This window comes from Vulpes vulpes, chromosome 1 (genome assembly GCF_048418805.1).
Source record: "Vulpes vulpes isolate BD-2025 chromosome 1, VulVul3, whole genome shotgun sequence".
NCBI lineage: Eukaryota > Metazoa > Chordata > Mammalia > Carnivora > Canidae > Vulpes > Vulpes vulpes.
In genome coordinates, this window is record NC_132780.1 from 141047230 (window position 1) to 141117560 (window position 70331).

A 70331-nucleotide genomic window follows, 5' to 3' on the forward strand; every position below is an offset into this window, starting at 1 on the left:
TGACACAGACAGGCACACACTGGGGTCCGGGCTCAGGCGACATAAAGTCGTCTCTCTCCTCTTTCTTTGTTTCCCTTCCCCTACTGCTGAGTTAGGTGCTAGTTCTTTCCTTTGGGGCATCCAGTGTGGAAAAGCAACCCCTCTGCTCACCTCAGCCACCTCTGCCTCAACTATTCCTGAGGCTTTCGTCCCCAGGACAGCTCAGAGGGCAGGGCTGGGACTGAGATGGAGGAAGTGAGGTGATGGGGTGCAGGAGTTATGGAGGCGCTCAGGGTTGGGGCCAATCGGGCACTTCGTGTCCTACTTGCCTCACTTGCCTGACCCTAGTTCTGACCCTACAGAGCGGGTGTGGGGGCTTTGCAGCTTTGCCACATGGGCCAAGAAGACCCTCCTTATTCCAAGGTCAGGCAGGAACTCCCAGGGCTCGCTCAGGCCACCACTCTCCTTTCTGTTCCCCAATGAACAGTGGGCTAATCTCAGATTGGTCTCAAATCATCTTTCCACTGTTTCCACGGAACCCACTCTTGTTCAGAGTGCCCCACAGCCCAGCTGGTCCCTGCATCCTCCACGCAGCTGTCCTCCTGGGTCCAGGCCCATACTCTCCTGCATCTGGCTGCAGTCTCCAGCAAGGCGTGGCCTCCCCCAGGGACAGTGGGTGGGGGCAGCTGGTTGATCCCAGAGGCCTGTTCAGAGAGCCACTGTGCTATGCCCTGGGGGCTGGGAAGTCAAGCACTGCTCTCCCACGCCCTCTAGAGGCTTGGGGTGGCACTGGGGGAGGGACCTAGGAGGGGTCCTGATTGAGGAGGGGGCCCTGCGCTTCCAAGAATGTCTGGATGGTGTCCACAGTCACACAGCAGCTTCATTTGAAGCCCATTGCTGGAAGGTACCCAGCAAGTTTGCGGTGTCAGCTCAGGAGAAAAGGGTTCAAGGCCGCCCACCTCTGGGTGTGGAGGGTCTGTCCTTCTATAGACCAGAGAGGAAGCTCCCTAGCCTACGCCCAGCCAGCCTTACAGGATAGCTCCTCTCCTCATCTTACCTCCCCTTTGGGAAGCTTCAAAGGGGCTGGAAGTTACCCCTGCCAGCCCCGGGGATGCAAAGAGACAGCTCCTCAGATAGCCAGGGGTGCCCTGAGGAGCTTTAGGTTGGGGGGGTTGCAGAGGGGTGAAGAGCGTATCCCAAGGTGGCTTTGTGAGGACAGAATGCAAGAAGGTGGTGGGAGAAATCTTCAACTCCTGGTTGGGTAGGACAGACAGAAACGGAGATGAGAGGTGACGACGTGGGGAGAACAGGGGAGGATGGGAGCCTTTCCGGCCCGGAAGACAGGGTGCTGGAGACCTGGGCCTCCAGAAGAAACTGGGCAGGGCTGACCCAGCTTCCTTGTAATACACACGCATGCATAAATCATTTGCAGAGCACTGCATCTCCTTACCTGGTCCCCATCAACGCATCCCAGGCTCACCTCAAATTGTCCATTACGTGGCTGAGGTATTTGGGGGGCTCGGCCCTACCCTCTTGCTCATCCTTTCGTTTGCCTCATCCTCACTGCAGTAGAGGAAGGGCCCTCCTTCCTGGGTGGTTCTGCAGCCTCCGTTCCCTTAGGAGACCCACAGATACCCGAGTGTGAGACAGAGGAGAAATGAGTCAGTCACACAATTTTGCCAGGCCAGCCCTAGGGAAGCAAGGAGACAGCTGGCAGTAGAGCGAGAGAAGACCTTTTTTGGGCTTTACCGGCTGGTAAAGTGAGGTGAGGGGTGGGGTGGGGGGAGTGACACCCAGAAGAAAAGCTGGTCTGGCCTGAGCATCCCAGCAGTGTTGGGGGAAGGAAGAGCCTTTATCCTCAGACTGCCCTGTGGACACCACCAGCCTTACGTCCCCAGTGCCTGCCTGGGTCCAGGCTAGCTGTGTGTTATTCCTACTTCTCAAACTATGGCTCTGGGCTCCTCTAGCTAAGCTGATGTCACAGTGGAGGTGCAGGACCTACCCCAGTGAGGATGCATTGTACCTGGAGAAGGGTTGGGGGTGCCCAGGGCATGGAGCTGGGGGCTGAACCTCCCTCTCATCCCCTCCAACCAGGGAAGGGTCTTTCTCTCCATTTCCCACAAACACTCGCTTTGCCACTTGACAGCCTTCTCATTCCATTCCCTTACTGCTCTGCTTCTGGCCCTACCACACCCCTGACAAATTCCTTCCCCCACTTCAGCTCAAAGATTAGAATCATGGGTACCCTTCCCACCTCCCAAGGTCCCTAAAAGCTGACACCCTGTCTCTTCTCTTTTCTCTCCCACTCCCCAACATTTATTCCCGGCCAGAAATGGGCCTAGAAGTCTCCAGATAAACATACCCCTGCTATCATTCCCTAAATTCCCCCAGAGAAGAGGAGTTTGGGGAGCCTCTGCTTAGGTAACTTAAATCCTTCTTGTGGTCATCCCAGCTGTTTTGGTTGATGGCCAGAGGCAAACGGGGCTGGTAGTCAGATGATGGACAGGAGAGTTTGCTCCTTGCCACCCACTTCTGTTCCAGTAATCTTTATAACATCTCTAAAAGGTGGTCCCAGGCTGTGCTCCCTGGTCCTCCCTCCAGACCTTTCAGTCCCGCAGGCTACAGGTCGAGTTCACAGCTTGCTCAGCCTTGCTGCTTCCTCCCTGTTCCCTATGGCTATGGCCTGGGAGCCCTAAAAGGGTTCCAGAAATCAGTCTATAGAGAGGACACTGAGGCCAGAGATGAGCAGTACCTTGCTCCAGGTCACACAGCAAGGCAGCGACACTTCCTGGTTTTGAACTCAAGTGTCGGGACCCATAGCCACAAACCCATATGTGGATATCTGATGAGCTGCTTCTCGAGCAGCAGTGCTTAGTGGCTGGGCTTTAGAGATGCTATTTGTATGAGGGGCTTTCAAGGTAAATCTTGTGGTAGTTTTGGGAGAGGCTGTTCAGGGGGCGCCCAGCCTCTGCAGCCCCAGTGGGGAGGGTGCCATGACCCAGGTTGGCTTGCCTGGAGCAGGGGGGTTCTGGGAACACTCTTCTCTTCTCTATGGGGCCCTGTCATGGGTGTTGGTGGTGGTGTGTGTGTGGTTGATTAGTCTCTGCCGGCTTCAGCCTAGAGAACTGAGGAGCTATGGGGAGGAGGAGGTTTCGGTGGATAAGTGACAGGGTGAAGGTCACACCGTGGGGAAGGAGCAGCTCCCCTGAGCATAAGACTCACTGCGCCTACCTCTGTCCTCTTTTGAGCCCTAGGTCATGCCAAGGGCTTGGGAGAGGGGTCTTAGCACCCCTCACTGTACTCGAGGCTCTCTCTAGAGTGGCTACTTCAACTCCCCTGGCATCCAGATAGGAAAGAGTGCATCCCACCTCCTTAGAAATCTCACTTTTGCAGGTTCTCCCTTAGTCCCTGAAGGGCCAGTGGGAATTGAGGAGATGTGAAGACCACCTTTGCCCCAGCTCATCCCCCACTGCCCAGCCTGCTGCCCCCACAGAGAATGCGGGTTAGGGAGTAGTGGGGGTTCTGATGAAGCTGAGGCTTTAGACAGCTGAGGAACACTCAGCCAACAGGACCGTCCAAGAAGCTCCCTGGGACCATGGGGACAGGCAGGAAGGATGGAGAGAGGGATGGAGATATCCAAAGAAAGAGAGAGAAGGAGAAAAGGAGAATGTTCTGATTCCTTATAACTGTCTGTGATCTGGGCCCTTGGGGTTGGGATTCCAGCCCAGGACTGGGGCTGGCCGTGTCTGCTATTTTTTTCACCAGTGGAAGGAACCCATGAACGGTGAGGTCCCTGCCATGTTGGATGGACTCTATTTATGTATGGAGAGGTGGGGAGTCCTGGCCTGGTCTTCCTAGGAATGGAGGAGACATGGAGGCATGTATGTAGACCAGACAGGCCTCATTCTCAGGTGGGAGCTATACATTCCAGCCTAGAGTTGAGAGCAGACTGGGGCAGGGCAGACATTCAGCTGGTGCGCCCCAGCAAGGCCACCTCATTGGTAAATAGCTACTGTTCTAGCACCTGGTCTCCCCTACCTCCACAGCTCTGTGTGCCTCTCTGGCCACCCTGGTCCCTTCCTGGGTCCCCTGGACCTCCCCACAGTCCAGAACCTGTGGGGTTTATGCATGGTGTGGCCTCTACCCCCAGCTCTGTGTGAACTCGTGCCTGAGCCATAATGGATGTTCAATATTTTGGTCACCACTTTCAGTTGGGCAGTGGGGACTAGTCCCCATGGAGTCGAGCAGGGGGCCAGGTCCTGGGACTTGGGGAAGCTGGTGGCAGACATGACAGCCCAGAATGTGCCCTACCTCCCTCTCCTGATGCCTCCAGCTATGTTTTGGAAGGACTGAGTGGGCTGACATCTAGGGAGCTATAGGTAGAACCATATCTCCAGGGGACCTCCGGGGGCCATGGTTCACACCAGCTGTGCCCTCTGCCCATGGGCTGCCTGGAATGAGGGAATGCTGAGCCCCTCCACATGGGAAGGAAAAGCAAACTGCAAAGTCTTGGATGCAGCAGCCGACCTGCTTCAGATGCACAGGACACCTAGTGCCAGCACCCCTCTCTAGCACTGCCTCACATCCCGGTTGGCCAGTTGACTCTTGGGGGGCAGATGCCCTATTTCCTCCCAAGGTGCCTGGCTCAGTGCTGAGCCCAATTAAGAGATTATGTGGCCCTTGGAGAAACAGAAAGGGCACCAAGCTGTGAGTCAAGAGATCTGAGTTGAGGTCTTGCCTCTAGATAGCATATGGCTTCGGACAACCCTGGACCTCATTCTGCTCATCTGGCCGGTGAAGGGATTTCCAAACTTCTTTAGTCATGGAGCCTTTTCATCAAAGGAAATCTCAAATGAAACTCTGATAAGTAAGGCAGATAAAATGTGTGCTGTGCCTGCCCATTCCTACAGCCTCCCCTCACCTGCCCTGCCTCTTGGGACCTCCCTAGGCTCCCAGGAACCCGGTCTGATGTTCTCCTGACATGGATACCTCTTCACTAATTGCTTCACTAATTTTCTTGAGGATATTAGGCCAGGCTGCTCCTGAAGCGGAGGGGAGGTGTCCCCCACTCCCTGCACTTCTAGGTCTGGGAAGGCAGGCAGGATGGTGGGCCTGACCAATCATTAACTAACTTAATCTCTGTGAACTGTCCTGGGGGGCCTGGGTCATGGGCCAAGCTCTTGGCTCAGGCCCTGGGGGTCCCTGGGGGAGGAGGGTAGAGACCCTCTTGCTAATAGGCAAGGGCACTTTGGGTACCTGCCTCTTTTTTTTCCCCCCTAGGATTTCCCTGAAGGAAAACATGAGTCTAACCTATTTCCCTAATCCTTTCTGTTTGACTTGAGCCAGATGCTTGTGAGTTTATATTCTCTGAGAGTTTGCTCACTCATGGGGGGGTTGGAACAGAGAAAGAGGAGGGAGTAACATGTATCTGACACTCTAGACCAGGAGCTTCACCTGTATTGATAGTCTCCATTTATCTTCTCACAACCCTGGGCGATAAAGCACCACAACTCCCATTTTACAGATGAGGAAACTGAGGCTCAAGCAGATAATATGATTTGTCCAAAGTCTCTTGGCCGGGACATGGAGACTCCAAGATAGAGTTCAGCCTGCCGGGCTTTTTCTATCACATACCTCGGGGGTGGAGGGATGGGGCAGGGTAGCTGGTGGGGGCTTTTCACAGTATGGATTCACCAAGCCAGTATCTTTTCAAAAAAGACAGAGGTTCTGGTCTCCCAGGTGAGAGAGGAAGCTGTCTGACCTGCTGGGATTTGAGGGGTTCCCCGAAACCAGCTCTCCCCTCCACCACTTGGCACCATGCCCTAGATTTCACCCATCTTTGAATTAGGCATTGTCTTCTCCAGGGGCCTTTCAAAATACGAAGACCCCTGGAAGATGTGACAGCTTATATCAATGATCTCAGCTGGAGTGTTTGATGGGGTGTTACAAAGTCTTAAAGCTTAGGGAGTGTAACCTCGGGCTCTTACCTAGGAGGATCCTGAGGTCCAGAAAGGGGAGTGACTTGGCCAAGGTGACATGGCATGCAGCAGACTTGACCGCCGCTCCCCTCTGCTGTTTCCTGGTTTTCACACGTCTGTGACACACAGATGGAGACCTCAGGGCACCTGTTGGGGGATAGGGAAGGAACAAAGCTTTGTGCCCCGCCCCAGCTGAGTGGCCCTGCCCTGGTCACAGGCTGGTGTCCTCTGCCCTCTCTCTCTCGCTCCTGGGCAAACAACAGCGCTGCTCACTGTTGCAAGCTGGGCCTATCTCTAGTGTCTGCTTGTTTGTTTAATTCTCCAGCAGAGACATGCTGTCCCAGAGGGCGGGGGAAACCAGTGCTGGGGCTCACCCCCCGGAGGGAGCAGCATTGTCCCTCTGGGCTTCAGCTGGAGATGTTTCTGAAGAAGCCCTAATCCCCCCCTGGCTTCCAAGTCTCTATCACCCTCAGAGGAGTACTGGGAGAACTGTGTGAGCCAATCAGAATCCTCCAGATCTCACTTCCCTGGCCTGTTCTTTATCCCTGTCCACTCCTCTCTCTATCCTCAAGTGTCACCTCCTCCAGGAAGCCCTCCTCTACTCCCAGCAATTGTATGGCTTCCTCAGAGTTCCAATTTTCAGTTTGCTCTTTGGCTCCTCCAGACCAGAAACCCCGTCCACATCATGGCAGCCCCAGGGCCCAGCCAAAACAGAGCTTACTGGCTGAGTTTGATACTTGCTTATGGGATGAATGTCCTCTGCTATCTCCTGCAGAAAGCCCTTCCTGTGGCCCATCGCAGCCAGTCTGACTGCTTGCCTTGGTATTTTCACAGCACCTTGGGCTTCTCTTAGGGTCACTTTCCTACCTTGCTTTCCAGTGTAGCTGTGCGCATAACAGTCTGTGTGCGGCAATGCTCCAAGGCAGGCATTTTCACTCCTGCCTTACAGAAGAGGAGAACTGCGGGTCAGAGAGGTTGAGTAACTGGCCTGAGCTCACTCAGCAAAAGAGTGGCAGCCAGGAGTGCCACTTGTATCCACTGGAGCCAAAGCCCCTGTACTTTCCAGTGCCCTCCTTCAGGGTCCCTGTATCTCCTATAATATCAGTACAGCACCTGATGCCTGGTAGGTCCCGGGAAAGATCTACAGTTGGAAGGAGGCTCAGCTCCCAGGCAGGCCCAGGTCTGAAGGGAGAATACAGCTTTAGGACCTTAGCTGCCACCTTGTGCTACCACTCTTCCCAGAGGAGGGCCTCCCTCCAAGACTGGGTGGGGGAGTGTGAACAGGGGCAGCAGTGGGCAGGATAGGGGTCAGACTTTGAGGGGTAGCAAGGACTGGGGTGTCAAGGAGTGAACACGTCTAGAGCTGTCAGGGAGAAGCAATCCAGGGAGACAGACTGGCATTAGGGGATTAAACTGAGCTCTGTAAAGGACAGGCAGAGACTTGGCTGATAGGGCCTAGGGACAGTATGTGCAGCTGTGCTCCCCCAGTGATCCTGCCCTGCCCCTCTGCCTCTTCTCCTGCTTGCTTGCCATCCCTCTTCCCTCTGCTTTTCCTGACTGGCTTCTCTGGGAGAGGCATCCTCTGCTCCAGTCTCATTACCAATCAGCATCATTGCCTATCATCACCCCAAGTCGAACCTCCAGATCCAGATGGGAACGTGAAGCTGGCACGAGAAAAAGAGGCCTTCCTTCCTTACTTTTGCTTTGTTTTTCCACGGCTTCGTTGCAAAGACCTAGTGGTAGAGAAGACCTAGTGGTGGAGAGAGGAGGGAGGGAGAGACGCCAGCGGGAGGTCGGAGGGGTTGGCCTGGGAGACAGAGACAGAGAGGGAGCGATTGACCCTTAGCCAGAGACAGTGAATTGAGAGGAACCAACCCAGTTCTCCCCCCTTCGATTCAACAGGTTTGTATTCCTGCTTTTCCAGTGGATCAGATCTGTGTCCGGCTAGGTGCCTGGGAGTCAGGGGATGGCATGAGGGAGGAGACATTTCTTCCATCGCAGCGAAACCACCTGGAGAAATGCTTAGCCAACACAGCAAGAGTAAGCAACTCTCTCCTCACCTTTTTTTCTCCACTTCGGAGGGGCTTTGTCCCTTCATCCATGGGTTTGGAGGTTAACTGCCCACACCCACACAGGCAAGAGCTTCCCTGAACATCAGAGTGACAGGACGTTAGGACAAAGTACAACTATTGTGTCCTAGGCCTGATCACTACTTCCTTTGTCTTGGGCCACTGCTGGCTCCTGGCTACATTTCATGCTCTTCTCTCCACTCTCCCCCCCAAGGCTCTCCCCACTTCCCCCTCCCCTGGAACACCTTCCCCTTCCTCCTTGGCTCCTTCTGAACTGCTTCAGAGCTATAGGCTGAGGCTGCCCTGGTCCGGAGCCCTCTGAATGGGGCCAAGGATGCCCTTGGAGGGGACCCAGCAGGACCTCTGTCTGAGCTGCTGTCTGCTCCATGCCCCGCCCTCCATGTTGCTAGGAGACCTTGGGTCCTTCCTTGCACTTGGGATTCTTTGGGGGTTCAGTTTGTTCTGACACTCCCTGCCCTGCAGCAGACCTGTGGAGGGAGGATGGTGGAATTGAGTCTGGTGGAGGGGAGTAAGTGTGTGGGAGGAGACAGTGCTAAAGAGACTTGATGTGGGCTTATGATTGTTGATTAGTGGTTCTGACTTCCCTTTTTTTAAGACCTAGGTATGTTCGGCTCTCAGTTTGATGGTAATGGGGGCATTGGCCGGGGGTTGTACATCAGGATAGTGTGTTGTTGGCAAAGCTGGTGACACCACCCTGGGGGTAACATGCAGAGTCAACCCTGTTCTGAGTCACCAAACTTGTCTCTGAAATGAAGGGTGGGGGTGGGAGACTCCTCCCCACCCTAGTGAAGGTGGTCCAAAGCCCCTCACGCAAGGAAGCAATTCTGCTCCTTCATTTCCTTGGTTCTCTGGGCCAAGTGCACAGAGGGAGACTCAAATAGGTAGCTGCAACACACCTTACTTAATACTACCATGGGGGATGTTTGGCTCAGGTTGGGGAAAGCCCTCGGTGGTTGTGACCATTGACGACCACCCATCTTTGGAACTTCAGGATCTTTAACTAAGACACCCTCTTCTGGCCTCTTTCAGGGCCAGGAAAGGCAGGGTTGAGGAGGGATGCAGCGCAGGGTGGAAGAGCAAGCCCCTTCTCATGTTGCTGGGAGCCTCGGTCCTGGGCTCTCTTTGCCCCAGGGCAGGGATGAGGGAGGGGAGCTCTGCCAAAGCACCAACATCTTGCGCTCTGGCGGTGCTAGACGCGGACCAGGTTGGAAGGAGGAAGTTTAATGGCTTTCCTTCCGTATCCCATACAGCAGTTTGGAGCATGGAGCCTAGGTAAGGAGGCTGGCCCCAGAGGGGCCCTGAGCCAGCAAACAAATGTTTACTAAATGGAAAAAGACCTTGTCACTGTCACTGTGGAGCTTGCCAGGTGATGCAGGCAGGACGGGAGGCATGAATGATGGAAAGGGTAAGATGGGTTGGGGTTGGGCAGCCCCTCTGCTCATAGGGCCCTCAGGACACCAGTCCTATGGAATTGGCTATAAAAGAGGTAACCCAGCACCCTCTGCAAACCGCAGTGCCATGCGCCAAGGCAAGGGGTGAGCTGAGTAACCTCCCTGGGTCGTCTGGGTCCATTTGGGGAAAGTTGCTGCGCTTGTGGCCCAGGCACTCACAGAGGCTACATCAGCCCTGGGCCAGGCCCTGGCCAGATCTGGATGAAAAATGAGACTGGTTTGGTCCCTCTCTCCCCTCAGGTATCAGAGCCCCCTCCTTGTTCTCTGGGGGAACCTGGGAGCTGCTGGGTCAAAGCCCAACCAGGAATTTTTCTAGGCTGGTTCCTATATGCCAGGGTGGGGTAGGGGGCCTTGGGGAGCACTCAGGGAAGAGCAGGGCAGTTGGGGAGAGGGGGCTTTGAAGGGAGTGGTGGTGGGGGGTTGCTGGAGGAAAGAGGAGAGAGGTTGCCAGCCAAGAAGAAGTAGGCAAGGGATCCTGTGGGGGCTGGGGGTCCTGAGAAGAAACCCCAACTCTGTACAGAAGATGAGCTGAGAGCCTGGGCTGGGGCCGATAGAAGCCTTGGCCCCCAGCCTGGTGGGAGCTCCGGGCAGCTGGCCTACAGACGTTCCTCAGTGTTGGTAAGTAGGTTTGAATCATCACTCAGGCCCTGGCCTCCATCCGCCCCCACCAGCCCCCTGGCCTCAGTTCCCTGGCAACATCTGGGGTGGGGGGGAGAGCAGGAACAAGGGCTTCTGTCTGCCCGGCTGCCTCTCCCTTTGGGCTCTGCCAGACTCCACAGTGCATACGTGGGCTCCAACAGGTCCTCTTCCCTCTGGGCCACTGACTAACCCCAGAACCACACGGCTTCCCATTTTCAGCCCTACAAACCTGGTGCCAAATAATTTTCCCCAAGGAAGCTTTCCTGGACACTTCCCAAAGGACCCCAGTCACCCCAGTCCGTTGGCTGTAGCTCACTCTGATGTCAGCAGGCCAGATGAGGTCTCCAGATGGGCACAGTGTCCGCACGGATACATCACGCCTCCTGCACCCAGCATCGGGCTCTCTGCACTTGGGTCCATTGAGTCCCTAACACGCCACTGTTTGGGGGGTCAGGAATTCCCGCGACGAGGGGGTGAGGGGGTAGCCTCCCTCTCCCCTCCTGCCGAAGCCCATTCCCTCCGGAGCCAGAGCTGGGGTGTGCAGGCAGCAGTCACTAGGGGGCGCTCGGCCACCACAAGGTTGCTGGGTGAACTTGGGAGAGCCGCGTCTGCGTGAGAGCGAGGACGCGTGTGTCAGTGTGAGTGTGTGTGTAGGGGGGCGGGCTGAGAGTGCTGGAGTGGGGAGAAGGCCAGGGGTCACGCCAGGATTCCAACAGGTCTGTACGTCCTTCTTCCCAGCCGTCCCCGTCCGACTCCTTGCCCGCCCGGCCCCCCCCTCCGATACTCCCAGTAAGGAAGGGATAGCTCCGAGCCCTGTCCGCACATAACCTCACTCTCCTGCTCCCTTCCCCCAAGACCGCGCGGGCGTGTATGTGTCTGGGCGGGGGGGGGGGGGGGGCGGATGGGCAATTTTCAGGCTGCGAACCGGGGAGGGGGTCGAGGTCCCCTTCGCTCGGGAGGGAGGGCAGGCTTCGCTACACGTCCCAGGGGAAGGCCCGAGGGGCGCGCGGGGCAGTTGGAGGAGAGGCTGCAGCCTGGGCCTGTCCCCGCCCCCAGGGCGTGCCAAGGGCGGGTCCGGGCGGGGCCTGCCTTGGTTTTAAGCGGCCGCTAGTGGTAGGAGCGCAGAGGCTTGGGGCAGCCGGGCTGCGAGGAGGCCGCGGCGCGGGGGGCGAGTGGAGCCGGCGGCAGCGGCGCTGGGTCGGGAGGCGCAGGGCTTGGCGGACGAACCGGCGGGGTCACCGGCCAGGGGTCTCCGCACTGGAATCTGAATTCATTTATCCAGGGTTTACCCTCCTCCTTTTTTTCTTAAGCAATTTTAAAATCCACATTCTTTCCCGTTTTAATTTATTTTTTGCTTCCCACTCCCCGCTTAAATCGGGCCGACCGTTTGGGGGAGATTGCTCCTTTACTTCCCCAAATCACTTCGGATTTTGGAAACCAGCAGAGAGAAGAAAGAGGTAGCAAGAGCTCCAGAGAGAAGTCGAGGAAGAGAGAGAGAGAGAGAGAGGGGGAGAGAGAGAGAGAGACGGGGTCAGAGAGCGCGCGGGCGAGCGAGCAACGGCAGGACAGGGGCAAAGTGAGTGACCTGCTTTTGGGGGTGACCGCCAGAGCGCGGCGTGAGCCCTCCCCCTCGGGACCCCGCACCGGACCAGCCGCGCTGACGGACAGACCGACAGACACCGCCCCCCGCCCCAGCGCCCACCTCCTCCCCGGCCGGCGGCCGAGGGTGGACGCGGCGGCGAGCCGCGGGCAGGAGCCGGAGCCCGAGCCCGCGCCTGGAGGCGGGGTGGAGGGGGTCGGGGCTCGCGGCGTTGCAGTGAAACTTTTCGTCCAACTTCTGGGCTGTTCTCGCTCCGGAGGAGCCGTGGTCCGCGCCGGGGCAGCAGAGCCGAGCGGAACCGGGAGAAGTGCGAGCCCGGGCCGGGAGGAGCCGCAGCCGGAGGAGGGGGAGGAGGAAGAAGAGAAGGAAGAGGAGAGGGGGCCGCGGTGGCGACTCGGCGCTCGGAAGCCGGGCTCATGGACGGGTGAGGCGGCTGTGTGCGCAGACAGTGCTCCAGCCGCGCGCGCGCCCCAGGCCCTGGCCCGGGCCTCGGCTCCGGGAGGAAGAGGAGCCCGCCTGGGCGCCGAGGAGAGCGGGCCGCCCCGCAGCCCGAGCGGGAGAGGGAGCGCGAGCCGCGCCGGCTCCGGCCGGGCCTCCGAAACCATGAACTTTCTGCTCTCCTGGGTGCATTGGAGCCTCGCCTTGCTGCTCTACCTCCACCATGCCAAGGTAAGCGGCCGTGCCCACCAGGCGTCGCGGGCCGCTGCGAGCGCCTCTCCCGGCTGGGGACGTGCGTGCGAGCGCGCGCGTGGGGGCTCCGAACCCCACGCGGGTCCTTGCGCACCGGGCGCGCGGCTGCCCCCTCGATCCTCGTCCGCGTAGGGGGAGGGGGCGCGCGCTAGGTGGGAGGGCACCGGGTAGACTCTCACCGCCCACGCGGGCCCTGCCCACCCACTGGAGTCACCGCACGTACGAGCTGGGCCGACCGGCGGAGGGCGGGAGCCGGAGGAGGAGGCCGAGGGGGCTGGGCTTGCGCTGCCGCGGGCGGCCGAAGTTTGCTCCCGGCCGCTGGTCCCCGACGAACTGGAAGCCCGGGCAGCGGGGGCGGGAGCCGGAGCCGGAGCCCAGTGGGCAGGGGGGTGCCCGGACCTTGGACCGAGGGAGGGCAGAGAGCGTGGAGGGGGCAGGGCGCGGGCCAGAGAGGGGGGTGCTGTCACTGCCGCTCGACCTCTTAGGCCCTCGCCACGAGTTTGAGAAAAGTTTCGGGGTGGATCGCCGAGGGGACCCCCGCTCTCCGCCGGCCACCTGCGCGGAGGCACCCCCGCCCGTCCCCGCTCGCGTCCCGCTCGGTGCCCGCCCTCCCCCGCCCGGCCGGGCGCGCGCGGCGCGGAGCCGATTACATCAGCCCGGGCCTGGCCGGCCGCGTGTTCCCGGAGCCTCGGCGGCCCCGAGCGGGGAGCCCCCGGGCGGCCAGCGGCGCCCCTCCCCCCGCGGGCCCTCCGCGGGAAGGTGACCTCTCGAGGTATCCCTAGCCGGAGGTCTCGGAGGACCACCCCGCACCGCTCCCCGCGTCCCCAGCCCCTAGCCCCTTCCTGGGCGAGGGCGGGCTTCTTGACGCCCCTTCCCCACTTCCTCCCCACCGCGGAGAGAAGCCCCTGCCACCCTTCTGTTCTTCTTCCCTCCCCTCTGCCGAGAAGAGCCGTGTAACCCCTCTCCGACCCCAGAGGCCAGGGAAAGGATGATCGCTGTCAGAGGTCAGGGTGCAGGGGCCCACTCGGGTGCTTTGTCAGACTACCTAAAGTCCCGACTTGGTGACAGTCTGCTGTGCTCCCCTCCCCCACACTTCCGAGCCCTGCTTTAGCCTTTATGGGGGGTGGGCTAAGGGAGGATTCAAGAGCCTCCTCAGGCCACTTTACACTTTTTGGGGAAATGGCTTAAAATTTGCCGTGGCATGGGCATTGTGGGACTAGCTTCCTCCCCCCCTACCCCCACTTTAGGAAGGAGCTCCTGCCAGCCTTGCAAACACTTTGTCCTGGTGAAATGGGGTGCTGGAGCAGGAGCAGGTGGTTTTCTGGAACTCCAAAACTTGCCCACCCAACTTGCTTTTCAGAGCCACTAAGGGGTCCTTCCTGCTCTTCCCTTATGCCTTCCCTCAGCCACGGAGTCCCCCCTTGAAGAGAGGTAGAAGGGAAATGGGCCAGGGTCCCTGCTGCCACTCTGAGTGCCTCAGACCCTGGCACAAAGGCCTTGGCTCCCGGCCTCCAAGGGGAGGGGGGGGGGAGGGAGGGAGGGAGGAGTGGCCGCCTGGCCACAGTGTGACCTTCAGAGGCCCCCAGAGAAGGGCACCTGGCCCCTCCCTGCCCTGAACAGCCTCTCCCAGTGCCCCCTGGCCTTGGAGGGGTTTATATTTCTGTCCCCTTTCCTCGTTGGGGCCCAGGAGGAGTGGAGGGCATAGGGAGAATTTTGGCATTAGGCAGCCAAGGGGTATCCTGGAGATGAGCCTAAGGTGGAGGGCCTAAGGTGGAGACCCCCGGGGGGTCCCCGAGGGAGCCACAGCGGGAGGCTGCCCAGCTGGGATCCTGGAAACTGTTATCTGACCTTGGCCCTAAGGGGCAAGGCTGGGGGATCCGGCATGTATTGGGGGTGTGTGGGAAGGAGACAGACAGACTTTGTCAGTGGGGTCTGCACTTCCGTGGGCTGGTGTACAGTTCTGCTGCCCAGGATCTGCCCCCAATGAGGGGCAGGTGGGGTGGGCAGCTGGTAAGAACCGAAGGCCCTCTGGAAGGCCTGGGAGAAGCTGTTGCCTGCTAGGAGCTGTCAGGTCCACATGGTTGGGCATGTTGACCTTCATAGCTTCTGGGGAGGGGAGAAATGATCTGGTGGGGGTGGGGAAGGATAGGAGGGAGAGGGGAGGCCTCAGGCCTGGGTAGTGCAGGGGGCCCCCTAGGGGCTAGGCAGTGCTAAGGCATAAAGGCTTTCCTGGTTGAATTTGCGGAAAGTGCCCAGCTCCCTGAGAGGGGCCTGGGATCCCCGCAGTCTGGGGCCGGTGAAGAAACTAGGGAACAGGGAAGGAGCTCAGTGAGGCTCAGGGCTTTGGAGATACATTCGGGCTCCTGGGAGGTCTGCGTGCTGGAAGACAAGGGGTTCTCGCCTCCCAGAGGGTTTTCTCCCTGGTTTTACCTTCTAGGCAACCTGTGGGTTTGCTGAATATACCTGAGGATATTTGCTGAGTATTCCGGAGGCCAGAGGAGTTTGGGTGGGGGAGGGTGGTTGGTGTCCTTCGGTCCTCCGCACCCCCCTCGTTCCCTAGCACCAGCTCACCCTGATATTTGTCATGTCAGCAGGAGAAGGTCACCATGTTGTTCTTCTCGCCCCCTGTCCTTCCTTCCTGCCCCAGTCCAAATCTGTCCTCCTATGTGACCTTACTACTTACCCGTGGCTTTGGACCAGGGAGTCAGGGGAGCTGAGAAAATTCACTTAACTCAGCAATGGGCTGGTGAGGGGTGGGGAGGAAACTGTGGGGAAGGGGTGGGCACCTGGACAGCACAGCCTTCTAGTATTTTCTTCCTGTGTTTTCGGTTCTCCAACCCCCAACATCTGGTCATTCTTTCTCTTCCTTCACAACTGGAGCAGCACAGGGGTGGTGGGCACTGCGCTCTCTGCTGTGGGGAGCTGGGCAGGTGCCTTGTTCCACTCAGAAGTCTTGGAGAAGCCACAGGCTGCTGGTCAGTGGGTGGTTGGGCCTCTGCACCCCTGCTCATGCCCATACCTTGCTCTTTGTTTTGTCCTCAGTGGTCCCAGGCTGCACCTATGGCAGGAGGAGAGCACAAACCCCACGAAGGTGAGTCCCTGTAGCTCTGGGATAGGTACCCTGTCTCCCCAGGGGATGGGTGGGGAGGCCTGATTCCTTTCTTTCAGGTCTGTGGGGGTAGGGGGTGGGGGAGGAAGGGTACCGGAATGGAAATCAAGAATGGAAGAGGGGAGCACCATGAGAGTAACCCTTCATTCTGGAGGACTCTCTTTCCTACTCAGGCCTCTGCTAGAATTAAAACTTGTTGCCTTTTCCTTCTGCTCTTTCCAGTAAAATTTTAGTTGGAGAGGGAGCCATGAGCACAGGCCAGGAAGACAGTATTCAAAGATCCCAGGTGTCGAGGGAGGTGTCTCTTGTCCCATCTGCCCCCAGGGGAGGATGGATATTCTGTGTCACATCCAGCCCAGCTCTGTCGTACCTGTGGGGTCTGTGTGGAGGGGGCCGTGACCCTTGCCTGTTCAGCACACTGGCTGTACATGAGCTGGAGGTGCAGAGGGCCCAACCTCCTGAGACCCTCCCCTCTCCCCACAGTATGTACTCCTTTAGGAGGTAGGAGAGAAGGCCCTGCAGGCTCCCTCTGCCCTCTGGGTGGGATAGGTTTGGGTGCTATGAACTTCCCTTCTGGACCAGCAAAGCTGTAGCTCCCAGGTGCCCTGCCCCCTGCCCAACTAAGAGTCCACCTGCCTTTTGTGGTTTGGAGTAGGGATCCTCCCATTTCTCTAGGGAAGCCCCGGCTACCCACCCACCCACCCACCCAACTGAATTTGACCTCTGCTCCAAAGTAGGGGAGGAGTGCCCGATGCCACTCCCCTAGCTCCCCACCTTTGAGGAGGCAAGGGCCTGGTCTTCCCTCCAGGCCAGTTTTCCAGACCCAAACCCAATGTGGCCCAGGGTAGTGACCAAGGGCAGTGTTTACACTCCCTGGGCCAGTGGTGATGCCCAGCCGGTTCTGCTTCCCTACGCCCTAGAGCCCTTTCCTTGGCCCCAGGGCCTGGCTTCCCAGCCACTCCACAGCCTGTGCCACCCATAGGCTCCTGGATCCCAGGATATGATCAGCCCACATCAGCCTCCTGGTGGTCTCTGTGGTCTGGGAGAGGCAAGACAAATGTTTTTTGTTTGCTGGGGAAGGATTGTCTTCAAGAAATAAGGAAAAGCAAAAAAGCTTGCTGTGGTAGATGCATGTCCATGGCCTGAGCAAAAGCAGGCCAGCTTTCCTTGGAGGCAGTGGCTGGGGTACGAAGGGTATAGGAGAAGTTGTCCCCTCACCTTCCTTCCTATGGCCTTGGGAATTCCAGGCAGCTTTTCAAGGGAATTCCTAGTCTGTGTCTTTTTACCCTTAGCTACCAACTGCCACGGCCTAGGCCAGACCTCTCTGCTTTCCTGTCCTGGCCTGGGCCTTGTGCCTCCGAAGCCTGGGCCACCTCTGTCCCCAGCCATGACAAAATGTCAGGTCAAGAATTCTTGATTAGTCATCTTTGATATAGACTTGGCTTGAAAAAGGGCTTCTTCATCATTTGTACTCTTTTTGACAGAGCTTTACCGTAACCCTTTTGACGGTGGAGGAGAATTCTGTGCCTGTTGTCTGCATAGGGGACGTAGACCTCAGGCAAGGCCAGGGGACTGGCTTGGGAGCTGCCCCCTGCTCTCCTTGCTGTTTTCACACCTATGGCCTTCCCCTCCCTTGCCCTCAGCTCCCCAAATTCTCCTCAACCCACCGATTGTATACATGCCCACTCCCCCCAGGATCGTCTTCCTTCACCCTCTGGAGGGAAGAGGAGACTCAGCTACAGTTTCTGGGGAGAGGTAGGCTAGGGGGTTGCACTTCAGATGCCTCGGTGAGGTTCCAAACTTTGTGTTGCCTTGGCTGAGAAAGAGCGCTTATTCTCGGGGGGCCGGAAACAGAGACAAAACCCCAAATTTCGGTCTCAGTTTCAGTAGCGATCTTTAGAGATCCACCCAACCCACTACTACAGATGTGCAGTGTGAGGCCAGAGAGGGAGGGACTGGCCCAAGGTCACACCAAGTCATGGCCAGGGTCTGGACCTCTTCATGGGCTGGATGCTGCTGCTTTCTGCTATGTGGAGGAAAAGCATTTCAGGGAGAGGATTACTATGTGGTAGTGGTTGTGTGTGTGTGTGTGTGTGTGTGTGTGTGTGTGTGTGCACGCGCACACGTGCTTGTGTGCACCCTGGAGTGGGACAGGCTGGGCCATAATTTAGAGTCATCACCCCAGGTCCTGAGTGCCTCTTCCCAGGAGCCCCGCCTCTGTGGCCTAGAATTACCCCTTCATGCTCCAGTGCACCCCGGGCTCCACGGCCAGCCTGGGAAGCTGTCTTTACCCTGCCCTCCCTCCAGATCAGCTTCTAGAAATGCTCCGTGGCTGCAGTGGCAGCACCGTTTTTTCCATGATGCAAGCAGTTTGCCCTCTTGGGCGGGGTTATCGGTGGCTGGCAGGGCCTGCATAGTGTGCCCACCCACTGCCACCTGCTGATGCCAGGCAGGCCCAGCCCCTGTGCTGGTGTTCACCGTCTCCCCAGCCCGTGTCTGGGGAGGGGTCTGGCAGGTGGCGACGTGTCCCCCCCACCCCCACCATGCTTCCACATGATTTGCCTTGGGAAGGCTTTGATGTCAGGACCGATTTTAACTGTACCACTTAGTGGAAGTGCAGCCTTGGGGCAAATTCCTCAGCCTCTCTGAACCTCCAGTTCCCCCTTTGTAAAATGAGGTTCCTACTGGAATGTCATAGTGTCATGTGGGGAGAACTATTGGCGACAAAAACTGTGGACTCCTGTACACAATGCCCAGCAGATACTAAGTCCTCATTAAATTGTTGTTGGTATAGTGGATGGTATGGCAGAGGTTGTAGGGAAACAGGGAGTAGGTTTGCCAAGCGGGCTCTTCTTCCTTTCATGGGAAACTCAGACCACCCCCCAGCAAGGGTACTGATACCTGAATTGTCCTCTGGCCTCAAGGTTGACCTGGAGGTTGGCTCAGCTGTCATGACAATGCAGGGGGATCAGATGTGACTGACCATCTCCCCCAGAACCTGACAGCCTCATGTGATCTTTGGAATAAAACCAGACCTTCATCAGTGCCGGTAGTGGAAAGCTTAGGGAAGGCTGTCAACCACAGCTGGAGGGACTTGAGCTAGAGTTTTGGAAGGACTGACTGGCCCAGTAGTGGGTACCTCTCCCAGGGAACCCCGAGTGGTTGCCCTACAAAGCTGGGTGGAGAGAGGGGCTGGCCATCTCTCACGTGACCTGCTGGCCTCATGTCTCACCCTGTCCCATGCAGTGGTGAAGTTTATGGACGTCTACCAGCGCAGCTACTGCCGTCCCATTGAGACCCTGGTGGACATCTTCCAGGAGTACCCCGACGAGATCGAGTACATCTTCAAGCCATCCTGCGTGCCCCTGATGCGGTGTGGGGGCTGCTGTAATGATGAGGGCCTAGAGTGCGTGCCCACTGAGGAGTTCAACATCACCATGCAGGTGGGCATCTGTGGGGAGAGGGGGTGGGAGCGGGCTGAGATGTGGGGAAACAGGTGGTCCCCAGCCCTTTCCTGGGCAACTCTTCAGAGAAGGAACCAGGCTTGCCTTTGCTCAGCTCCTGCCCCGGAGTCAGTCAGGGGGAGGCATGAGGAGTCTTGCCCTCTTGGGAGAAAAAGATGCCTGCATTTCCTGATCTGGGGTTCCCCACAAGTCCCTACTGCCACAGTCCCCTCTGTGACCTTTCCCCCTGGGCTCAGAAGGAGCTGACACCTGTGACAGGAGCCCCTCTCTTCTTCTCTTGGAAGAGGAGGGCCCTTACTCTTAGGGGCTCTGTTTAAAAGCCAGTCATTTGGTGCTGCCCAGTGACGGGACCCATCTCAGCCAGGGTAGGGTGGGAGGGAGCTCTGACACCCTAGGGAAGATGGCTCTTGGGTAGCTGCTAGGGGTCAGGGGAAGGCCTAAAGGGGATAAAAGGAGGGGAGGGATGGGGACTGGCAAGAACCCAGGACCTGAATTCCCAGCCTGGCCAACCCGTGCAGAAGAGCAGGGGCTCCTTGAGGTCAGCAGGGTTGGGAGTTGGGGTGGGCCTGAGGCTCTTTCTGGGAGAGCCCCTGGTCCCTTCTGCTTCTACCACCCTCCCCTGCTCAGTAGAACCCCTGGGTGCTGAGTGGCAAGAGCCACAGGGTGTCCCATCTGGGTATGGCTGGCTGGGTCACTAACCTCTGTGATCTGCTTCCTTTCCCTCTAGATTATGCGGATCAAACCTCATCAAGGCCAGCACATAGGGGAGATGAGTTTCCTGCAGCATAGCAAATGTGAATGCAGGTGAGGATGGTGTCACGGATTCATTGGTTCAGCAGAGCGGCGGGAGGGTTAAGCATGCCCCACTTGTTAGCCATTTCTGCCTTCCGTCTGCCTTCCAGCTGACTTTGGGCATTTTAATTTCCTGCACCGTGCCTCAGTTTCTACATCTGTCATATGGGCACAATAGTAGTACATATCTCATAGCACTGCTGGAGGGGTTAAATGATTTATGTTACATTAAGGGGACTGAAACTGCATTGATAAGTCATAAATAGTATGGTGCTACTCCTGTTAGCATCGCCATCTGAACCTCTTTCTGTTTTGTTCTTTTTCTCTACCTGCTGCAGACCAAAGAAAGATAGAGCAAGGCAAGAAAAGTAAGTGGCCATGACTTTAGCTCCTCTCCCTCTCCTTGGCCAGTTATCTTGGTTTGGGGCTCTTGGCTTCCTCTGTCAGGGGGTCTGATGGCTTCATTGGGTGGGGGAATTGGCCTCATGAAGAACTGGTGGTGGTAGTAGTGGGATGGAGCAAACTCAAGGATTATGGCTCTTGAATTAGGGGCAAAACCCAGCCTGGAGCCCGGAGCTTCCTTTGGAAGAGACGATGCATTCCAGGTCTCCAGGTCATTCCTGTCCAGGACTTGCAGTTTTAGTGTGCCAGAGGGGGTGGGGGGCAGGTGGCTCCCTGGCTTGGTCTAGTCTCCCGTCACCCACAGCAGGGAGAGGGTGAGGGTGGCAGAGAGGCCAGCTTTTGCGTGTCAGAGGAAACGGCCTCTTGTGGTGGTTGCTGTGGTGGTGCAAATTGGACTCGGGACTGGCTGAGGTGTTTTCTTGATGATACCCTCCTGCAGGGGTGAGGCAGGCCCAAGCCACTCAGCCCTCCTGGCCAGGGAGGAAGGAGTTGACTGTTGGTCCTTTTCTGAGGCTTCTAGTTGCTTAGTGTGGCCGGTTGGGTCAGAATGGGGTACCGTCTGGGGGCAGTGAGCCTTCAGGACCTGGTGAGCAGCTGGCCGGGGTAGGGGTGTGTGTGGGACAAGCCTGCAGGGAAAGAGAATGAGAGAGAGCACCTGTGTCCTTTCCTCCCCCTCACCATCCTGTCTGTTCCCAGAGCTCTGGGGGACAGAGAAGCCCTAACCCCTTGCCTCTTCCCTAAGTCCCCAGCTTCCAAGATTGCTATGGCTCCCAGAGAAGTGATTTGGGACAGTAGGCTCAAAGAGAGAGAGAGAGAGAGAGAGAGAGAGAGAGAGAGAGAGTGCACATGCGCAGGGGCACAGACCTTTCTCCCTCCAGTGCTTTCTCCTAGAGAGAGAGCAGACTTGCCCCTCTCACTCCCTCCCCTCTTATTTCTTCCCCTGTGGCACACATTCTGGGCATCCTCTGGCCTGGCAGGTGTGGAGAGTGCTGGTTCCCTGGAGGAGAACAGGCTTCAGCCTGCCCCCCCTTGCCTGTTTCCCAAATGCCTGCTTTGCCCACAGGGAGAGTGGGGGGCTCGCCTGGGCTCGGAAGAGAGTCTGGTGAGATGGTGTAGCAGGCTTTGACAGGCTGGGGAGAGAACTCCCTGCCAAGTGACGCCCAGGCCCCTCCTCCCGTGCCTCCCTAACTCCCACCCCACCCTACCGCCTGCCTGGGGCTCTGAGGACACCCATCTCCACCTCTCAGCCCAGGTTATGGCCAGGCAGGCTGACGCCTTTCATGTGCCGCCCCTGGTTCTGTGCCAGCCCCCAGTGTAGCTGCTCTCCCACCCCGGGATTGGCAGAGGCAGGAGCCCGGGAGGGACCCCTTTGCTACTATACTTGGAAATGAAGGTGGAAGGTGCCCGATGCACAGCCTGGATGCCCTCCCACCCCCTGCCCCGCTCCCACCCCCATTTAGTCAGGTCTCTCCAAACTCTGGCCTGCCTTTTACAGCCCCCGGCCTTCAGGGTCAGACTTTTACAGGGTTGCTGGCCAAAGAGCCTGCCGACAGGGCTTTACCCCCTGCCTGGGACCGGGAGCTGCTGCAAGCACCCCGAGCAGGCCTTTGGGTCCTGTGTCCCCCGCTCACCCTCTGCTCCCCAGCCAAAGCGTTGTCAGTGGCTGGGTGGGCTACCCCAGGGTGGCCGAAGGGAGAAGAGGGAGCCGTTGAGCGCCTGCTGCCCCGGCCTGCGCATTTTCCTTGAGTCCGCCAGCCTCCTGATGCCTCGTTGCAGGGAGTGTGCCCTGAACCCTATCCTCCTCACTGCTTCTTGTCCTTTCCCCTTCCCCCTTGCTCTCTCTTTGTCTGTCTCTGTTTTTTTATTTTCCAGAAAATCAATTCGAGGAAAGGGGAAGGGGCAAAAAAGAAAGCGCAAGAAATCCCGGTATAAACCCTGGAGCGTGTACGTGGTGCCTCCGCTGTTTCATTGCCTGGAGCCTCCCTGGCCCCCAGTCAGACTCCCACCGGCGGGACCCCCTAACCCTCCCCCCCTCTGCCCCCCCCCCCCCCCCCCCCCCCCCCGGCTCTTCTGGCTCTCCCCACCGCCCCAGTGTCTCTCTCTCACTCTCACTCCACTAATTGGCACCAGTGGCTAGATTTGGTGATGGCGTGGCTGGTCCAGGGTCGGGTGGGGTGGGTGGACAGAGTGGACCTGGAGGATTCGGGGTGGGGACTCCGGCTTGGCTGGGCACCGCCTTTCTCTCACCTACTGGGCACTGGTGGCGGGCCCATTTGGCGCGGGTGCCGGGCACTGGTGCCTGCTCGCCCGACTGGTTTCCACTGCTCTGGGCTTTTGCACTTGTCTGGAAGCAGAGGGTGGTGGGGAGGGCAGACGTGGCGTGAGGAAAGGGCGCGAAGGATGCGAGGCAGTGTGTTGTCAGCGGAAGGAGGAGAGATTGGGTGGGGTCAGGCACCGTATGGCAGTCCCTCCTCGTGGCCCTGGGGCCTCTGGAGGGGAGCCTGCTACTCTGGTTCAATCCCCGGCCCCCACATAAACCTCCCCTGAGGTCTGGAGGCTCTTCCTCTGGGTTGGAGGCCGTGCTGGGCATTCTGGTCACTAGTGGCCTGGCTGTGGACACCACCTTTGGGCTTGGCTGGCCGTGATGCCCTACTTCAGTCTGTCCCTGGTGGTGGGGCCTGGGCGCGAGCCCTTGCCCGTGGGGAAGGTGGCCCTGATTGCCATCCCAGCAGGTGAAGGAGAGTCTGGGTGTGCTCTCTCTGGGGTGATAGCTGTTGGGGCCCTGTGGCCCAAGACTTGTTCTTGTTCCCACGGGACAGCTCTCCCCCTTCCAGTGGTCCTCTCCTTGCACTCTGCCCCTGTGTCTGCCTCTTCCTGCAGGCAGGCTTCCTAGCCAGTGCTGCCTCTTCCTGCCGCGCGCTCTGTCTTCCGCTGCAGCACTTGGATCCTTCCAGGGCATGGAAGGGTAGGGGGAGCAGCCAACGAGCTGGGGGGGGTGCAGCTGCGGACTGTTAGGGGGTGTTGCATGTTTTTTTTTTTTTTTTTCTCTCTCTCTGCTGACGCTCTAGCTTAGATGTCTTTCCTTTTGCCTTTTTGCAGTCCCTGTGGGCCTTGCTCAGAGCGGAGAAAGCATTTGTTTGTACAAGATCCGCAGACGTGTAAATGTTCCTGCAAAAACACAGACTCGCGTTGCAAGGCGAGGCAGCTTGAGTTAAACGAACGTACTTGCAGGTTGGTTCCCAGAGGGCGAGCGAGTCAGAGAGGGGCTTCACACAGAGATGGGGAGAGAGAGAGAGAAAGAGAGAGAGAGAGAACGAGCTCTTGTGCACGCGCATCCAAGAGGGGCCAGCTGCTTGCTCGGCTTCTAGCTACCTGCCTGGTGATTGATGGCTGCCTTCTCTGCTCGCGAGGCCCCTGCGGTGGGCGGCAGGCGCTGGCCTGGCCTGGCGGGGCCTGTTCAGAGGTTGCCCTGGTTGCCTGAGGGGGTAGACTGGTGTGGCTTCATGTGATGGTGTGGACGCAGGCTGAGTGTTGTGTCCTGTGGTCCCGCGGTGTCCTGTGGTGGCTGTTGGTCCTGACGTTGTTATTACTACCTTGCTACTAATATCGAGGGCCCTTCTCGGTGTGGGGGGTGCTGCCGTCTATAAAGCTTGAACACCCTTGGGGGCCTGGCCACCACCCTCTGAAGTCTGCACCGCTTGGGGTTCTCTTCCCCTCAGGGTCTCTCATGGGGGCAGGGGGTGTGTCCCTCTTAGGCTGGGGTCCCCCAGGGCCTGGGCTCCTGCTGTTGGTTTAGGGCGAGTAGGAGATTTAACATTTGGGGACACTAGATACTTTTAATACTCCAGTACCCATGGTGACAACCCCAGACGGCCCACATAATTCCAAATGCCTCCAGGATGGACGGGTCGGGGGGGCATGCCCTCTTTCCTGACATTAGATTGCGAACTCCTCCAGCAGAGCCTGGCTTTTATTCACCCGTGTGACCCTCCAGGCATCTGTACCTCTGTCCTTTGACCACAGCGAGGCCTCAGAAAGTGTCGAGTATGTAAGTGAATACATGACTGAGGTCAGGGGATGAGGTCAGGAGCACAGAGCCGTGACAGGTTGGCTGGCAATCTTTTGATGCCTCGAATGGTGTTTATACCCGCCTGGCCTTTGCTCAAAGGCTGGAAGCCCTCTGGGCCAGCCTGTTTCAGCCAGGGAGGGGGGCTTATATGGGGATTCTCAGGCAGGATCAGGGTGCCCCCAGCTAGTCCGGATGCTCCATTAACAAAGTCCTTGGAATGTGGCTGCCTTCCCCACCCCCATGATCCTGTGCCTCTTGATGTTCAAGGGATACCGGGGACCCGGCCCTGGGGTGTTGGCGCGGGCTTCTGTCTGTCTTGGTGGTACGTGCAGATAGGAAGTGTATGTGAATGCTGGGCTTGGGCTCTGCCTAACACTAGGGCCCAGTGAGGGGTCTCCAAGTGTCCTGGGGGCTTCGGGGAAGGTCAAGGATTTATCATTCTGGGATTTCTGTGGTGATTATTTTGCAGAGAGACTGGGACGGGGTGTGTGAAGTGACCTTGGGGCTTCTAGAAGTTACCCCAACCTCCAGAAACCGCCCCCCGTATGGAGGAGTTTCAATACCCCAAATTGGGGGCTTAGGATCCCCATTTCCAGGCTCTCAGAAGGGCAGGGCCTGCTCTGACCTCTCACAGTAGAGAAGGTAAAAGGCCATCAGTCCCAGGGGCTGGGGCATGACAAGACAGTTACTGGAGTCCCCTCTGCTCCAAGAGGAGCAGCACAGTGAGTGATCGCCTCTCCCCACCGCAAATGACACAGCACATGTAAGAGGCAGCCTGGTACCCGGGGCCAGCCACTGCCAGCCTGTTGGAGAAAGACGAGGCCCTAGCCAGGGCCTGGAGGGAGGGCATGGTGACGGGAGACGTGTCCCTCAGCACCTTGCTGCCTTCCACTCCCTGCCCCGGGAGCAGCCCCTCCCTTTCAGCCAGCCAGAGCCCTGGGTCAGGGTGCTTTCCCCACTCTCTTCCCCATGCCTGTCCCACAGGCAGAGCTGAAGCATGCCTTTCTGCTGGGGCTCTTGCCTAACTAACTCGGCTCAACTCTGGTCACCATCAGCTCTTAAGTGTCAAGGTCTTTAGTACGTGTTCATTTGTCGCCTATGATGACATGTCCCCACGTCCTCATCTTGTCTCAACTAGATTGTAAGCTCTAAATGGCAGTGGGAACCCTGAATGCAGCTCCTGCTCTGGCGTCTTAATCAACCCATCCCCCCATCCCTGCTGCCACCCATGGGCAGGGGCCGGCTCTCCCCTCACATTGGGCTTCTTGAGGCAGAGCCATGCTTTTGCTGTCATCTCTGCAGCAGGGATTCACAGCAGGGACTCGGGCCCCCAAGATGGGGAGGCTACCTGCCTCACCGCTGTGTCCCCGTGCCTGGCCCTAACCCCTGGCCTCTGATTCCCACAGATGTGACAAGCCCAGGCGGTGAGCCGGGCTGGAAGAAGGAGCCTCCCTCAGGGTTTCGGGAACCAGACCTCTCACCAGGAAAGCCTGATTCAGAATGACCGCTACAGAAACCACGCCGCCGCCACCACCACCACACCACCATCACCAGAACAATCCTTAATCCAGAAACCTGAAATGAAGGAAGAGGAGACTCTGCGCAGAGCACTTTGGGTCCGGAGGGCGCAACTCCGGCAGAAGCATTCCCGGGCAGGTGACCAAGCACGGTCCCTCTTGGAATCGGATCGCCATTGTATTTTTCTTGCTGCTAAATCACCGAGCCCGGAAGATTAGAGAGTTTTATTTCTGGGATTCCTGTAGACACACCCACCCACATACATACTTTTATATATATATATAAAATATATATATAAAAATAAATATATATATTTTATATATACATAAAATATATATATTCTTTTTTTTTTAAATTAACATTGCTAATGTTATTGGTGTCTTCACTGGATATATTTGACTGCTGTGGACTTAAGTTGGGAGGAGGCTGTCCCCACCCAGATCCCAACAGGGAAGAGGATGGGAGGGGAGACTCTGGCATGATCTTTTGGTCCCTCGTAGGAAGGCCAGGGTCCCCTTCCCTGCCCAGGAACGTGCTTGGCCAGGGCACGGGGGCAAATTTGGCCTGCTTTTGGGGACACTGACAAACCCAGCCCTGGCCCCAAGCCTCTACCCCGAGTCAAATGGACAGACGACAGGTACAGGGACGAGGACACTGGCTCTGACTAGGAGTTCGGGGAGCCTCAGGACACTGCTGTACTTTGAGGATCCTCTCCACATGCTGCACGGGCATCTTGCCCCCAGGGGCACTGCCTGGAAGATTCAGGAGACTGGGCAGCCTTCACCTACTCTTCACTTGCTCCTGACAAGCCCAGGGTGCCGCCAACAGAGGTCTTGGCGAAAAGAAGAGAGACATTGGTGGAGGAAGGGCCGCCTGGTGGCAACTTGTCCTCCGAGGGAAGGGCCCCCTGCCTTGGCCATCTCCCAGCTCTCCTTCCCTGGTGCAGCCCAGGAGGGCCTGACGTCCTCAGACCATTGAAACCACTAGTTCTGTCCCCCCAGGAGACCTGGCTGCGTGTGTGTGAGTGGTTCACCCTCCTCTGTCCCCAGACCCGACCCTTCCCGCGGCACAGAGAGACAGGGCAGGATCCACGTGCCCACCATGGAGGCAGAGAAAGTGTTTTATATACGATAATTATTTAATATCCCTTTTTAATTAGAAATTAAAACAGTTAATTTAATTAAAGAGTAGGGTTTTTTTCAGTATTCTTGGTTAATATTTAATTTCAACTATTTATGAGATGTATCTCTCTATTGCTCTCTCTTGCGCTCTTATATGTACCGGTCTTTGTGTTTAAGATTCATGTTTCCAATCTCTCTCTCCCTGATCGGTGACAGTCACTAGCTTGTCCTGAGCAGATATTTAATTTTGCTAACACTCAGCTCTGCCCTCCCCTTGCCCCCGGCTCCCCACCACACATTCCTTTGAAATAAGGTTTCAATATACATCTACAGACTATATATATATTTGGCAACTTGCGTTTGTGTGTATATATATATATATATATATATATATGTTTATGTATATATGTGATTCTGATAAAATAGACATTGCTATTCTGTTTTTTATATGTAAAAACAAAACAAGAAAAAATAGAGAATTCTACATACTAAATCTCTCTCCTTTTTTAATTTTAATATTTGTTATCATTTATTTATTGGTGCTACTGTTTATCCGTAATAATTGTGGGGGAAAAAGATATTAACATCACATCTTTGTCTCTAGTACAGTTTTTCGAGATATTCCGTAGTACATATTTATTTTTAAACAACAACAAAGAAATACAGATATATCTTAAAAAAAAAAAAAGCATTTTGTATTAAAGAATTTAATTCTGATCTCAAAGCTCCTCCTGGTTTCTCCTTCTCCATTGGGTCTTTGTTCCAGACTCCCTCCTGCTGCCCCCTTTCCTTCCTCCCTTTGGGGAAAAATGGCATATTTCTTAGGTCCGGGAAAGGAGTCCCAGGTATGTAGGCAATGGAGCAGCCCACCTTATGTGTTGGGGCCCACAGTGCTCCAGTTCTGGCTGAACTGATCCTGGGGGACCCCATCTACCCTCTGCCATGACATGGGGGGAGGGGCTCTGAAATGGGGGAGGGAGTGTCTTAGGACCCAGGGCCTGCCATGAGCAGTTCTGCCTTCAAGAATCACGTGATCCAGGCCCCATCCCTTGGTAGAGGAAGGAACTGGCCACACGTCTGATCTCGCTGCCCAGGGTACTGGAGAGGGCTGGGTCTGGCTATGGGGCTTGGCTACAGCAGGCTGCGAGCGGTAAGGCGGTGCTTATGGGGACCTGTGTCCTCAGGGTGTAATTAAGTTTTACATAGTGGGTCCTGGAGTTCCTTGAGCCCTTGGAAGATGGATGCACAGCTCTGGTTGCCCCTGAGAGGGTTCCCTGCCCCTCCTTGTTGGGTAGGCCCTTCTCTCCTGTGGTCCTAGTGAGGGTAGAAGCTATCTAGGTCTTTGGCATTTGTGAGCAATGCTTCCAAATCCACTTCCTCTTGCCTTTTACTCCCTCAAACCATATTTATTGGGCCAGCCACCACGTTAGGGCAAAGGATGCTGTTATAAATAAGACGATTTCGCTCCTCAAGGATCTGGTGAGGGTGGGTGGCTGAGGAGTCACAGAAATGATAAATCCATGAATAGAAAGATACGTAAAATGTGAGGGAGCATCTGTTCATTTGAGATGTATTGGGGGTGGCGGAGTCGGGGGTTCTTGACATTACCTCTTGGTAGCCCCTTAAAGAATGGGTAGGAGAAGATAGAACTGGGAGGAGGGGGTGGTTGAAGCAGATATTCCAGGCAGAAGGGGCGGTATGAGCAAAGGTATAAGGGGGACTCTCTAGTGGGTGATGGTGAGTAGAGGCAGGAGAGAGGCAGGGTTAGCTCACAGGGAGCTTGCAATGCCATGTCAAGAGCTTCTGGCCTATCAGAGATGAGCAACAATTGAGAGGTTTTAAAAGGAACACCCAGTAGTGTGGCAGGCAGGAGGCAGCGAGGCCAAAAGGAGGCTGTTGCATCCCTCCAGGTGGAGGTGCTGAGGGTGTGGTGGCGACTTCTGCCTCTCCTGGCTACACTGTGGGGAGGGGAGGCAAGGTCCCTGACCCTGACTGAGCATTTGGTCTAGTAGGCACTTTGCACCTGCTGGCTCTTCCATTGGTTAACACGGAATCCACACCACAGCCCTGTGTGGTAAGGACTCTTGTCATCCCAAGTGGGTATTTGCTGGAGCCTCCGAACTGGCCTCCCAATTCTCTGACCCTCACCCCCCACCTTAAGTTGATTCTCACACCATAGCCAGAGTGAGCCTGTGAATCTGTGGGCCAAATCATGTCACCATTTGGCTCAAAACAATGCAGAGACTCTATTTTACTCAGAGAAAAAACAAAAGTTCATACGATGGCCTGGAAAGGCCTGGAACCATCTGGGCTGTCTACCTCCCTGGCTCTATGACCTCTGACCACTCCCTTGGTCACTCAGCAACAGTTACTATGGCCTCTCTGTTCCCAGACTGTGGGCTCTCTCCCATCTCAGGGCCTTTGCACTGGTGGTCTCCTCTTCCTGGAGCACTCTTCTAGACATGGCAACGTGGGGCTCTCTTACCTTCAAGTCCTGTTACCTTCTCAGGGCAGCTACCTTGGCCAGTGCGTTTACAATTGACACTGCTTCCTCACTCTGCACTTGGATCTTCCTTCTCACCTCCCTTCTTTTTCCCCATAATATGTGCCATCATCTTCTCACCCGTTCTAGAATAGCGGTGTCCAGTAGAGCTGTCATGTGAGCCACACATGTAATTTGAAATTTTCTAGGAGTCAGATTTAGGGAGATTAAAAGAAACAAGTGAAAATAATTTTAATAATACATTTTACTTAACCCCAACATATCTAAAAATACCATTCCAGCCTCTAATCTCTATAAAAATTATTAAGGAGAGATTTCCCTTTTGTTTGAAATCTTTGAATCTGATGCATTTTTTAAAATTTTATTTATTTATTTGACAGAGAGAGCACAAGCAGGGGGAGAGGGAGAAGCAGACCCCTGCTAAGCAGGGAGCCCGATGTGGGGCTCGATCCCGGGACTCTGGGATCAGGACCTGAGCTGAAGCCTTAACTGACTGAGCCACCCAGGCGCCGCATGTGTTTTGTTCTTATGGTGCCTCTCAGTTGGGAGCAGCCACATTACAAGTGCTTGGTTTACACATGTAGCTAGTGGCTAATATTTTGAACAATGTAGCTCTAAAGCTTACTTTCCCTTTTGTCTGTCTCTCTGCCCTCCACCTCTGACCCCACTAGAATGCTGGCAAAGTGCGGGCAGGCAGAGATTTTTCTGTTTCCTTCATTGCTGTACCTCCAGCTCCTAGAACAGTGCCTGGAACATAATACGTGCTTAATTAATGTTTGTCAAATGATTGAAATTGAGAACCTGAGGCCTGGTGACTGAAAGGTTCATCCCAAGGTCATGGAGGTGGGTGAGGCCAGCAGTGGCAGTGGGAGTTGGAGGGGGCTTGCTGACAGGTGGAGACACTTGAACAGGCTTGGACAAGGAGGGGACTCAGAGCCAGCAGTAGGGATTAGGGGCAGAGAGGCCTCTCAGTCAGTGCCAGGCACCATTTCCCCCTGCGGATGGGGCTCATGGTTTCTGCTTGCCAGTTGGGAAGTAGGAGGCTCAGAGAGGGCAAATAACGAGCCCGAATTTATGCACAGCCAGGAAATGGCCAAGCCAGAATTTAAACCAGCTTTCCAGACTGCAGTTCTAGTGCTTGGTCCACCATACCGTGGTTGCCCCGGGGCTAGGGCAGAGCATCAACAAGTAAAAATGAATTGTCTAGACTGAATACAAACAGCCAGAAGAAAAGTGGGACAGGGGGAGGATGTGGTGGTGGCTAAACCCAGGGCTGAAATCCAGAGTCCCCAAGTGTGGTAAGGCAAGGCAAGAGATGTCTCCAGGGGCTGGGGCTTGTCAGTGGAAGATCCGAAACCTAAGCATGAAAGAAATTGCAACATGCAGCCTTGGAGGAGAGAAACAGTCTTTAAATAGACTATGGGGAAAAGAAGGATAAAATGAAAACGTTGCATCCTCTGGTTGTATAAGACCTGCTCATCCCCCACTCTGGAGGGAAGCCCAGCGCCGAGCTGTCCCAGCTCATCTCTCCCTCTGTGGGACTCACACCCTCCCCTCTGGCCTGGCCACTTTTTCCCCCTGGAGATACACAGTGCTCCTTCTCAACTCCGATCTGCCCAGCCTGAGTCCCTTTCTTTTTTTCCTAAGCAGGGAAGGATCCTGGCCCTAGCCCCAAAGGCCTTGGGAGTACTTGCTTCTCCAAGGAACCTGCCAGCCAACTCTTTTCCCTCCTGCAATGAAGCTGGGCAGATCCACACAGACCTTGGTGGTGCTGGATCTGTTTCATATGTGAGGACCATCGTGGTGGCCTGTGGGCAGCCTCGGCTGCCAACTGTTCTTCCCATCCCTGGGCACACGTGCCATCCTCTCATCAAGAAGTAGAGTCTATTTTTCCTCCTTTGCATCTGGGCTGGCAGGAGAACCTGCTTTGACTAAGAGAACATCGCAGAAGGGCTGTTCTGGGGCTTCTTGGCCCGCATCTTCAGGGACAATGTGGTTTCCATTTTGCCCTCCTGAAAGGCAGCTGCCATGTTGTAAGGAAGTCCAACTTCCCTTGGAGAGAGCCATGCAGAGAGAAGGAGAGAGGCTCAGGGCAGGATCAGCTCCCAGCTGTTCCAATCATCCCGGGTTGAGGCACCAGATGTGCGAGCGAGGTCATTTTGGATTCTCTAGGCCCAATGGATCTGCTCTTGCCAACAACACATAGAGTGAGAAGCTATCTGTTGCCCAAACATACGCAGTCATGAGCAAATGCACCAACTATTGCCGTTTCAAGCTATGAAGTTTTGGGAAGATTGTTACCTAGCAATCATAACTAAATCACCCAACTAAGTGGTCACTTCCCTGGGGCTGGGACCTTTGTCTCTTCTCAACCATAGTGTTTTATTGGCATGTGGGGGGTAGAATGAAGTTTGAAGAAGGAGGGACATGTATATTATAGACTCAAAGACCAGGGGTCTGGCTTGGTGGGAAGTCTGGTGGGAAGATCAGGACAAGGAAGTATTGTCCAAAGTTTTGGAGTGAGGAAAGCAAATCAGTTCTATAGAGGTCTCATCAGGAGAAAGTGGGCCTTACCTACAGCATGAGTCAGGGAGGCTAGAGGCTAAGAAGAACTGGCCGAGAGAGAAGTGTAATGAATTTGGAGGAAAAACCTATGGAATCTTTTTCCCCTCCCTTCCTCTTCTCTTCCTCCCATCCTCCAGCATTTATGGACTACCAGCTATATGTGCCGTGCCCTGGTATAGAATGACTTCTCCTTTTCTAGGGGTGGCTTTAGCATACCCCAGCCTAGAGACGGGGGGTGGGGGTGGCGAGTGGAGGAGGTAATCTCCAAGCCCTGCTGGGTTGGCCTCAGAATTGTTGGGGGAGAGAATATGCAGCCACCTGCACAGGCCACCACCCATCAGGACTTGGGGAGTAGGGGAGGGGAACCGGTAAATATTTACAATCTGCTTGGAAAGGGAAAAGGCAGAGATAGGGCCTGGCGGAAGGCTGCAGAGGAAGGGATGGAAGCCACTCAGAAGGGGGAAGAGCTGGAAGGGAGGGGAGCGGGAGTTCATGGGAAAAGGACCCCTCAGGCTGAGGTGCCTATGGGTGGAGGGCGGGGTCTGGGTCTCCTCAGGACGAGGGGGCTGGGATCCCAAACAACTTTTAAAAACTTGCATCTGCCTTTGGTGGTGGTGGGATGGAGGGGAGGTAGTCTGTTAACAAAAGAAATAAAGTCCTGCCTTCAGGTGGCTCCCTTCTGAGGGGGTGATGTGGCCTCTGCCCTCAGGTTGTTCCCTGTCCTCACAGAGGCTCTAGTCTGAGGGAGGAGCCAGAAGCCTGGCCAGCAGATATCTCTTTGTTGATTAAGATGGAAACCAGTCTCAAGAAAGCACTCCCTTGCCTTCATTTGGCTCTGGCAGATGTTTGGAATCACAGGGTATGGGTGCTTGACGAGCCCTGTTGGGGGCCTGCACCCCCATCCTTCCCTCTTCTTCCAGCACACATTTACAGGTCCTGCAGGGCTTCTCACTCCATTTGTTAAGAGCTGAGCACAGCTCATCAGTCTGAGCCTTGACACCCAGACCCTGACGGTCTCTGGGTCTGGCTCCAAGTGGGACAAAAGCCAATATGTGTCCCCCTCCTGGGGCCCTGCCTGTTCCCTCTGCTGGGGAGGTCTGAGTGCCCCATTCATCACCTCCTCAGGCTCCCTGCAGGGAGACCATGTCCCCACTCCCCACCCTGTGTTGGCTAAGCCATCAGCCTAGGACTGGGAGTCTCCCAGGCAACGGGGTGACGGCCTGCGGGACCCTGCCTGGTGCCTCTGCAGAGCCAGTCTGGGCTGCCCTGAGCCCCACCAAGACTTCTGACAGGTCTAGGCTAGGACCCTGGGTCAGCCACTGGGCCACAGAGCCAGCTCACCTCTCTGGGCCTTGACTTTCTCTTCTCTGAAATGGGGACAATCACACTAGCATTGTGAGCTTGTGGGGAAGAGGTGATGTTGACGTGTGGAAGTACCTAATACAGTGCCTGGTACGTAGGATGTACTCAAAACCAGTCTTTATAATTATGTTGTTATGTCTAGTCCCCACATCAATGTCTTTTTCTTCTCTGAATTCCTCCTTTGGTATAATTTGGTTGTTTTTTTTGCCGCCTCGGTTAAAAAAAAATTTTTTTTAAGACTTCACCTATTTATTTGTGAGAGAGAGCACGCACACGCACATACATGCATGCACATAAACACAAGTGTGGGGTGGAAAGAGGGGCAGAGTGGAAGGCAGGTTGGGGACATGCAGACTCTGCAGTGAGGCCAGAGCCCCACAAGGGGCTCAATCCCACACCCCTGAGACCCTGACCTGAGCTGAAATCAAGAGTCTGCTCCTTAACCGACTGAGCCATCCAGGCACCCCCCTCACTTTAAAATTTTTAAACTGAAATACCATGACTAGGTTTTATATAGAACTTTGTGAGGGTAGATCCTTCCTCTCTTGCTGAGAAGTGAGGCAAGCCACAGTAGGTTCAGCCCTGGAGCCCAGGAGTAAGGAAGAAGGGTCAAATTGAGGGGAGGAGTTGTGGAGAGAGCCCTCTTGGTCAGGGATGATGCCCTGTGGCTCTTAACCCAGGGCCGGGCACAAGACATGCCATGAGCATTTGAGAAATTAATGAACAAATGAGCAGGGCCAGAACACGAGGCTATTCTTTTTTCCTAGTCCCCCCAAACACACCGGGAATCCCCAGTCTGAAAGAGGAGGCCTTGCATCTACCCTTCTATACACAGCTGGGCCTTGGACAGAAAACCTGGAGACCTGAGACAGGGCTGCCTGGGCCAGCTGCTCTCAGACAGTTCCCAGCTTCCATCTGATGCACCCAGAGTGGAGGAAGCTCTCAGGGGGTCCATCTCAAAAGTCTCCCAGGACTGAAGTCCTATTGTTTGGCAGAGAAGTTTTGTAGTATAGGTCTAGTCCTCTGGGACTGGGGCAGGGAGAAGGAGGCTTTCCCTGGAAATTTGACAGCTGGAAGCTTCCATTTCGGTGGCAGGGGTGGGGGGGTGTCTTCTGGGGAAATATTCGGGAAGGGTGTTTACATATATTTTTCTTCTGGTACAGGAATCCCCATGTCTACTTTAGCTCTCTCTGCTTCACTCCCCATGGCTTCTTCTCTGGTTGATCCACACTCACTCCCCTCCATCCAGCTTGAGAAAGAGAGAAGGTGGCCGGGCCTCCATTTAGGGCTGGGCTCCTGAAGCTGGGATCCTTGGGGGAAAGCCTGCCCCTAGCAGTCACCCTTGAGGCCTCCCGTCACCCAGGGCAAGACAGGTCTTCTTTCACAGGAGCACACCCACAGGCTTGCACACATGCAAGTATGACAGGGGTCACTGCTCCCAGTCACGGGGCTGCCGCCTGGTTGGGTAAGGGCTCCCAGGGCAGGGGCTGTGAGGCTCAGCTGAGGGCTCCGTCTTCTCAGGATGACCCCCCATGGGGCTTGGGGCAGGGGGTGGGTGCTGACCTGGCTGTTGCCCATGACCCAGAGCTGCCCTCTGGGAGCTGCTGATTATTCTGCAATAACCACCTCATGGATATTAATAACTCTCTGTCTGGCAGTCACAGACTTGATAACACCAGGTCACTTCTGGTCTGGCCTGGCCTAACCGCCCGGGTTCAAATCCCAGCTGCTAATTCTGGGTCCCCGATGTCTAAAACCCAAACCTACAACACAGCTCCAACCGTGACAGCTTCTAAACCACGTCTTAGGGCAAAATTAGCTTTTTGACTCTTAGTCGTTGTTTGTTAAACGGGTACCATGACACCCAAGGATGCGGGAAATTAGGATGGGCCTAAGGTGGTGACTGGCATGTAGTAAGTAAGTGCCCAGAAAAGGTCAGCAATTGTTGCTGTTGTGACTGGGCACAGGGTGGTGGGAAGAGAGGATTTGGGATCCAACAGAGCTGGGCTCTACTTTTCACATAAGTAGAGTTTTCTGGCTCTCTGAACCCTGGGGCAAGTTACTTGACCTCTCTGTGCCTCATTGCCTTTATCTGTGAAATGGGTGTGATAACACCTATCTCCCAGGTGTTAATGTGGATTAAGTTAGATAATGAATATAAAATCATTGCCACCTAAGAGGGGGGCTCAATAAATATAATATATGTTGCAGGAAAGAATGAACATTAGTCACATCCCTCTGTCAGGGTCTCTAGGGGCTGGGACAGAGTCTCTGTCATTGGTCTGGGTGCTCCCTGAGGATGGAGGTGCAACTCCAGGCTTGTTTCCTTGAGGCCGATCTACAGAGCCCAACAAAGGCTCAGCATCTCAGATGATTTATTCCCATGGTCGGTATGGAATGTGGAAACAGCCAGTGTAGAAACCCACAAGGGAAGACAGAAAAAGCTTTTCCTTTCCTCTCAGTAATGGGAGACAGGCAGGGCCTGGGACCCAGCACTAAGCCCTGCTCCTGGGCCTGGGAGAGGGGATGTTTGTGCCCACAGAGGTTACGAGAGCTCAGAGAAGGCCCTCTGGTGAGGCCAGTGGGCTCATCCCCACCCCCCATCCTTCTGGCTATGGCCACCCTTGGCCCTGCCCAACTCCGGAGGCTAAAACAAAAGCCCAATCTGTGGGTTTGTGTGTTGGGGGGTGCAGGGAGGAAGGAGAGCAGAAGAGACATCAGTTGGGGGAAGACCTCTGCTTGATGCTAGTAAAACCCTCCCCCAGGCCCCATGACTTCAGAGAAACTGCCCACAGATGCCGGTGGTGTGCCAGGCCCAGCCGTTGGTTTTTGTCTAAAAGGAAGTTTGCATGAAGACTCTCTTATCTCAACCGGCCTGATGTGGCTGCTGAGGAGTGAAGGAAGCCATCGGCTCCCTTGCCCACCACCATGTGCCCACTCCAAAGGCTTTTCCCAGCCATCTCCATCCCGGCCACACTTCTGGGGGAAGGAGGGGAGGTGGTTCCTCAAGCTAGGGGTGTCTGTGGATCTGAGGGGGTGCCTGCTGGGGCTCAGGGGGTTTTAGAGACTCTCATTTCTGTCCCCCTCCCCTGCCCCTGTACTGGGTATTTGGATACCTGAGCTTCTGCTGCTATTAACTCATGTGAGCCTCCTGGTCAGCCTGACCCTTATAGGTATGAAGAGGAAATGTCCTGGAGGTAAGGTTGCCAGGCACAGCAAATAAAAATACAGGACACCCAGTTAAATTTTCATTGTTTGTCTGAAATTTGAATCTAGCTAAGCATCCTGGTAACCCTACCTGAAAGGAGTGACTGGACCTTCCCCCTACGTGATTCCTTAAGGCGCTTTGAAGATTTATTTATTTATTTCAGAAAGACAGAGAGAGAGAGACAGAGAGAGAGTGTGTGCACGTGTGCCTGCATGGGGTGGGAGGGGCAGAAGGAGAGGGAGAGAGAGAATTTGAAGCAGACTCCTCTCCGAGTACAGAGCTCCACTCGGCTTGATATCACGACCCTGAGATCATGACTCAAGGGGAAATCAACAGTCCAACGCTTAACCTACTGAGCCACCCAGGCACCCCCCTTCAGGTGCTCTGAGGCTTCTCTCCCTTCTCCTCATCCTTCTTGCTGCCCTGCCAGTGAGGTTCCCAGTGTAGATACTGCATTTGGTCCCCTGCTCCAGGTATGTCCATAATTTCTGGCTGCAGCAGAAATGTGAAACAAATTAGGAGCCTTCTGAGAGCACAGGCAAGGTCTCCCTGCCCAAGACTGGGGGCTTCCTGAGGGGAGGTGCTTTGTTCCTCACCACCCCAAGACTGGAACCTCTGTTTCTCCTCCCAGTCATGATTGAGACCATTCTCTGGAGGAAATGAACCTGACCCCCAAGCCTGACCTTTTCCATAGACTCAAAAAAGTCTTGAGTGCTGGGACCTGGGGGAGTCCTAGAAGAGCCTGCTTCTCAGCAAACCTCCTTCTCTTTTCTGATGGTCAGTCAGTGTGGGAGCCACCTGAACTCTGGATGGGGCTCAGTCCCCGATCAGCCCTGTGACCCTAGGCAGGCTCTGGGTCCCCTCCGGGCCTCAGTGTCCCTCTATGTACAATGGCAACACATCCAGCTTACTGACCTTGCAGCAGTGTTTTCCAAACTGCAAACTGTGACGTGTCAGTGGGTCAGGGGGTCAGATCAGTGGTCTGCAGCCAGCATGATGCTTTGTCTTAATTATGAAAGAGAACAGAGAATATTAGGAGAGGCTTACATGTAGTGCGGGTAAATATGATTTCTTGCAGCTCTCGGGGTATGTGTTCATATGTGTTCAGCGGTCATAGGGCAGGATGTACTTTTTTCACACGAGTTATGGTAAAACAAAAATGTCAGGAAGAAGCTATCTCAGAATCGGTGCCAAAAGGTGGCAGGGGCTGCTGGAGACCCTGAAATGGGTGTCTGCTACTTCTCTACCTCATGGATGCCAGGCCCTCTCAGGGGTTCTCCTTCACTCTCCCAGGTGGTGTAGTCCTGTCTTCCTGCCCTGCTTCTGTGGGTGCGGACAGACCCTTCGCAGACACCAGGTCTCACCCCGCTGACAGCCCTCAGGAGCTGGGGCTGGTTCCTCAGCCAGTGCAGCAAAAGAAGGTGCTGGGAGCCTCAGCTCGGCAGTGCCAGCCTGCCCAGCCGCCTGACTCTGCCCGACAGTAATGCTGTATTGGGAAACCGGAGCCCCGGCCAAGTGGAGAAGCACTGCTGCCTCCCTAGCTTTCCCAACTGCCCTCCACCCTGCCAGCGCTAAAGCTTATTAACCCCTTCGTGGGGCCTGGGGGAGGGGCCCTCTCTAGGAGTTGTGGGGTCTGGGAGGGTGGACATGACGGAGAGGGTGAGGGCCTGGGGACCCTCTGCTGGGTGACCTGACGAGTTTCTGGCTTTCTGAAACTCACTGCCCTGTCTTTCCTCTGGAGAATAAGATCCAGGTGTGACCCACATTCTGGGGAGGATTTGAGGATAAAATGGGAGGAAGTTGGGAAAGACCTGGTAGATTGCTAGATTGTTCTATCACTACTTGCCTCTGTCTCTGTGGGTGCTGTCATCTTGCAGTCCAACTCATGTGTGGTAAAACAGGCGGAAGGGGAATAGGCCCTGGAGTTGGGTCAGACTCACTCAGGGAGGGGAAGATTTGGTGTGGGGAGAAAAAGGTAAAGTCAAAAGCTCTTGATCTGTTTGCTTGTAATCTGAGGGAAAGAATAGCCTTGTCTCAGAAACCCCCGTCTGAGGGGGAGAGACACAGCCCTGTCCTCAGGGAGCCCCAGTCTGAGGGGAGGCCTGTGGGAGCCTACCTCCTTGACCCTTTTCCTTGGTGTGGTGGCTACAGTAGGGCCCTAGAGGCGCTGAGCGGCTGGTTTGCCAGAGTTGGCCAGGGCATTACCATCCCTTTCCCTGCAGCGTTTGCCTGTAGCCCTAGGTATAGTATGGTCTGGAGAGTACCAGGGAAGAGTCCTTTCCCTCAGCCATGCCAACCTTCACCCTGCTAGCTCTCTCTCTCTCTCTCTCTCTCTCTCTCTCTCTCTTGCTGGCTGAACATAGGTCTGAAATTACTTCCTTAAGTCGCTCTTTAGATTTAGGGCTAGAAAGGGATGTTGGAGGTCTGTGAGTCCCAGATCAAAGGAGCAAGTGGAGGCCTGGAAAGAGAAAGAATCCTACCTGAGGTCATACAGGGACATAAGTGCAGACCCTAATTCTCAGACCTGTGCTCTGGGCCAGCTGGAGATGTGGGTCAACTCAACACATGTGTAACTGAGAAGTCACTGTGAGGGAGTGGAGGGAGTGCATGTGTGTATATGTGCGCATGCATGTGTGTGCATGTGTACAGGGGTGGTGGGAGGGCTCCAGTACAAGGCACTCTGGGTCCTGTGTGAGCAGATGTGTGTTGATGTGGTGTCCTCTGTGAGGGGTCTGACTATCTCTGTCTCACTGCCGGGAGGACAGGGACAAGCCTGCCTGTACCAGGGATATTGGACAGGTCTTATCCCATCCCCATGCCAAGTTCACCCGGCCCATCCCTCTTGGGACCGAGGGCAGAGGGCAATGAGTCACAGATGACTCAGGTGCTGGAGGCCACAGCCACGCGTGGCACATGATAGCCAAGAAGAGCTGGGCCTGTTCCTGGACAGATGAGTGACCCGGGAAGATGACACTATGAGTCTTCTTTCCTAGAGGACAAAAGGGTTCCATTCAGAGCTTTGAACCTGGGCGCTTGTGGTGGGGCTTTCCTTTCTCCCTGCATCTTTGATCCACCGGCTGGCTAAGCGGTCCTCTTCATCGTGTCCTCTCCCGGGGCAGAGGTGGAGCTGTGCTGAGCCATCCCCGCTCCCTCAGAGGTGTGGGATCAGGTTCACTCACAATGGGAAAGAGTTTTCCTCGGCCCTTTGGAGATAGCATCCAGCAGCACACTGCCCTGCCCTGCCCTGCCCTGCCCTTAGACAGTGTCTGATAGCCCTGTCTTCTTTGCCTGAGGCAAAAACACCAAAGCCTTGACCTGCTGCTTGATCCTAAAGCCTGGCCCACAGGATGAGCCATTCTGGGCTGTGCACAGCGTTCTGGGTTTGAATCTTACTATGCGACCTGGAGCTGCACTGTTTCAAAAGCTTGGATGTTTCTTTTAGCTTCTCTCCCTATCGAGGCTTGCAGGCTGGGTTGAGGGAAGACCTGGGAGATGCCCCCTCTCTCTCCCCTCTGCTGGAGGTGGGGGATTGGAGAGGAGTGGACACGGGATGGGAAGCCCCGGCCTGGCAGGCCGTGCTCCAGGGTCCCTGTCCACCTGAGACACTCTGCTGATTACAGGGTGAGCAGCCACGACCAGACACTGTAATCTGCCATCCTCCCTCCTGCCAAGGGCCTGCTGCATCTTTCCCAGTGCTTTTTACAGCTGTTTCCTACCAACCCTGGGAAGGGGGAAGCCCTTATCCCCATGGGGTGAGCTGAAGACGCAAAGAGGGGAGGAGAAGGAGGGAGATGAGAAGAGAAGGAGGCGGGGAGAGACTGAGGGTGCAGAAAGGAGATGTGAGGGGAGAAGAGTGAGGTGTCGTTTGACAGCAGAAGCCTTTTCCTGGTTGACAGACTGAGGAAGAGGAGGGGGAGGAAGGGTTGGCATTCAATCTCTGTCCCTCAGACCCCAGCTTGGATGCTCTTCCTCAGAGACCCACTGACCTCATTACTTCAAGCAGCGGCCTCCTCCTTCATCACCTTCTACGATTATGCTCTTTGGTGAGGAAAGGGTAGTTCAGATCATGTCACTTTCGGGCTCAAATCCCTGCAGCAGCTCCTCATTTCCCTCAGAATAAAAACCAAAGCCCTCACACGGCCCACAGACCTCCATGATGCCTTCCCAGTCTGGCCACCTCCCTGACTTCCATCTTGAGCTCTCCCCCTCTACTGCATTAACCCCCCTGGCCTTCTTGTTGTCCTTCAAACATATGCGGCCTGATCCTGCACCGGGGCCTTTGCGTGACCTTTCTCCTTGTTCCTGGAATGTTCTTTCTCCAGGTATCTACTCTCTCACCTTCTTTGAGTTTTTACTCAAATACCACCTTCAAAATTGAGGCCTCCCCTGAGCTGCCTGTTTAAGACGGCAACACTGGCCCCACACTCTCATCTCTTACCTTATTACTCTTTTCCTAAATGCTGATCACTTTCTAATGCCCTCACCTTATACAATGCACTTATTTGTTATGAGCGCTATGTACGGGTGGTTTCCCCGCCACCAACTAGAATTTAACTTCCACACGAGCAAGTGTCTTTGTTGTGTTCACTGACATATCGTAAGTCTCTGGAACAGCATCCAATGCATAGCAGGTGCTCATTTTGTTGAGAGAGGTATTAGCACCTATCCCGGTTGGAGAAACCTGTCCTCTCTACTTCTCTCTACTACTTACCCACTCCCAATGCCTCCATCAATGTCTCTGTTTATAATCTGTCCCCCCACCTAAAAAATAACAGTTCTATGACAGCTGGGGCTTTGTCCGCCTTCTTCACTGGTGTGTTCCCAGCACTTCTCTGGCTCAGAGTAGGCTTTCAGTAAATATTTGTTGGCTGGATATAAGGGACCTGAGGCAGAGACCAGGAAGAGTAGGAAGGCAGGACAGTGGCCAGGAAAAGGCCTATATGGGGGGTTCTTGTAGAGGAAGATTAGAGGGTGTCTGCTGGTCACTCTGAGGCCCCTTAAGATTCCCCAGTCTGGGTGGGAGACATGCTCATCCAAACCTGAGTACAGAGCAGAGGGAAAGAAAAGGCCAGAAACTGTCCTGCCAGGTTGATGATGGCATCAGCTTAACCACTTAACCTCCTTTCTGGAGGAGGTAGCCTAGTGCTAGAGCAGTACAATGAGGAAGACCATCTGACCCCACCAGTCAGAAGTAGCAAGGACCATGTGGAGGGACTGGGATGAGGTGGAAAGATGAAGGATGTGGTAGGGGTCAGCAGAGGCCCAGATGAGAGGCAGGGCTGAGCTGGCCAGTCAAGACCTCAAGGGCTTGGCGGGGTGGAGGGGGATGTGGGGGCATCCAATGGGGTCTTATAGGATACAGGAAGGAAGAGGCTGGGTTTCTCACCCAGAATCCCTAGAGGAGGAATCTGTCGCCTTTCTCTGGGGTCTGCAGTAACAGACACAGGGGAGATGGTCAGTGTCACCCCACAGCCCAGGAGGCCCCTAGTGGGAGCTCTGGCTGCAGGGTCTAATGGCTGTGCTTCCCTTAGAAGGTGGCACTGAGAGTGTGGTTTTATATTTGCTCCCAGCTGGTAGTTTTTTTTCCAACAAAAAGAAACTCTTGGCTTACGAAAAAGAACCATGCCCAAATCCAATGATTGCATTTGTGTAACATGAAAATGGGCTGAGAGAATGAACAAAAGTTAAAGAACCACAAACAGCAGGCACGAGGCCACCCTGCCAGCCCCACTGTCCCTGGCCACACAACCCTGTCCTTTGGCCCAAGGGAGAGGCTTGGCCGCCTGCCGCACGGTGTAGAAAACCCAGAAGGAAAACCATTTTGAAATTCTACCGTGATGGATACACTTCTAGATGTTTGGGCCATTTTCAGAGCTGGGCCTCCGCTTTTCCCCATCCTCTGTCACAACCTCCTTTGAATTCTTTAAAAGGCTCTATCTTTTGTTGTCAGGTGAGCACACTGTTATATAGGACATTAAACGGAAAGGTCGTGAGCAAAGGACATTAAGCTTTTTTCCTGAAATACCACTGGTAACCCTTGGCTTCTCTTGTAACCTGTTACTTTCCTATACCCGTGAGTGGTACTGCTGCTCCCATGGTTGCTCAGGCCCTACGCCTGGCTTTCGTATTTGATCTCCACTTTTGCTTAAGCCCCACATCTGAATCCATTAGCAATCCTGGGGCCTGTTCTACTTCAAAAATATTTCCATCCCTTGCCCTGCTCTTCCCACCATCTCTCCTGGGATCTATGGCTTCCTCTTTTCTCTCCTGTCCCTTCCACTTGTGTGTGCTCCTCCCAGCAGCCAAGATGAGCTCTGACACCGATCATGCTGCCTCTCAGCCTAAACCCTCCCTATTTGCAGCATAAAGCCTGCCCTCCTTACCTGCCTCTTGACCACCTCTTCTGCCTCCTGAAGTCTCCTCTCACCCCCTGGACACACTGATCTCTCCGTTCCTTGAACAGTTTTGTGTCTGCCATAAGAATTCTGAACTTGCTATTCCCTCCTTCTAGAACATTCTAGCTCCACGCCTTTGCATGGATGCCTCTTCCTCACCTCTTAGGACTTGGCTCAAACATCATTTCCTCCAAGAGGCCACCCTTGGGCACCTCCCGTTGACAATATCAGTCACATCAACAATTACATCATGTTTTATTTTCTTCACAGTATTCATCACTAGCTAAATTTATTTTATTTGTTTACATGTTGATTGTCTTTCTCCTTTTCTAGGATTCCAGGAGAGCAGGGACTTTGGGTGGTTTACCACTTCATGCCCATGCCTAGTGTTTGGGGTTTGATCCATATTTGAATGAGTGGATGGATGGGTGGATGGATGTTCCAACTCTGCCTTTGCTAAACTTATAGAGGTTTTGCAACTTCTCTTACATAATCAGGAGCTTGGTAACCTGTTTGCACTCTCATTCCAAGGATTTTAGGCTTGGTTGGCCAATCGAGTTGCAGCTCATCAATTCTTGGCGGCCCCACCCCTGCCAGCAGGGCCCAGAACACACAGTAGGTTCTTGGTGCACACCTGGGGGACTGAGCTGGTTAGTTCAGCTTGGCTCCTGTGCTGATTATCCAGGTGACTTCAAGCAAGTCCGTCTATCTTTTGTTGTTTATATTCCCCATCTGGAAAGATAAAGAGGTTTGCACAGAGTGTCTCTAAGATTCTGTTTGACTTTCCAGGACCAGAATGGAATGAACTAGTTCAGGGGCTTTTTGTGGATTGGGAATGTGTGAGGGGAGGGAAGGATAGCTAGTGGTTTGGAGTGGGGGTCAGATAGAACTTCTTTCCCAGGACCTTGAAGACTGTTTTGGGGGGATCCTTTGGCTGACGTTTGCTCCCCAAAGTTTAGGATTTGCCCCTTGTCGTTTCTTGTTTCCTCAGAGTTGTGACCATGGAAGCATGGCCTGAGGACTGTGGCAGCCTCTCTTTCTGGTCTGTCACAGAGGAAGCATCTCCAACCTGAAGCAAATGAAGTGCCTGAAATTACTCACATGGACTTGGGGGTATGCCAATGAATGCATCTGGGGGAGAGAAAGTTCTTTGCTTTTGTGTTCTCCAACAGATCCGTGCCCCCTAAAGTTGAGGAACCCATATTTAGAAGGCCAGGCTTACTAAGATGAGTAATAAAAGGAAGAGGAGGAGGAAGAAGAGAGAGCACCCTCTTCCTCAATTTTTCCATGTCTTTTCTGGACCTGTTCCCTCCCCAGTAAATTAGAAGTTTGGATGATGCTAGAGTACCATCCAGCATTTAGAATAATGATGCTTACTTTTACTTCATGTGCATTATCTCATTTATTTTTTTCTGAAAGCATTCCCTGCCAGCATCTCTGTTTTCCAGATGACAAAGCCAGAGTTTGGGGAGGTTAGGTGACTTGCCCGAGGTCGTACAGCCTGTGGGAGGCAGAGTGGGCCTGGAACCCAGCTGTTGGATCTAGGGTTCTCCCACTGGGCCCCCATCTGGGCCAAGGGGAGTAAAGAGAGAAAAGAGGAGGAGATCCAGGGGGATCTGGATCATGCTCAGATAGAAATCCTCAGTTTCTTCCGTTGAATTCAGAAGGCTTCCCTGCAAAGGGGGCGCTTGGTGAGCTGGGGAGCTGGGTTGTGGAGTTGGGGAGGGGAGGAAGTCCCAGGCAGCTGAAAGCATCTTTTCTGGTGGGTTCTCAGGTATTTATGGCCTCCTCGGCTGGCTGGAATGCAGGTGTGAGTTTGCTCTCGGACTTTGGGCTCTGCCACAGGCCTCCGGTTGGGGAGACTTTTCGGAATGTGCCCCTTGCCTTCCTGAGCCACCTTTGGCCTCACCTGCTATTTACCCTCCTCTTCCTCCCCCTCTACTCCCCCTTGGCAGCCTGAACCAGTGCCAGGAAATTGTTGGTCAAAGGTGAGGTCACCAAGAACCTGGAAAAACAACAGGTCCTCATTAACCTTGTTTATCTGACAGGTACCTGTTGCCTTATAAGCTTCCTCCTGCCCCTTCTCATTAACTGTGTGTCCTGCTCCCTTAGAAGCTCAGATTCTCCCAGCAGATTTGGGTATTTCTTCTGGGCTGACCCTATCGAGGTGCTCTCCACTCTTCCCGTTTCTGGTATGTGGTCTCTATATCTGTCAGGTCACATCCCAGATGGTGTGGTCACCTGGGTTTAGATGCTGGCTTCTTAGTGAGACTGTGAGCTGCTGGAAGGAAGGACAGTATTTGTGTACCATTGTATCCTCAAAGCCTGGTGACAATGTCTGTTCCACAGATGGGTGAATGGAAGAATGACACTCGTGCTGGTCTACAGTTCAGAGCTCACCTCCTCTAGGAGACCTCCTGGGATTACTTCCACCCTGCTCTCATTATCCTCTCCTTTCTATCTTTGGTCTGCCTGTCTATCCTGTCCTGACTTCTGCTGTTGCTCTTATTTTTGATGTGCGTTTTACCACAAGTGAGCTCTGTGAAGGCAGAAACAGTGTCTTCTAATTCTCTTGTGTGGCTCCCTGACCCCACTCCCACTCCAGTGCCGTGCACACAGCAGATCCCTAATTGACGCTTACTAACTAACTGACCCATGGGATCTGGGCCGGGTAGGGGGGGCAGGAAGGTTAGATTATATCTCAAGGTCTCCCAGCTTTTTAGTGAAAGAGCTTGGGCCTGGGACACCTGGGTGGCTCAGTGGTTGAGCATCTGCCTTCCTCTTAGGTTGTGATCCTGGGGTCCGGGATCAAGTCCTACATCAGTCTCCCTGTGAGGGGCCCGCTTCTCCCTCTGCCTATCTCTCTGCCTCTCTCTGTGTGTCTCTCATGAATAAATAAAATAATAAAATAAAAATCTTTTAAAAAGAAAGAAACAAAGAAAGAGAAAGAAAGAAAGAAAGAAACAAAGAAAGAAAGAAAAAGAAAAAAGAAAGAAAGAAGAAATAAAGAAAAAGAAAGAAAGAAAGAAAGAAAGAAAGAAAGCAAACGAACGAGCTTGAGCCTGTCCTGGCCCAACCTGTGCATCATTCCTCAGACCCAGGGCTCCTTTTGTGTGCAGTGCTGGTATTTTAAAACCATCGACGTTTATCCATTTTTTCACTCAAAAGACATTTGGCCAGAGCCTTCAATGTGCCAGGCACAGTGCTCATTGTGGTTCTCAGAGTTGGAGGTGGTATGGTTCCTGACCTCAAGGAGGTGAGATTATTTACCAGAGGAGGCCTCAGCATTGGAGTCAAACAATGGGGGCAGTCAGAAAGCTTCCCTGAGGAGCGGCACATGAGACCCTTACAATATTTTTACACAACCATTCATTTGGTGCAAGCTGGCTAAGAGAAGTCTTGCCCAGCTCCGTTAGTCCTAGGTATGCCAGTGGCCCACCTGTGGGCCTGGTTCATGGAGAGGGGGAGAATGCAGGCCATCCCTAGCACCAGCAAGGCCTGGAGCCACAGACACCAGCAAGCAGCAGGGAGAGGGCCTACTGCCTGCCTGCTGGCAGACATGCTGACTCAGAGGTGAGCAGAGATACTCCCGAGGCTCTGCAGTGACTCGGGGCAGATCTGGGTCCAGGACCCAAGTGTCTACACTCCCACCCCTGTGCTGTTTCCCGGAGATTGCCCACGTCCCTTCGCCTTCACAAAACCAGTGCCTCTGGGGGGCAGCACCCCAGGCTCTGGTCTGGGTGCCACTCGTGGATAGAGTGCTCCTTACCAGGGTCCCCTCCTCTCCCAGTGGCAGATGGGCATTGACAAGATGGCCCAGGCCGAGATACCTGTTGGAAGAAGGTGGGTGTGAAGGAAGCCTAGCAATCAGGGGCAGAGAGGATGGCCATCAGAGAGAGTATGCCTCCTGGAGATGTGTGTGCACAGCAGAGGCCCCGTTTCTCACAAGCAGGGCAAACCCATCAGAGGAAGGAAGAAGGCAAAGGACTTGTTGGCCACCAGCCTTCAGGAACAGGCTGCACACATGCAGCTCCCAGGCCTTGTTTTCCCCAGCAGCTCCAGGGCACAAAGTCCAGTGGGGTGATTTTGTCATCTCTTCCCAGGGTAGCCTTAAAGGGCCAGCACCATCACTTGGGGTTAATAGGTCACCAATAGGATGTGAATGTGCACAACAATGGGTGGGAGAGGTGGTGACAGAGGGGCTGGGAAGACACCTGCAGGGGAGGAGAGTGGTTCCTTTGAACACCTCCTCTCAGGGGCTGCCTCCTCTCCTGGCTGGGCCATGTGTGTCTTTAAGGGCAGACAGCCCAGGGAACTTGTGAGTGCAAAAGGGAGGGTAAAGTCCGGGGTGCAGCTCCCCTCAGCTCTGACAGGAGAGCAGTTTGGGAGAGGAAAAAAAACCTGGCTTAGATTCCCACAGTAGGGGTGGGAGGTCTTCTAGCCAAACGAGATGGAAGAGCAGGTCTTGGGACCTCAGGAGGTCAGGCCTTGGCTAGGCAGGTCCCCGGGGCCCCTGACCCCCACCCCCCATGAGACAGACTCCTATCCCATACACTCCGAAGGTACACCAACATCACCCCATCCTGACCCGGCAGCTCCCTGGTCCTTCCATTCTCCATCTCGGTCCTGCCTCCCAGTTTGGGAAGCAGAATAATTGTAATAATATTGATAATAAGGGCCACCCTTTGTTGGGCCCTGAGGCTATATATAGATTCTTTTGTAATCCTTCCAACAGTCCTGTGTGAGGGTACAAATTTCACCCCCACGTCTAACAGGGTGTAAAAGGGAGCCTTGAGCTATGTAACTGCTCAAGATCATGCAAAGAGCCCGGGGCAGAGTGGGTCTTGACCCCTGGTCTGTGCTGCATCAAAGTTTTGTGCTTTTTACCACTGTGGGTGATAGACTGTGGCCCTGCTGTTTGTCCAGCAGACTGGCTCAGCCAAGCCTTCAGAAGGCTTTTATGATTTGCCCCATCCAGCCTGGGAATGGATGAATGAATGAGTAAAATGCAGTCTGTACATACAACGGAATATTATTCAGCCCTCCAAAGGAAGGAAGTGCTAACGTACACCACAACATGGATCAAACCTGAGGACGTTTTTCTAAGGGCAATAAGCCAGTCACAAAAAAACGAATCCACAGGAAGAGCAGGATTGGGCCACAATAGTTCCTGATGTCAGTGTGTGTGAGCATCGGTGCAAAGAGGTGGGAATCTAGGGCTCTCGAGTTTGGCTGTGTTGGATCGTCTGTCACTGCCTCGGCCTCTGTGGCTGCAAGTGGCTGTGGCCTCCCTGTAACCTGGGGGCTCCCCAGGGGCAGAGCCAGAGGCTCTGGGGGCTTGTCCAGTAGCAGAGGCCTGGAGGAGGCAGAGAGATGGACAAGGTGACCCTTCCAGGAAAGCCTGCTGTGGCCAGGCTGTCCCTACTTCTGCGAAGGCTTTATCTCAAGCTTGCTCTGCTTTCCTACTCGCGGGTCACAGAGCAATTCATGACCTCTTTTGTCTGTTCTCAGGCATTTAAATCTAATGACTTCCACCAGATTCCTGCCTGTGGCTTTTAACTGTTATCATCTGGCTCGGAGACCACACGCCGGCTGCTTATCCTTTCTCAAGCCCTTTGCACACACAATTTCTTGGGGGTTTGGGAGAGCGGGTTTTATTAACCCCACTAGACAGATGAGATCACTGAGCCGTGGAGAGGAAGTGCCTCATCTGGAGCCTAGCAAGGCCTGGTGGCAGAGCCCATCCAGGCCCTCAGCCTGGGCCTCAAGCAGCTTCCCTTAGCCTGGGCCTCACGCAGCTTCCTGCTGTGCTGCTTCTCTGGGCCCTGTGCCTCAGAGAACTTTCTCATCTCAGGCTTGGCATGCTCTGGAGTTACACTTTGCTTCTAATTCTTTTACTTAATTTTTGTTTATTGTGGTAAAGTACACTTAACATAAAATTTACTGTTGCAACCACTTTAAAGTGTACAGTTCAGTGGCATGAAGTATATTCATACTGTTGTGTAACCATCTCCACCATCCTTCTCTAGAGCTTTCTCCTCTTTTCCAACAGCAGCTCTTTACCCATTAAGCACTCACAGCCGACCCCTCACCCCCCCACACACTGAGCTTAGCCCCTGGCGGCTGCCATCCTACTTCCTGTTTCTATGAACTGGACTACCCTAGGTACCTCACGTAAGTGGAGTATTTGTCTTTTTGTGACTGGCTTATTGCACTTAGCAAAATGTCCTCAAGGTTCATCCATGTTGTGGCGTTATGTTAGGGTTTCCTCCCTTTTGAAGGCTGAGTGATACTCCCCTGTATGTGGAGACTGCATTTGGCTTATCCATTCATCCATTAAATAGGCACTTGGGTTGCTTCCACGTTTTAACTAGTGGGAATAATGTTCACCGTGTCCCTGCTATGAACTCGGGTATACAAATATCTCTTTGAAATCCTGCTTTCAATTCTCTGGGGTAATATAACCAGATGTGAAGTTGCTGGATCATGCAGTAAGTCCATTTTTAATTTTCTGAGGAGCCATCAAACTGTTTTTCACAAAGGCTGCATCATTTCCTGTTCCCACCAGCAGTGCCAGTTTCTCCGAATCCTGGTCAGCACTTGTGATTTTCAGGTTTTCTGATAGTGGCCATCCTGATGGGTATGGTGTGGTACCTCATTTTAGTTTTGATTTGCATTTCTCTGATGGTAGGTGATGTTGAGCATCTTCTTATGTGCCTATTGGCCATCCGTATGTCTTCTTTGGAGAAATGTCTCTTCAAGTCCTTTGCCTGTTTTTGAATTGGGTTATTTTGTTTTGTTGTTGCGTTTTGGGAGTTCTCTCTATATTCTGGGTATTAATCCCTTATTGGGTATCAGATACATGATTTGTAAATATTTTCTCCCATTCTGGGGGTGGCCTTTTTATTCTGTTGATAGTATCTTTTTTTAAAAAAGATCTTTTTAAATTTATTTTTTTAAGCAATCTCTGCACCCAATGTGGGCCTTGAACTCACCACCCTGCGATCAGGAGCCGCATGCTCTACTGACTGAGCCCACCAGGTGTCCCGATGCACAAAAGATTTTAAGTTTTACAAACATATAGGACTCTTCTTCCTGATGCTGTCATGCTCGAAGCTGGCTACTTCACCTGAGATACCAGAGTCACGTACCTATGTCACCTCTAGACCTGTCTCCCCAAGTTCACAGCTGGACCACCTGGCTGACCTCACTGACCAACCACATAGCTCCTTAGAGGTCGGGCCCTGGCCTAGTTGAGGTCTGTTTGAGTAGCACCAGCACAGGGTGGGCACACAGCAGGTGCTCTGTGTGTGTTTGGTGAAAGGATGAAGGTGATCTTTAGTGACACGTGATTTGGACTGGGGTAGCGTGGTGGAAGAGATGGAGGGCTTCTGGTGCGTGGAGAATGGGTGTGAGATGACCATCCAGGAGGCGGAAAGCAAGATGGGAGGGAGCACAGACTCTGGAGCCTGAGTGCCTAGTTCAAATCCTCTTCTTGGCTGTGCAGGTTTGAGCAGGTTACTTAACCTCTAGGCCTCAATTTCTTTGTCATCTTTGAAATGGAAGTCATAACAGTATCTAGCTTAGAAGGCTAGTTATGAGAATCAGATGACTCATAAAACACTTAGGGCTTAACATATCATCAACATGATACAGATGCTGGCTGTTATTATTATTGCTTTATTATAGTCTCAGCTCTTTGAGGTCAGAGAACACATTGGTGTGTTCTCAGGTCTTGGTGTCTCTAGCACCTAGCACAGTGCCCAGTGGTACTTGGTCGCTCTTTATGAATGTAAGTGTCTTTTGTCAACAAGTCAGTCTTTTCCTCTTTCTTTGGTTTCTCCTACTGTGGTTCTCTGGCAAGTTTTGTCTTGTTCTCAAGTGTTCTGCTTCACAGTTAGGTCTTGGTCTCCCTGATAGGCCTCTTCTGATGGCCTCCTCAGCATTGTTGTTACTCCCAGAGGTCCCTGGGAGCCAAGTCTTGGAGGGAGGGTGAAGGATGATCCCTGATCCTTCCCTGGGTCCATTGGCATTGGGGCAATGGCTCCTCTGTGGACTGCCCTGCTACCCTCCATTTATGGGCACTGATGCCCTGACCAGCTGAGGTCCAGGGGTCCCAGAGCTCTGTGCTCTGCCCAGGGTTCATCCCTCCCTGGGTTCTTGATGTCCCAAGTCCCCTGACGTCACCTTAGGTCCTATGACTTGCCCCGCCCCACTCAGGAGGGACCTTGTCCCTGAAGACTTTGGCCTTTCTTCGGATATTCCTGGGCAGTGTGGCAGGTAGGTCAGGTGCCAGTGGACAGTGGGGAGACTTGGAGGTTGGCTTGGGGCTGGGGTGGGGGTACCACTTTGCCCTGCATGGCTGGCTCTGGGTGTAAGAGCAGTGAGTCACACCTTTCAGACAGTGGTGAGGAGAGAGAGCAGGGCATGAGCACTGGGTATGTGTGGGTGTGGAGGGTGGGGAGCCCAGGTTGTTCCCAACTCCTGAGAACCCTGGTAGCTGCCTTGCATCTCTGTGCGTGTGAGGTGGGCTTATGTAGGAAGGTGTGATTTGTGAGTGTGAGTGCAGGGACCCAGGAAGGGGGTCACGTGAGGTGTGGGTACAGTGAGGGTGTGTGTATGTGTGTGTGTGTGTGTGTGTGCGTGTGCAGTGAGTGAGGTGGGCTGTGTTGTCGATGGAGTGAGTACTGAGTGTGCTGCTGGGCTTGGGGGCTGCGTGGAGGCCAGAGTAGAGAGTGACCACAAAATTACAATGTACCTTGATCTCTCTTTATTTTAATTTAACCTCAGCCTCTGCCAGGGGTCAGGTTGCTGGGTAACTGTTGGCAGTGAGGGGAGAATTTAGGGCCTCCTGTTGCCACCCCAGCTGCTGATTATCATCTGATGATGTCTTAGGAGAAGAGGGACTTGGGCAGCCCAGGTGGCTCAGCAGTTTAGTGCTGCCTTCAGTCCGGGGCGTGATCCTGGGGACCCACGATTGAGTCCCATGTCGAGCTCCCTGCATGGAGCCTGCTTCTCCCCCTGCCTGTGTCTCTGCCTCTCTCTCTCTCTCTCTGTGTCTTTCATGAATAAATAAATAAAATCTTAAAAAAAAAAAAAAGGAGAAGAGGGACTTGCCACTCTCAGCAATCACACCTCTAGTGGGAGGGCCAGCTTTCGTGGGGGGTGCTCACACCTTGACCCCGGCCTCTGTGTGTTTATGACTCTGTTTGTGTATGATGTGTATGAGTCTGGTGTATCTTTGTGTATGTACATATGTGAGTCTGTGACCTGTGATGGGCTCTGCATGTCAGTTTTGAGGTATGTGTGTTTATGGGTGTGTATGCAAGAGAGGTGCCATTGTATCTGATTGTACTGTTTGAGTGGGGGAACACATCAGAATCACATTTTCAAAATTATGCAAACGGAAACAACATCTAGAACTAAATTTTAGGGATCCCTGGGTGGCTCAGCGGTTTAGTGCCTGCCTTTGGCCCAGGGCATGATCCTGGACACCCGGGATCAAATCCCTCATCAGGCTCCCTGCATAGAGCCTGCTTCTCCTTCTTCCTGTGTCTCTGCCTCTCTCTCTTTCTCTCTCTGTGTCTATCATGAATAAATAAATAAAATCTTTAAAAAAAATAAACAAAAATATTGAAAAAGAAAAAAAAGAACTAAATTTTAACAGTCATTGTGAAATTACTATATGTATAATGCCTTTGATATATTGTTGAAACTTAATTTTCTTAAACAAATAAAAAATATAATTTTTTCTAACAATTTGTTTCTCCTGATAATAAAATAATCTTGTTTTGATCAGATGCATTTATTATCACTACCTGAAAATATTATTTAGTTGTTTATTATCTTTCTTTCACACTAGAATATCATCTTTATGAGGGCAGGGATTTTTGTCTGCCTTGCTCATTTGTATTCCCAATAGCCAGAACAGTGCCGTACACGTAGAAGGTGCTGAATAAACATTTTTTGTGTAAGTGAAAGAGAAAGTATTCCCAAGAATATGGAATTTAAGTGGAAGCCTGAAGGGTAAGGAGGTATTTACCAGGTCAAGAAGGGGTAAGGACTGTTCTAGGTGGCAGGCAGTATGTACAAAGGTCCTGAGGCAGGAGGGGGCAGAGTGCATTTCTGAGGAGCAGACCCGTGGCTGGTGCAGCTGGAGTGCTCTGCGCATGCTTGCATGCGTGTGCATACATACATGCCTGCATGAGTATGTGTAGGGCTTTCTCAGCCATTTGAAGGAGTTTGGAAAGTCACTTATGGTTTAAGTGAAGGAGCGATTTGGTCAGATTTGTGTTTTAAAAACAACCCTTTCGTTGCTGTAGGAGGCTGGAATCTGAGGTGGGGAGAATGGAAGCAGCAGGACTCGGTGGGGACCCGGTGTTGGGCAGAGATGGTGCAGATTCCATGCTGGTAGTTGCAGTGGAGATGGGGCCCCTAAGACAGGGTCAGGAGGTTTTCAGCAGCAGACGGCGTGGGGTAGCCAGGGTCAGCTGGGTGGCGTTGGGATGTGTGGGAGAGGGAGCTGCCTGGAGTGGGTCTGAGATTTCTTGCTTGCTTAATTGGTTCGCTGGTGGGCTGAGTGCTTACTGTGTGCTGGGTGCTCCACTAACCGCTTCACTCTCCCAGTTAATCTTCCTAGCCTTCTGAGGCGGGTCAGATATCATCCACGGGGAAACGAAGGCTCAGAGTGATAAGTCCTCTGCTGTAGGGTTTGTGCTTGGCACAGGGAAGCCCTCCTAACACCTCATACCATCAAGGCTTGCAGTTGGCTGGGTAGCACGGGGATCATAGACATATCTGGGGTAAATATTTCATTTTAACTGGAGACCTATGGATGTGCTAACATCTGCTAGCTTTTTGGTGTGTGGCAGAGGCCTTCCCAGGGCATAGGCCCTCCGCGTCCCTGAATGTTCTCTCTTGTATAAACCACCCTGTGACACTCTATCTTCTCTGGGTTCCAGTTTTGGTTTAAAGTAGAGCAAGGACTTCATACTCTTAAGAGCCACTCAAAGGCAGGGTTCCTCCAGATTTTTAGCATGCCCAGCCACCTGGCCTGCCGGCCCCACTCTTTACACTCTGCCTTTTTCACATCCAACCCAATGGCAATGTTTTCAGTGGTTTACTGTTACCAGATTCTTCCAAACATTCAACTTGGATTTTTGAGAAGACAAGAAAACTCTTCTTTTCACAGTCATTTTTCATTGTTTTATGTTGTATTGAACTAAATTGTGTAATTAGAGTAAAAAGTGCCATAAACAGGTTTGGGGATGGACACAGTGGCTCTTGGGGCACATGTGGTTTGGCTGTGGGAGCAGAAGTGGGCGGACACATTGGTGATCTCCCAGGGTGGGCAGTGGTCTGCAGGCTTCTCAGAGAGAGTGAAGGGGTATCACATGAAGCCCTGGGCTAGGTCAGTTACCCGACAAGAATGTGGGCAAGGTGGAGAACTGACCTGGAGTGATGCTCTCTGTTATGTTTTACCAAAAGACGAAGTCCATATTCAGTATTCAGTACACATAGCTGGAGCCCTTGGGAATCAACAGGAAATGCTATCAGTGGTTTAAATGTTCAGCATCTGGGGATCCCTGGGTGGCTCAGTGGTTTAGTGCCTGCCTTTGGCCCAGGGCGTGATCCTGGAGACCCGGGATCGGTCGGGCTCCCTGCATGGAACCTGCTTCTCCCTCTGCCTGTGTCTCTGCCTCTCTCTCTCTCTCTCTGTGTGTGTGTGTGTGTCTTTCATGAATAAATAAATAAAAATTTAAAAAAAAATAATAAATGTTCAGTATCAATTAATTTTTATTTTTTTATTTTTATTTTTTTAGCATCAATTAGTTTTTAAAAAGTATGCTTCATACCTTAAATAATTGATTCCCTTAAGAATGAGCCAGACCTTCAAAAAAAAAAAAAAAAAAAAAAAAAAAAAAAAAAAAAAAAAAAAGAATGAGCCAGACCGGGGCACTGGACTGGCAGTTTATTCTGGAACTCATATTTTCCTGAGCCAAGCTCTGTGAGAGGCTGTAGGTAGTGCAGTTGGGGATGGTGGATGCAGTGTCCTCTTTGTGTATCTACACTTGTGTCGGCTGGGGTCCATCTCGAAAGCCAGGCTTCAGGCTTCAAAGAACTTCTGTTCCTAAAGAGAGTGAAGAGGAGGGCAGCCTGGGTGGCTCAGTGTTTAGCGCCTGACTTCAGCCCAGGGTGTGATCCTGGAGACCCAGGATCAAGTCGCATGCTGGGCTCCCTACATCTGGCTCCCTGCATGGAGCCTGCTTCTCCCTCTGCCCGTGTCTCTGCCTCTCTCTCTGTGTCTCTCACGAATAAATAAAGAAAATTTAAAAAAAAAGAGAGAGAGAGAGTGAAGAGGAGATATCCTGAGCTGGTCAAGATCTGGAACAGGAGGCCAGGAAGGAGTGACCTCCTGGTCAGAGCTGACAGGGTGAGTCCTGCCTACCTGTAGGGGCAGCAGGAGGACAGAGATGGTGCTTTCTTGACACATGGTGACCCCTTGGCCCAGGGCAAGACCCAGTGGGTTAGACACCTAATCTGTGAAGACTTGCCAGGCATCTGACTAGTTTTTGACTGGTTCTGGGGATCATTTCATGTCTCAGAGGATCAGGGGAAATGAATGAAGGAAAAAGGATTGGTTGAAAGAATGGATCAGCAGAGTGGCAGTGATCAGGGAAACGTGGGATAAAAGTGAACCTGTTTCCTTATTCAGAATCGTCAGGGAAGGGAATTTGATCCAATTCAGTTGAACTGTCATTTCTTGAGTCATTGTGTTAGGTTCCGGAAATGCCAAGAGGAATAAGACACCATTCCTGTCCTCAAGAGCTTATCATACAGCTGTGGAGGCCGACTCCAACAAGATCATCTCTTATAACATGTTATGGCTCCAGGTTTGATGAAAGAACTCAGTGATGTTATCAAAAACTCAGGCTTTTCCTATCTTTCTGCTCTGCTCTCCTGAACACATTAGCTTATTGTCCACATGCTTATTGCCCCAGGGTTACAAGATGGTGGCCACGGAGCCTCCTACAATTGTATTCAAGGCAAAAAACAAAAAGGCCAAGGAGAAAATGGGGCTGCATTTTTTAAAAAAGATTTTATTTATTTATTCATGAAACACACACACACACACACACACACACACACACACACACACACAGAGGCAGAGGGAGAAGCAGGCTCCATGCAGGAAGCCCGATGTGGGACTCCATTCCAGGACTCCAGGATCATGCCCTGAGCCAAAGGCAGACGCTCAACCGCTGAGCCACCCAGGCGTCCCTGCAATTTTTAAAAAATATTTTATTTATTTATTCATGAGAGACACAGAGAGAGAGGCAGAGACACAGGCAGAGGGAGAAGCAGGCTCCCCACAAGGAACCCAGTGCCAGACTTGATCCCAGGACCCCAGGATCATGACCTGAGAGGATGGCAGATGATCAACTACTGAGCCAACCAGGCGTCCTTGGGGCTGCATTTTTATCAGGGAAGAAAAGTGTTTCCCAGAACCTCCGTCAGAAAATGACCTCTTGTGTCTCATTGGCCAGGACTGAAAGGCAGTGCTGCAAGGGAGACTGGGAAAGTAAGGGTCAGGTGGTGAGCAGAGGGTAGGGGAAAGGGGGGAGGGGATGCTCAAGATAGCTTGGATGAGCCCTGATTCATCTCCGGGGCCTGGATACATGGCCACCTGAAAGGTGGGGGTTCTGGAGGAAGGGGTGGGGCAGAATGGCTGTTAGGTAGAAGGAACAGTGTTCGCCACGTGCAATAAGAACTACGATCAGGTCTGGGATGTGGAGAGAAACCAGAGGAGCAGAGTTAGCCTTCCCGGGGGTAGGGGGCTGGTGGGAGTCAGAGAAAGTTTCCTGGAAGAGGTGATCCCTGAGCGAGGCCTCGAGCACCCCTGTCAAGACCAGCTGGAAGGGGGACCTAGGTAGATGAATAGATAGCAGGAGAAGCACAGAGATGTGCAATAGTACAGTGCTTCCAGGGACGTGTGCACATTTAGATAATTAGTTGAAGGATGAAGTTAGAGAGGTAGAGGTGGATGCAGGTGGAGACGTGACAAGAAACCAAACCACAGTGGGCCTTGCAAGTCCTGCTGCTAACTTGGTTTCTACCCTTCAGGGTCTTGAATGGCTTTCGGCAGAGGAGGGGCGTGATGGGCTGGGATTTTGGAAAGGTGCTGGCGCAGAGAATGGATGGGAGAGGCTGGGAGAAGCTTAGACTGCAGCAGGGAGGTTCTTGCGCCATCCAGACAAGAGCTGCCCAGGGCCTGTAGTAAGATTTTCCAAATCCGCCTGCCAATATTTCAGCGACAAGATAGGAAGGATTCCATGGCACGAATCTCTGGAGGGACAGATGTCTCAAGAGGGCTGGGAAGCTCCCAAAAATGTACATCAGATTGTGCAATTGCACACAGGGTAGTCTGTGTCCCGGTGCCGAAGGAAGAGGAGCAGTGGCTGAGGAGATCAGTGGGCGGCATGGCAGCTCTTCCGGGGGTGCTGTTTTAGGAAGGCTTGAGCAGAGGAGGGAAGGGCAAATACGAGACAGGGCTACGAGCCGCGAACGCAGTGCCTGGAAGACAAAAATAGGCAGAACTTTGTGAGAGATACTAGGGGCAACAGAGGCTCGTACAGCCGGGGATCAGCCTGTGCAGACCAGGCCAGGAGGGGGCTGTGTCTGCGCCTGCGCGATGGGGAGTGGAGAAAGGGGTGCTCCTGGGGTTGTGTTGTCGCTGCCCTTCTGCCAGAGACCAGCAAGGGGCCCACACTGGGAGATGAAAGAGAAGCCTGGGGCCCCTGGAGGTGGGAGGAGCCCACCTGAGGGCTGCTCCTCAACGAGGTGTGCAGGGGGGGCCTCTCCCCATAACACAACAGTTCAAGCACAAAGGAAGCTTCTGGACAGGACCACTGGGTCTTCTTGGTCCCCTCTGAGGAAGCTCGGAGCAAGAGGCTGGGTGCAAGGAAAATGTGGCTCTGAGTTTCAGAGAGAGGAGGAGTTTGGAATCTGTAACCACACAGCTGAGGACAGTCCTGGGCCAGGATCCCTGCAGCCTGGGAAAGGCATGGCTCATGAGCATTTAGTAAAGGGAAGGGGGGCGTCTGGGAGCCAGCATGGCGAGCACGTCAGGCCCATTAAAAACAAGAGTATTGTGAAATAGATAAGAAGCGCCCCTGGAATAAAATTCAAAAAGCACCCAAGAATATACAGTGAAAAGTCCGCCTCTCACCCTTGCCTACTAGCCCCCTAGATGCGCTCTTGAAAGGCAACCGGTGTTACCGCTGTTCATGTATATGATCCATCTATCCATCTACCCTTTAAAAAAAGGCAAATCTGGTGTATTTCACTTGCCACGTTTTATTTTAACTTTCTTTTCCTCTAATTATTAGATTTCAGAGATTTTTATAACAGTGAAAATGGGGCTACCTTATTTTTTTTCTGCTCTGGGAGTATCGTAATACAATGCCCCGTCATTTATTACACCAGCCCCCCACAGTCCCCAGGCTTCCTTTCTCATCGTTGTCATATCTACAATGAATAACTTTGCATGCATAGCACTTTCTGCATGTTTGATATGTGTGATATGTATGCATTTCTATAGAATACTTAGAGAGGGAGTTGTTGAGCAAAGGATTTGCACACATTGAATTTTGATAGATACTGTCAAATTGTCCAACTCTGTAGAAGTTGTGTCGATTCATGTCTCCACCCTCATAAAGGGGAGGGTCTGTTTCCCTATATTTTGGCTAGCAGTGTGTTTTCCAGCCTTCAGTTCTAACTGGTGCTGGGCGACCAGATAGAAGGAATCTCTAGTTTTATTTTATGTAAATATTTTATTTATTTATTCATGAGAGACACACAGAGAGAGGCAGAGACATAGGTAGAGGGAGAAGCAGGTTCCCTGTGGGGACCCCAATGCAGGACTCAATCCCAGGACCTTGGGATCATGCCTTGAGCCAAAGGAAGACACTCAACCACTGAGCCACCCAGGTGTCCCAGAATCTCTAGATTTAATATGCAGTTCTCTTATTAAGATTTCTGACTGATGGATTCTCTGGCTCTCAAAAGGATGGGCAACTGATAGGTGCAGAAATTGTGGGAAGTGTGAAAACTCCACGAAGTTCTTGATAAGGTCTCTCAGGTGTTTTGATGGTTAAGATGGAAAAAATACAGCTGTGATCCTGAGGTAGTTTTATGGGTCAGTAGCTGGAAAAATGGTCATCCACTCATTGAACAAACATTCACAGAGCTTACATTCTATAGGAGGAGACAGGCAATGAATGAAAACCAGAATAAATAAGGAAATTATATGGTATATTAGAAGGCCATATGCCAAGGGTATTACTTAATAAATCCACATTGGTCTGGAAAAGGACAATAGATGCCATGGGGGCTCTGTCATTAGTCCCATCCTGTCCATTCAACAAGTAGTGATTGAATATCCACTATGTGTCAGGCACCACTTTAGGAACTAGGGATACAGCTGTGAACAAATCAGACAGAAATCCCCACCCTCCTGGAGCTGATACTCCATTGGTGTCAGAATGACAACGGCAACGTAAATAAGAAAAGTATATAGCGTATTAGAAAGAAAAAAAAGATGGGGAAGGATGAAAAAGGCTGGGGCGGGGGGTGGTCAGTCACGATTCCAAACAGGGTGGTTGAGAAAGGCTTCACTCAGAAGGTGGCATCTGAGCACCTGAAAGAAGGAGGAGGAGAGCCCTGAGGCTTTCTGGAGAGGGAATGCTGTTGCAAAGCCTGGGAGGCTGAAGCAATGCTTGGAATATTGGAGGAACAGAGAGAGGGCAGGTGTGTGGAGGAGAAGAGACAGAGGGAAAGGGGGGCTGTATTGTGGGGAGCTTGGGGAAGCCCTTGTGAAGACTGCAGCTTTTACCTGAGTGAGGCAGGTGCCATTGGAGAGTCTGAGCACAGAAGAGTTAGCTTCAGAATTGTTTTTTTTTTTTTAAGATTTTATTTATTTATTCATGAGACACACAGAGGCAGAGACATAGGCAGAGGGAGAAGCAGGCTCCCTGGGGGGAGCCTGATGCAGGACTCGATCCCAAGACCCCGGGATCACAACCTGAGCCAAAGTCAGATGCTCAACCACTGAGCCATCCAGGCGCCCCTGGAATTGGGTTTTAACAGGCTGATTCTGGCTGCTGTGTTGAGAATAGACTCAGGGCAGAGCAGGGAAACTGTAGTGATCCAAAGAGCAAGGGCAAAAGTCATGCGGCTCTTGCAAAAATCCAAGCGAGAAATGACGGTGGTTTGAACCTGACTGGAAGTGACAGAGAAATGGTTGGATTGTGATGTGCTCTGTAGATAGAGCCAATAGGAGTTGCTGACACATTGGCCAGGAGACATGAAAGAAAGGGATGCATGAAATAGGACGGCAAAGGTATTTAGTCTGAGCAACTGGAAGGATGGAGTTGACCTGGCCAGAGATCCTGAGATAGTAGGGCCTGTGGGTGAGTGGGATGGCTGGGAGGGGGCAGATGGGAAGGCTGGGTTTAGAATGCTGAGTCTGAGATGCCTGTGAGACATCAGGTGGCAATGAAGGGGGACAATGGGACATGTGAGTCCTGGAATCAGAGGGCTTCCTCCAGCTGGGCTGGAGACTTAAGTCTAGGAGCCAGCAATTTATAAATCATATTTAAAGCCTCTCACCTGGATGAGATCGCCCAGGGAGTGAGTGAAGACAAGGATGAGAAGGTGTCCCAGTGCTAGCCATGGGGCTTTCTGATCACAGAGTTGGGTAACAGAGAAGTAGCAGCAAAGGAGGCTGAGAAGGAGTGGCCAGGAGGTGGGGGGGGGGGGGGGCGGCAACCAGGAGGTAGCTTGAAAATAAAGTGAAAGAAAGGTTTCAGTAAGAGGCATGACTAACTGTTCCAAATGGTGCCAAGGGGTGACTGGGGATGAGGACTGCGGATAGACTTTGGGAGGGGCCGGAGCACCAGGGGGTGGGGTGGGGGCCGGGGAATCCCACCTATCACTAGCTAGGACTTGGCAGAGGCCTGAATGTTACACCGGTCCCATTGGGAGAAGTGAACACCAGGGAGAGAGTTGGGACCCAGAAGGGCTACAATAGGTGGCCATGAAGAATCTAATGATACAAGGTGGTATTTGGCAGTCTCTGCATGGGGGCGGGGCGGGGGGGTCCCCCCACACCAGTGTCTAAGAACAAAAGACTTGGAGGCTTGTTGACAGCTCCCAGTGTGTCAGCAGTGACGGTTAGTGATCCGAAGAGCAAGGCAATTATAGGCTGGGTTAATGGACATATCATATCCAGAATGAGGGAGGTGAATGACCTGCTGGGTTCAGCAGCACAAGGCACCCAGGGGAACTGGGTTTAGCTGGGGGAGGGGAGGTGGGAGTAGACACAGCAAGTGTGTGTGGGGAGGGCACAGGGGCTGGGGCCTGGAGAGGAGCGGACTTGGGGGCGGTGAGTGGTGTCCACCATTCCAGGAAGAGCTCTCCCATGAAGGCATGTCTCAAAGTGGTGGAACAAAGCTGAGTGAGTGGAGGCTGAAATGTGCCAGACTTGGTGCTATGACTTTTCCTCTATTTATTGTGGCTTCTCCATGAAATTTTATAATTTGTGAGCATTTCAAACCATTTCTGACCTAGGAGTGACCCACAACTTGCTGAATGCCTAAATCTCAAGTCTTGGGAAAAACAATGCTTCCTCTCAAGATCAGCTGAATGAAACGAGCAACTTCTAATCTGATCGTCAAGCACGGCAGAGGAGGTTTATAGTGGTAGGCCACAGGGCTGGGGGCTTGGCCTTCCTGGGAACATGCTGCCACTGACTTAGCAGAAGGCATGGGCAGCTGGCTCCCACAGAGCCACCTCTCATCCCTCCCAAGTCTGGGCAATAGCACGAAACTAGGAGAGAGCAGAGTACTGGCTCCTGGCCTCACGGGGCCCCCAGTCTGATGGGGACGTGATGGTGGAACAGGCTCCAGGGACTGGAAGGAGGTGGTATGACCATACCCCACACCTGGCGGGGGGAGGGGTACAGCCTCTAAGACAATTTCTATAACCTTCCCAGTCAGTGCCATCCCACAAACTATAATATGAGCCACATCCATATTTAAAGATTTTTCCAGCAAGTCACATTAAAAGAGTAAAATGAACAGGTGAGAAACATTTTAATATATTGTACATAGTCATATGTGTATTTATTGTACCTAAAATATCCTCAACTATTCTCATTTCAACGGGTAATCAAGGCATGAAACCTTAATGAGATAATTTAGATGATTTTTTTCATACTAAGTCTTCACAATCCGTGTGCATTCTTTATGTATGTAATAGCCTATCTCAATTTGTTTTTATTATTATTATTTATTTTTTTATTTATTCATGAGAGACACACAGAGAGAGAGAGAGAGAGAGAGAGAGGCAGAGACACAGGCAGAGGGAGAAGCAGGCTCCATGCAGGGAGCGGGACGTGGGACTCGATCCCAGGTCTCCAGGATCAGGTCCTGGGCTGAAGGCGGCACTAAACTGCTGAACCACCCAGGCTGCCTGCCTATCTGGATTTGGACCAGCCACGTGTGCTGGGCAGTGAGGGCTCAGCTACCAGTCTCATGTTTTTCCCTGTGCCTGAAGGAGCCAAGGCTGCCATGGGTGTGCGGGGATGTGGAGCTGGTGCCTGCCTGGCTGTGGAAGGGGCCCTCTGTGCACCCTGGGACACGATCCGCTGTGCGTCGTGTTGGCACGTCCCCATGCATGTTACTGGGTGGTAGGTGGCCTGTGCCTTGTGTGCCCGCTGTTTTCTAGCTGTGGTAAATGTTAACGAAGAGGTGGGAGGCAGGCCCTCTGGGAGGCCTGGGCTCTCCCCACAGGAGGAATGGAGATAACGCTGTGTACCTTAGATAGGGCTTTGGGCCTGGCCTATGAGGCTGCTGGGCCCTGAGCTGCCGGGGAAACACAGGCTGGCCTTCTGTTCCCAGGACCAGGATGCCTCGCTGGGAGAGTCTCAAAACCCGCAGATCTCAGAAGTGCCACTTGCCTTGACGTGTGCATTGGCCTCGCCCCACTCCTCAGTCCCTCTCACAAACCACCTCTTCACTTGAAGACCTCTTCTCTCCAAATCCACTTGCCAACAAGCCCAGCTAAGCTCGTTAAGATTTAAGGACATGGGGAACACATGGAGTTCAGATAATATTTTCTTAAAAAAAGAAAAAAACCAAACAACCCAAACCAATCGCACTCACTTGTTGAGCACTTGCTGTATGCCGGGCCATTACATAGGCTGCCTTCTTCCTGAGGCATGCCGGCCAGGCCCGCAGGTTGTCACCTACCCCCCCACGCCCTCTAGGAAAGAGACTTGCAAATCAAATAGGTCAGTCACAACCAGGATACAAACCTGAGCTTCTGATTGGACTAGTTCTAGCTACCAGAGAGTTCTCTCTGGGGATGGGAAAGCAGGAATAGTTACTTGTATTTGCATAAACAAATACTGGAAGGACACTTAGAAGCTAATGTGATTACATATGGCAGCGGGAGTGGGGAGGAATGGAGGTTTTGGGGGTGAGAAGTATCAAAGTATATCCCCCTTTATTACTTTGATCTTCGAACCATTTAGATCTATTACCTAATTTTTAAAACAAATGAGATGAAATTTTAACTGTTCATTTTTTCCCCTCCTGATAGAGGAAAATGAGATGAGCTTGATGGCTGAGCTGAAAATTTTTTGATGTCCAGAATGTGTGTGGGCCTTATTTTCCATAAAGATCAACTAATTAATTTGGATGTCAAAAAAGTGACTTCTTTCTATGATTTGGAATTGGTCTTCTTTAACTTATATCCTTGGTGCCCATTTCCTATTCTATAAGCTTCCAGTCTGATGAGGAAAATAATCGATTTCTATCCCTCAAACAAGCCCCAGTCTGTGATGGAGACACAGCCCTGTCCTCAGGGAGCTCTAGTCTAAGGGGAGACACAGCCCTGTTCTCAGGGAGCCCCAGTCTGAGGGGAGACACAGCCCTGCCCCCAGGGAGCCCCGGTCTGAGGGGAGACACAGCCCTGCCCTCAGAGAGCCCCAGTCTGAGGGGAGACACAGCCCTGTTCTCAGGGAGCCCCAGTCTGAGGGAGACACAGCCCTGTTCTCAGGGAGCCCCAGTCTGAGGGGAGACACAGCGCTGCCCCCAGGGAGCCCCAGTCTGAGGGGAGACATAGCCCTGTCCTCAGGGAGCTCCAGTCTGAGGGGAGACACAGCGCTGCCCCCAGGGAGCCCCAGTCTGAGGGGAGACACAGCCCTGTCCTCAAGGACCCCCAGTCTGAGGGGAGACATAGCCCTGTCCTCAGGGAGCTCCAGTCTGAGGGGAGACACAGCCCCGCCCCCAGGGAGCCCCAGTCTGAGGGGAGATACAGCCCTGCCTCAGGGAGCCCCAGTCTGAGGGGAGACACAGCCCTGCCCCCAGGGAGCCCCAGTCTGAGGGGAGACATAGCCCTGCCCCCAGGGAGCCCCAGTCTGAGGGGAGACACAGCCCTGCCCCAGGGAGCCCCAGTCTGAGGGGAGACACAGCCCTGCCTCAGGGAGCCCCAGTCTGAGGGGAGACACAGCCCTGCCCCAGGGAGCCCCAGTGTGAGGGGAGACACAGCCCTGAGACAGCCCTGTGTTCACAGAGTTCCCAAAGTCCAGCTCCTTTGGCCTATGTCAGGGAAATGAAGCGGTTCCTCCGTGCTCTAAAGCACCGACTTCTGCCCTGGGCCTGGCTCCTATTTCCCAGCAGGAAACCTCTCTCATTCTTGGCCTGCTCAGTGTGTCAACAGTTGATTAATTTCCCCTGAGTGCTGTCTGTGGTTCCCCAGAGGTGTCTGTGTGTCCTTCGTTGCTTCCAGTCTCTCCTGGAACCGGGGAATGCGTGGCGTGAGGGCATGCAGGAGGTGGGTGGCTTGCAAGGCACAGATTCTATGCTATCGCTCAGACTGAGCTGCGCTGAGCGAGGGTGGGCCACAGTGCTGGTCTGTGTGGGGATCTGGGGGCTGCCCTGCCCTTTGCTCAAGTAGCACGTGGGCAGTGAGAACTGGAGAGAGGGCCCGGGAAGTTTCTCTTTCCTTGGGCATCTCATTCAGTGAGTCTGACCTGGAAACAGGCAGAAGGATGGGAGGCTCTGAGTGTGCTCAGAGTTCCAGAGGTCATTGACCTGGGAAGGCAAGGGTGAACCTGGGGTGGAGCAGGCCAGGGCGTGGGCACACATGCACCCCCCCCCCACACACACAAGAGGCTGTGTTTCCTTCTAAGCAGAAGGCACTGCCCTTGGCAGAACTGTCGGGCCCGTCCCATTTCCAGCCAGGGTTCCTCAGCATCCTTGAAGGAGGCCAGGCTGTGAGGCCAGTGGGCTACCACCAACTGCACCCCAGCCTGCCCTGGGAAGGTGCTCACTCCACCCTGCCCCAGCCTACGTTCCCTTTTCTTTCCCCACTGGCAGAGGGGTCCTAGGGGTCTGGACCAGGCCTCAGAGGCTGGAACATATATGAGGATGAGAGTGATGGAAATCTGGTTGGAAGGCTGAGGGGGTAGCAATGGATTGAACCCTTGAATATCCCCTGCCTGTCTTCCTGTCTCCAATCTTGACCTCCCTTGTCCCCTCCCAAGCTGGCTGTGAAACTGAGAGGGAGACCCTGGCTGCCTGCAGGGTCCCAGCAGGCCCAGGTGGGGACAGCAGACACTCTATCAAGTACAGACATGGAGTCTGAGATTCCTAGCACCTCAGAGGTACAGAGGAAGGGTCTTGGCATGATGTGCTCCAATATCCTCATTGGACAAGTCGGGTAACCAAGGCCCATAGAGAATTTGGGAAAACATCCTAGACAGGCTGCAGAAGAGAGGGCCCTGGGACCGGGACCTGGAAAGCAATTTGCTGGAATGATAGGGGGGAAATGTCAGGGTTAGGGCGAAGAAGATGGGAAAGGAGAAAGCCATCTGATGGGGAGGGGGGCCGGGGGTGTTTGCCCAGAGTATCAGGCTGGCAGGAAAGAAAAGGCATTTGGGATCTTGGAAGAGACCTCAGGTAACCCCAAGCCTCAGCAATCAGCTCCCTAGGAATGTCAGCCAGCCAGCAGCACCTTTGAAAGAGTGCCTTTGGTCTGCAGCCCAGGGTGATCTTGGGCAGGCTATCCCCGCTCAGGGCCTCAGTATCCCCATCTGTAAAAGGAGACTAGTACCCAGCCTTCTTAAAGGACCTCTCATATCCATGTTTTTACATGATAAAACATGATTTACATGTTATCTTTGAGAGACTTTTTGGGATCCGGCACTTCTTACTCTCCCTGTGGGTCAGTTTCCACTTCTGTGAAATGGGGATAAAAAATACTTATCTCCCAAGCTCATTGTGAAGGTTAAATGGGTTAATACATGTAAAGCATCTAGTGCCTAGCACACAAAAAACTCTTACTAAATGTTACTTATTATTTTTATTATTTTTTTCATTATTTGTATTATTAATAATTAGGAGAGTAGTTGTCCTTGGCCTTTAGTGGGTTTCTTTTTTAATGAATGATCTGGAAAAAGGGCCTCTGTAGGTCATTTTAAAGGCAGCCGGCTCCAGGGAGGCCCACATCCTAATCCAGGTACCACTTAGTCTAGGCTAGGGATCCCAGAGGAAGTAAGAGCAGGCCTGGAAGCCCCCGGAACTTCATGCCAGGACCTGGGGTGACACAGGGTTTCTGGGCCTTGGGCCCCAGAGGCAGAGTCAGCACCCTCCTCCCCCACTCCACCCCAGCTGGAGACACCGGGCTGTGAGGCTGGCTGGAGATAGGGGAACACCGAGAGGCATCCCATGGAGGGCTTTCAAGAGGCTACCCTGCTCAGGGTCAATATTTGTTCAGCTCTTGGGCTGGCATGGTCCATCACTGCCTCTGGTCTCACATTCCAACCATCGCACCCCTATCTCAGGAACGCGCTCCCATCGACTTGGCGGGCCGCGCCCGGCATCTGCAGTGGTCTGCCCTGGTCTGCCGCCGCCGCCACCCCCACTCCCAGGCAGGTGCGTGGAGGATGCAGGCCAGGTGTGGGCGCTGGGCCCTGCCCTATCTGCTTCCCCATCATGAAGCTCTGGCTTCCTTGCCAACTGCACTCAGTGAGGGAGGGGAACAGGACCTTAGATTCCTATTTAAATCAGACCACTACCTCCGCATACATTTCATCAACACTTAACGGTGTTCGGGGAAGCTAGTGCCCTTCTACTCCCAAAAGAAGAAAAGACTTCTGGGCTCTTGAGAAGCTTGTAATCAAACAAATTTTTCTCAACGATCAATAACGTCTAAGACCTCATTTCAAGAAAAACTAGTGTCATGGGACCCCAGTATTAACTCAGATCAGGGTGGTTTAGATATATATGCAGACATACAACTAGATACAAAATACTTTTCAAGTTCAGTTTATGCACAACTCAGAAACAAAAATCAATTTGCAGTTTAAGTACAAAGAAAACAATATGAGCAATCGATTTCCAATGGAGGACATGCACCTTAGTGCTGAAACCAAATCATCACTTGGAGTGTGAACAGTCCAGGGACTGCTGGAATCCAGGGTTTTGTTCCTTCGCAGGGATACCGGTGAGCGGTTGGCGCTGACTGGACCCAACACCTCGTTTACATATTAAGCCCCGCCTCTGCTCTTTCCTCATTGGCCCAGGACAATTGGTTCTAATAAGGTCAGAGGCCTAGCGCTGAGTCTAGCTTCTAAGTGCAAAGGCCCTGGGGTTGCTAGGGGCAGGTCTGAGGACAGGATTAATTGCAGGCAGGTTCTATTCAGGCTTTTCCCTGGTCGGTGACTGTCTCCAGAGCTCCTGACTTTCACCCATGAGCTCATTTGCTTCTTTTTCTAAGGTGGAGAGCTGGGCAGGGTAAGTTGTTCCACGTCTTTCAGTTTTTACCATGTCTCCTTGAGGGAAGGCATGAACTTTTAAATTTCTATTCTTATTTTCTCCCCTTTCTCCACAAAAGGTAGCATACTTTCCACATGGTTCTGTATCTTACCTCTTCAGTTTACTCCATCTTGGAAGGCTCTTGCTGATGGTATGTAAAGAATGCCTTGAGCCTTTTTTTACAGCTGCATAATATTCCATTATATGGCTGATCTGTCATTCATTCAACCAGTCCTTTGTTGAGTTAGGTCATTTCCTTCTTTAGTTTTTACAAACAATGCCCCAGTGAATGATCTTGTACATATGCGTCATTTCCCACGTATGAGGTATATCTGTGGGATCAATTCTCAGACCTAGGATTGTTGGTCAATGGGTATATGCCTTTGTAATCTTGATACATATTGCCAAATTGTTCTCCACGGAGATCGTAACAATTAAACTCCCACCAGCAATGGTTGAGTGTGATTATTTCCCCACAGCCTGGCCAACAAAGTGTGCTATTAAAAAAAAAAATCTTTTTTTTTTTTTGGATTTTTGCCAATCTGATAGGTGAAAAATTGTATCTTACTATAGTTCTTAGACATGCTTTTATTTACAAACTGTGTAGCTGGCAGGTGAAGGATGCAGTGTTCTGTGGGGGAGTGAAGGATTTCTGAGGGCCAAACCGTCAGGGCAGGGCTCAAGCTCCTGACCTTATTTGCTTTAATCCGTGGACACCTGGCCCCAGGAGAAACTCTAAGTGCAGCAGGACCCACCCAACTCATCTCCAGATCTGAAGTCTTCTGGAAAAGCCACATCAGCTTATCCTTGCCTGTGGATGGGTTGGGTGGGGCGTTGGGTGTATCAGTTTGGAGCATTCTCCCAGACGTTGGATAGGTTGCTGGGACCAAACACCAGGGGGGAAGTTGCCCTGCAACTTTAACCTCCTCCACCAAAGACCATGCCATTTTTCCAGGCTGGTCCTCTCTGGTATGTGAGAATCACAAGATAAGAGGCTCCAAGGAATGACTAGATGCTAAGCCCCTTTTAGTCTTGCTAGAATCACAATATCCATGGTATCCCTCAGGACCAGAGACCCTGTAGAAGGGGAAAACAAGGGTGCTGCCATGATTGTTCTGTGTGAGCCCACGTTTGCTCTAGGTGATCACCACTCTTTCCTGAGATTCATTCCTCAAGGAGAGGCCAGAGACAACCTCACCCTAAAATATGTGGGCCTGGTATTGCTGAGGCATGGGAGAATCAGAGAAGGGCCAGGGTGGGATATTCTGCCCCTGGAACCTACTTAAGGGTTCAGATGCTGGGCCTCCTTCCTTCCAAATGCCACAATGTTTACAACAGCATCTTGACCCCAGCCTGGGACCCCAGAGCAACTTAGTAGGATTTGTGGGTCAGCACCCCAGGATCTCTGGACTGAAGAATCTTGGACACAAAGCAGCTCAGACTTAGAATATAAAACACCAGAGTTCAAGTGACCCCAGACAGTACCCAGTTCATTTATGGTACAGCTGGGAAACCGAGCCACAGGTAGGGTAAAGGACTCACCCAAGGCCCCCCAACTAGCAGATGGCAGGGCCAGGCAGGGCACAAATATCTGGACACTGAGGCCAGTCCTCTCGGAGCTCAGTCCTAAGGGGTGGGGGCTGAGCCTGTTGCCTCAGCACTCTTTCTGGCTGAATGTGGGTGCCTAGGATGGTGGGTGCCACTGCTTGGGTGGCTGCCAGCTAGGCAGGACCCCCAGAAGCCAGAGTGGATGAGGGTATTTACAGGGCCCACCGTCAGCATGCCCAGATTTGTTTCCCGCCTGCTTTTAATTGCACCTAATGATTAGCGAGGAACTGAGAGAATCGCTGGCTCCTTCCTTAGGCTTCCCTCCTCCAGACATAGGGAGAGGGGCAGGTGGAGGCAGCCGGCCTTCCCAGAAGTCGGCCTAATCCCTTTGCGTGTCTTGGGAGAACTCTTAATGAGGATTGTTCCAAGTGGTGGGGGCAGGGTGGGGGTGGGGCTTGCTTTTCTGCCAGTGCCTGGAATTTCTGAGAACCACTCCCCCAAGATGCCAAGCCCCAAGTTTAGCTGCTAAAGCTCTGAATTCAAGGAAAGAGGAAGCTGTGATCGAGGCATGGAAAAGGGAAAAGCCCTTGTGGCAGGAATAAGATGTGTCACTCTGCTTCCTCATTGCCTTCTTGATTGGTCGCCCTACCTCCAGCCTCCTTTGCTCCTGTATTTCCTGCTCCTGGAAATTTCTTCTCCACTGCTGTCTGCTTGTTCCACCCTGCCCCCTGCCCGCCCCCCCTGCTGCCCCCCCCCCCCCCCCCCCCCCCGCCACCGCCAACTGAGAATGGCCCTGTTCAATCTACCTCCTCAGGAACCTTCTGCTACTGTTCCAGCCCCATGAGCTTTCTGCTCTTTGAACCTTCAGTGGCTGGAACATAGAAGTTGCTCAATAAACCTTCATTAATTAGACTGTGTCGAGCACCTAACATATATCGGTGTCTTGGACTGGATCCCCACCGAG

At 53.3% G+C, this 70331-nt stretch overlaps 1 protein-coding gene across 1 annotated transcript; it reads left to right on the top strand.

Annotated features, from left to right (window-relative positions):
- Window positions 1-11446: 11446 nt before the first annotated feature.
- Window positions 11447-26037, top strand: VEGFA (vascular endothelial growth factor A; the record flags this gene model as incomplete). Its single annotated transcript, XM_072732824.1, has 8 exons — window positions 11447-12406; window positions 15470-15518; window positions 18783-18979; window positions 19728-19804; window positions 20131-20160; window positions 22067-22138; window positions 23294-23425; window positions 25670-26037. Coding segments are annotated over 8 exons (1539 nt in total), but the record flags the coding sequence as incomplete, so codon positions are not given.
- Window positions 26038-70331: the final 44294 nt, after the last annotated feature.